The sequence below is a fragment of the Beta vulgaris genome, chromosome 8, assembly GCF_026745355.1.
Source record: "Beta vulgaris subsp. vulgaris cultivar EL10 chromosome 8, EL10.2, whole genome shotgun sequence".
Classification (NCBI taxonomy): Eukaryota; Viridiplantae; Streptophyta; class Magnoliopsida; order Caryophyllales; family Amaranthaceae; genus Beta; species Beta vulgaris.
The window spans coordinates 33,985,023-34,056,715 of record NC_079209.1 but is presented as its reverse complement, the minus strand read 5'-3'; the positions used below and the strand labels follow the sequence as shown (position 1 = coordinate 34,056,715).

General features: G+C 39.3%; 5 protein-coding genes and 2 long non-coding RNA genes across 7 annotated transcripts in view; 6 read left to right on the top strand and 1 right to left on the bottom strand.

The window, feature by feature from the left end:
• The first annotated feature begins 15,718 nt into the window (after positions 1–15,718).
• Positions 15,719–23,964, top strand: LOC104882972 (coatomer subunit epsilon-1). Its single transcript, XM_010667408.4, has 6 exons — positions 15,719–16,088; positions 16,542–16,693; positions 19,919–20,054; positions 20,130–20,285; positions 20,996–21,075; positions 23,680–23,964. Exons 1-6 carry the CDS (start codon positions 15,837–15,839, stop codon positions 23,771–23,773), a joined length of 870 nt encoding a protein of 289 aa, XP_010665710.1. The 5' UTR covers positions 15,719–15,836; the 3' UTR covers positions 23,774–23,964.
• A 143-nt stretch (positions 23,965–24,107) lies between these two features.
• On the top strand, positions 24,108–26,755 carry LOC125492508 (uncharacterized). Its single transcript, XM_048635064.2, has 2 exons — positions 24,108–25,830; positions 26,422–26,755. The coding sequence occupies exons 1-2, from the start codon at positions 25,651–25,653 to the stop codon at positions 26,701–26,703; spliced, it is 462 nt and encodes a 153-aa protein (XP_048491021.1). The 5' UTR covers positions 24,108–25,650; the 3' UTR covers positions 26,704–26,755.
• A 23-nt stretch (positions 26,756–26,778) lies between these two features.
• On the top strand, positions 26,779–28,768 carry LOC104882985 (protein MAINTENANCE OF MERISTEMS-like). The gene is made up of 3 exons (XM_048634807.2): positions 26,779–27,746; positions 27,835–28,087; positions 28,270–28,768. The coding sequence occupies exons 1-3, from the start codon at positions 26,904–26,906 to the stop codon at positions 28,491–28,493; spliced, it is 1,320 nt and encodes a 439-aa protein (XP_048490764.1). The 5' UTR covers positions 26,779–26,903; the 3' UTR covers positions 28,494–28,768.
• A 31,764-nt stretch (positions 28,769–60,532) lies between these two features.
• On the top strand, positions 60,533–62,087 carry LOC125492273 (uncharacterized). The gene is made up of 2 exons (XR_007268768.2): positions 60,533–61,401; positions 61,880–62,087. It is a non-coding gene; the product is annotated as an uncharacterized LOC125492273 (long non-coding RNA).
• Positions 62,088–66,290: 4,203 nt separating this feature from the next.
• Positions 66,291–67,283, top strand: LOC104882983 (uncharacterized). Its single transcript, XM_010667422.1, has 2 exons — positions 66,291–66,428; positions 66,660–67,283. Exons 1-2 carry the CDS (start codon positions 66,291–66,293, stop codon positions 67,281–67,283), a joined length of 762 nt encoding a protein of 253 aa, XP_010665724.1.
• An 82-nt stretch (positions 67,284–67,365) lies between these two features.
• LOC104882982 (uncharacterized) lies at positions 67,366–67,866 on the top strand. The gene has a single exon (XM_010667421.1). It carries the CDS (start codon positions 67,366–67,368, stop codon positions 67,864–67,866), a length of 501 nt encoding a protein of 166 aa, XP_010665723.1.
• A 3,364-nt stretch (positions 67,867–71,230) lies between these two features.
• The window catches only part of LOC125492533 (uncharacterized), a 3,771-nt gene continuing 3,308 nt past the window's right edge, over positions 71,231–71,693 (bottom strand). The window contains exon 2 of the long non-coding RNA XR_007269146.2: positions 71,231–71,543. This is a non-coding gene — a long non-coding RNA (uncharacterized LOC125492533). The remainder of the gene's footprint in view (positions 71,544–71,693) is intronic.

Sequence of the window (71,693 nt, the reverse complement as noted above, 5' to 3'; positions counted from 1 at the left end):
CCTAACCCCTGTAGCCTAGCAGACCCCCCCCCCCAACTATAACACCCCGATAATTCTCTCTTTTCCAAAAATACTTTTCAAATATAAAACTAGAGAATCATCAAAGCATTATTGCCCGGGTGATAACATATAGGCTTATTCAGAATTTTGCAGCGGAAAACATATAAATAAACTTTAGAATTGAAATATAATAAATAACAAAGTAACTCTAAAACCAACCAATGAATGTTAACGTTAACTCCAAACCAAACTTAAATATAATGTATCTACTATGAAACACTAAATAATCAACATGCTACACAAGATCTCCATTCCTGAAACCCCATGATGCATCATCTGCACTGTAATACTCCGTATTTTTAATACTAATTTCGTACTAATTAAGAAAATATAAAAGAATTAATAAAAAGGTATTTTAATTTATTTACAAGTTAATAGGAATAAATTATTAGTAATATGAATTTGTTAGGAATTTTCGGAGTTTAAAAGAATAACCTAATCCTCACTTGACCTAGGATGACTATCTTTTGAAGGGAGTATAAAAGGAAAAGGAAGGGAATTTCAGAAAACCCTAAACCTTCTCCTTCTCCCTCTCCCAGCCGACTTTCCCTTCCACTCTCTCTCCTCAGCCGGTTTTTCATACCCCTTCTTCTCTCTCTTTCGAATTTTCTTCTTCTCTCTCTCAGATCTTCTCTCTCTCGGGTTTCTCTCACTGCCTTTCTTCGTTGGCCTCGCGCGAAACATTCCGACGAAGGTTTTGTGTGGTTCGAGCGGTGCGCAGGCGTCGTGGGTGAAAGGTTGCGCGATTTCGTCGAAGGGGTCGAGTGTGCGCGAGTTGTCGAGAGTTCTGTCCGGGAGTTGGTGCGAGCGACGAGGTGGTTCGAGCGCGCGAGGGTTGGTGCTGCGCGTGGTTGGCTCGAGGCTCGTGCGATTTCAGGCGAAGCCTTCGTCCGCGGGTTCGTGCGTGTGTGTGTGTGGTTCGAGTGCTGCGACGGGGGTGTCGCGGTGTTCGAGGGCTGCGCGCGAGAAAACCGGGTCGCGTGTGTGAGTTTGGGCGACAAAGACCGCACGGGTGTGTCGCGCGAAGTAGTAGCGCGCGTGTGCGTGACAGCGAAGGCCACCGGAGTTCCGTCGCCGGAATTTTGTGCCGGCGAAAGTCAGTGGTATAATTTTGTACTTAACTTAGTATGTCAGTTTATTCATTATTCTTATATTCACTGTTTTCATAGTTAAGAAAGGTTTGTAAATTATAATTAATAATTAGAGTGTTTAGTAACTTATTAGATTGTTAACTAATTAAGTTATTGTTCTGTTTTAAGTATAAATTCTGGTTAGGTTTGTAATTGGAATAAGTTGGAAGTAGGAAAAGTGTGCCTTATTATTAGTTACATTATTATCGTTTCATGAGTAACCTGTTTCATGGAACTTACTTTGGACATATGACTTACTTTGGACATATGACTTACTTTGGACATATGACTTACTTTGGACATATGACTTACCTTGGACATATGACTTGACTTTGGACATAAGACAGGCTGGACTTATGACATTTTGGATTGTAAATTAGTGGACTAATGTTACTAAATAACTTAGTTACTCACTAATTCTGACTTCTAAAAGACGTTAAATTCACTAGATTAGAATTATAACGAAAGTTCTAGAATAAGGTTTTAACTATTGCGTAATTCGAATCGATAGATCGTTATGGTCTTAGTACGTAGTAGTTGTTAGTGTTATCAAGGACGTAACACTAAAGCTTTGTTTTAACGATTTAGGTCCCAATTTCATAAGCGGCTCGTTCTATTAAGTCAGCAAAATTCTCCGTTACAAGGTACGTACGCGTACCAGTTTACTTTCAAAGCTTAGTATCATGTTTAGGTTGCAGTTCATGTTATTGGAACCTAGTACCATGATAGGGAACTTTGATTGTGATTGTTTGGTTAGACGTTTATAACGTGAAATCAATATGATGCATTGAAATATGTTGCATTGAAATGCGAAGTTCTATCGTAGTGTAACATCAGCATTATTAATCTGATCTATAGAGTAACAAGAGTGTTACTAGGGATAAGATTGAGTTTGGTAATTAAGAGAGTATGTAAATGACTCCTTAAAGTTATAAAAGAATGATTGGTAATAAAAGAAGATTATGGCGATACTTGTAGTTGGACTCCCTACAAGTATAGAACAATGGGGGGAGTGTAGGACTTGTCCTACACTCCTACGCAGGCCTACTGTGACGACAGTAGTGTCCTTATATTTTGATAACTCAAGTAGGCGGAAGGTTCCGTTCGATCTTGGGGGTATGCATACTAAGGTGATGGGTGTGAGACGGAACAAAACCGTATTTGCATTTCATCTAATAGACCAAGTTGTCTATTAAGGATTCAGTAGCCCGTATGATTCTAGTAAGATGACGGTGCCCGTTCGATGCCAAATAATGAAAGATTAAAGGATGTGAGATAACGTAGGTTCATATAACAGTTGTAATGTATGCATCATTATATTCATATGTTTTCATGGTTCATTACGTACTCAGCATAGCTGACTCTGTTGTTGTTATGTGTTTGTTGTCCTGTGATGAACTATTGATACTTCAATGGGGAGCAGACTAGGTGAGCTGGTGCTGCTGCATGACATCAAGCATATGGGGGTAGACTGTAGTTGAAGTTAACTTTTGGTTTGATATTACTGAATTTTATAGAACATTGTTACATGTTTGAGTTTGAATAAAGAGGGGTCTACTAGATTCCCGAGTTGTATTTACATTTTCTATTCCGCTGCAATTTGGTTTTGAGACAATGAATTTGAGTTACCGTATTTCTAATTATGCCTTGCGTTCCATCGCGGCGGTAACACTCCCAAAGTCGATGCGACGTAGCATTAGACGTGTATGGATTTTGGGGGTGTTACAAAACTGGATTCAGAGCCAGAAGCTCCTATTTTCAAAGACGTTTTCGAAACGATTTCAAAACGGGTAGTATGGGCTAGGAGCATATAGATCATGTCATATGCATTAAGTCATAGGCATGTTATCATTGCACTTTGTTTGTATCTCGAACTTGTATGTACTCTCTGTGTAATTGAAATGTGAAAGGTTCTTGAAATCTTCAAATGTGACTAGATTAAGAGAGTGTACAAAGATAGGTCTAAATTGATTAGACTCAAAACTTATTTAAGTATAAAAACTATTTTATTGATCGAATGAGCTTGATTTCACTTGTGGATTTCAAAGTTAAAATGAGCATTTATCTCTTTACAAAAACTTAGACTATTCTATTTTGTTTTACTTTCACAGATGGTTCACGACATAGGTTGTAGGGACTTTTTGATGAAACAAGTAGGGGAAGACTGGGATATGTGGTTCTTTAAAATGAAGTCTGCTATGGATTACAGAATTATGCAAGGGGAACAATGGTTACGATCTGAGGGCTCTAGGATACACTTCATGCTTCGTTATGTTCCAGATATAGAGCCATATAGATTTGTTCATCGTAGGTATGGGATATGTGGACTCCAGAAGGGTATTTCAATAGGAATAAGCATACCTACGGATATCAGAACCTGCCTTCCGAAAAGCACTTCCTCACTGACCTTAAATACTGCGAGAATGAGTGGAGGGTTCGTGAGACCAGGGGTCAAAACCCTTCTACTTCATCTGAAAGGGGAAGTTCGAGCAATAGGGCCATAGATGGGAATTCTGAGAACCCAGGGGTCATACCTGAACCGCCATCAGCACCTGTGGCAAAAGGCCAAGATACCAGCCATTTGAGGATGAGTTGTTAGCTGATGACTTTCAGAATCTTAGGACAGTCACTTACGTCTCTGATGATGAAAGGAACAATAGGACCTTCATTATAGTGTTGGGTGGGGTCCAGATTGTACCAGGGTTACATGGGGAGGATGATGATGATGAGCCACCTCCACTAGAGGACATACCAGTTGAGGGAGAGGACCCTGCTGAGAATGAAGACCCTGTTGAGGATGAGAATCCTGTCCAGGGAGAGGATCCCATTGAGGCAGAGGATCCCATTGAGGCAGAGGATCCCATTGAGGAGGAGGATCCCATTGAGGAGGAGGATCCCATTGAGGAGGAGGATCCCATTGAGGAGGAGGATCCCATCGAGGAAGAAGATCCCGAGGAAGACCTAGGACCCATACTAGAGATATATTCTTTGAGGACGGCGAGCCTGAGGCAGATGAGATTGACCTTGATGGAGGGATGGAGGATTCTGGATCAGAGGATGAAGCTCACCGTCTTGGCCCATAGTTCTTTTGAACATATATGTAGGATTAGGATTTTTGTTTTATTTTGATCGTTTTTGTTCATTTGTTATGTTAGGGATAATAAGGCTTGCATGCCGATTAGGGAGTAACTATTTGATTTATATATATATATATATATATATGTATTTCTTTACAAATATTACATTCCCATTTTCAATAATAGTGCATAGTATTATCTTTTATTGTTAATTATGGCATCTTATTTTGGATGATTGTAATGCAAGTCAGTACAGACTTAAAGGTGTTCGCAATATATGTTGATATGTTAAATGTGTATTCGTTGAATAAGTTAAAACAAAAATTATGTGTAAGTCACTGAAATAGCTACTATGTTAATTTCAGCGCAGAATGGTTCGATCGGGAGGCGCCCCTGACACCTCTCTTAACATCGAGCAATCGATACGTGACCTAGTACAGATTACAGCCAACTTAGCCCAAGGTCACAGCCGGGATGGTGACCTATCTGAAAAAGTGGCCCGTAGGAACCCACCTATACTAAATGGAAAAGGGGGACCTGAAGAGTTGGAAAACTGGGTTGGGGAATTTGATAAGCTTTTCTTCACCCTAACCTGTCCTGACGAGAAAACAGTGCCCTTAGCTAGTTACTATCTGCAGGGGGATGCCCATTTCTGGTGGACCCAGGCTAAGGACAACCTTCTCAGCCAACCGGGTTTCGGGTGGGAAACTTTTAAAAAGGCCCTAAGAGACAAGTACTACCCTCCGTATCTTAAGAAACAAAAAGCCCAAGAGTTATGATGCTGGAACAAGGGACCATGTCGGTAGAGGAATATTACCGAAAATTTATTGAACTGATGAGGTTTGCCCCGAGATTGCCCCTACTGAGGAGGCTAAAGCCTCACGTTTTGAATTGGGACTTACCCTTGACCTGCAGGGTAGACTGGGGGGAGATACATTCACCTCTCTGGACCATGTGTTTGGCAAAGCTGCCCACCTTTATGCTATCAGGAAAAGGGAGGAAGGGGGTAAGCTGGGCGAGAAACGTAAGGATAACCCAAACCCTGAGGGCCAAAGTTTGAGAAAAAGCACAACGGGAACCAGAATAATCAAAACCCTCAGAGAAATTTTGGTAAGGGACCCAACAATAACCCTAATCCCAACAACAACAACAACAACCGCAACAATAACACCAATAACCGCAGACCTGAGCGTGTATATCGGTGTAGAAAGTGCCCGAACAACCATCCTGGTAAGGATTGTGAGGGTAACAAGGTTGAATGCCGGGAATGTGGGAAGATGGGGCATAGAGCCTATGAATGCTATTCGAAAAACAAGCTAAACCCCAATGGCCAAAGGAAGGGGAACTATGGGGACAAGCCCCGAAACGGAAATGGTAACGGGAATGGTAACGGGGGAGGTAATTACAATGGGAATTCTAACTATTCCAAGCCCGCTACCAATACCAGCAACCAAGTCTCTAATGCTAACAATGCAACTAGTTCCCAAGATAAGGGCAAAGGGAAGCTGTACATGATGACGGCTAGTGAAGAAGAGGCTCGTAGAGACGTTGTCACGGGTACATTTTCTATCAACTCCACTCCTGTTAAAGTTTTATTTGATTCTGGAGCATCCTTGTCATTTATTGCCCATGCAACTGTTAGAAATTTAACATTGGTCGAGTCTGAGTCGATTTCTATGCCTATAGTCATTCCATCTGGGGAGACTGTTAATTGTTCTAAAAGATTCCTAAAAGTGCCATTAAAGATAGGTGAGGGATACTTTCCCTCTGATCTGATAGAGTTTAACTTATCAAACTAGATATCATTCTGGGGATGGATTGGCTTGGGAAGTACAGGGTAAGATAGATTGCGATGCGCAAAAAGTGGAACTAAAGGACCCTTTGGGGAAAAGAGTGTCATATAGGAGGATACCTCGAGAACCAGGAATTAAAGTTATCAATGCGTTACAACTTAAGAACTACGTAGACAAGGGTTGGCCCCTATTTATGTGTTCAGTGAGAAGAGTGGAGGATGATCCGTTAAGGCCTGAAGATGTGCCCATAGTCCGTGAATTCCAGGATGTCTTTCCTGAGGAAATACCTGGTATGCCTCCAAGGAGAGATGTAGAGTTCACCGTTGACCTAGTACCTGGGACTGGACCCATTTCGAAAGCCCCGTATCGGATGGCTCCGGCAGAAATGAATGAGTTAAAGAACCAGTTAGAGGAACTTCTAGACAAAGGGTATATTAGACCTAGCATGTCGCCATGGGGAGCACCCGTCTATTTGTGAAAAAGAAGGATGGTAGCTTGAGGTTATGTATAGACTACCGGGAGTTGAACAATGTCACTGTGAAAAACAAGTATCCATTACCTAGGATTGATGATTTGTTCGACCAACTTCAGGGTGCGGGATGTTCTCCAAAATTGACTTAAGGTCTGGTTACCATCAGTTGAGGATTGTTGATCATGATATACCTAAGACTGCCTTTCGAACCAGATATGGCCACTATGAGTTTACGGTTATGCCTTTTGGGTTAACAATGCACCTGCAGTTTTCATGGACCTTATGAATAGAATTTTCCGACCCTACCTAGACAAATTCGTCGTAGTATTCATAGACGATATCCTGATCTATTCTAAGAACAAGGAGGAACATGAGGATCATTTGAGGGTCATTTTGCAGACACTTAGGGACAACCAACTATATGCAAAGTTTTCGAAATGTGAATTTTGGTTGGAAAGAGTGTCATTTTTGGGTCATTTTATCTCTAAGGAGGGTGTATCAGTCGATCCTGCGAAAATCAAAGCCGTGAGTGAATGGCCTACTCCAAAGAATGTCACGGATATACGAAGTTTCTTGGGTTTAGCCGGTTACTATAGGAGATTTGTGAAAGACTTCTCCAAAATAGCAAAACCTATGACAAACCTGATGAAGAAGGATTGTAGGTTTACCTGGAATGAGGACAGTGAGAAGGCCTTCCAAACACTCAAAGAGAGATTAACCTCAGCCCCTGTCCTAACCTTGCCTAATGGGAACGAAGGATATGATGTGTATATGATGCATCCAAAAAGGGTTGGGTTGTGTTCTGATGCAAAACGGGAAAGTTATAGCTTATGCGTCCCGACAGTTGAAGCCATATGAAGTCAATTACCCAACACATGACCTAGAATGGCCGCCATAGTATTTGCACTCAAAATCTGGAGACACTACCTCTATGGGTAACCTGCCGTATCTTCACCGATCACAAAAGCCTTAAATATATCTTCACCCAGAAAGACCTCAACATGAGGCAGCGCAGATGGTTAGAGCTCATCAAGGACTATGACTTAGACATCCAATACCATGAGGGTAAAGCCAACGTTGTTGCTGATGCGTTAAGTCGCAAGTCTAGCCATAGCCTGAATACATTAGTCGTTGCCGACAAACTTTGTGAGGAATTCTCTAGACTTCAGATAGAAGTTGTTCATGAAGGGGAGGTAGAAAGATTGCTGAGTGCCCTAACCATCGAACCTAACTTCCTAGAAGAGATAAGGGCGAGTCAACCTGGGGATGTGAAACTTGAGCGAGTCAAGGCAAAGCTTAAGGAGGGCAAAGCAGAGGGGTTTGCGATCCATGAGGATGGAGCATACGATATAAGGGTAGGTGGTGCGTGCCACAAAAGTGTGAAGAGCTGAAACAAAAGATAATGAGCGAGGGTCATAACACGACGTATTCTGTCCACCCAGGGGGAGATAAGTTGTATAAGGACCTCAAGAAGATGTTTTGGTGGCCTGGTATGAAGAGAGCAGTAGCTGAGTTTGTTTCCAAATGCTTAACATGCCAGAAAGTCAAAAGTGAACACAAGAGACCTCAGGGAAAGATTCAACCCTTAGACATTCCGACTGGAAATGGGACTCGATATCCATGGACTTCGTTGTCGCCTTACCTAGGAGTCGGGGAGGCAATAATACCATTTGGGTGATAGTGGATAGACTAACCAAGACAGCAAGGTTCATACCTATGAAAGATACGTGGAGTATGGAAGCCTTAGCCAAGGCTTATGTGAAAAATGTCATTCGATTGCATGGAGTACCCACAAGTATAGTATCAGATCGAGACTCTCGATTCCTGTCGAATTTCTGGAAAAAGGTCCAGGAAGCATTTGGTAGTGAGCTATTAATGAGTACAGCCTTTCACCCAGCTACCGATGGTCAAACAGAACGAACTATTCAGACCTTAGAGGACATGTTGCGAGCATGTGCTTTAGAATACCAAGGGTCATGGGAAGACCATTTGGACCTCATAGAATTCTCATACAACAACAGCTACCATGCTAGTATTAAGATGGCACCATTTGAAGCGTTGTACGGGAGAAAGTGTCGTAGCCCTTTGTGTTGGAACGACATCAGTGAGACCGTAGTGTTAGGACCTGATATGATTCAAGAGACGATGGATCAAGTGCGAGTCATTCAAGAAAAGATTAAGACTGCACAGGACAGGCAAAAATCCTATGCGGACCAGAAGCGAAGGGACGAAAATTTCGAAGTTGGGGAAAAAGTGTTGCTTAAGGTGTCCCCAATGAAAGGAGTGATGCGATTCGGGAAAAAGGGGAAGCTAAGCCCTAAGTTCATAGGACCCTATGAGATACTGGCGAGGGTAGGGAAAGTTGCTTATCGCCTGGATTTACCCAACGACTTAGAAAGGGTCCATAACGTGTTTCACGTATCCCAACTCCGGAGTACGTACCTGATGCGTCACATGTCCTTGAACCTGAAAACGTAGAGATAGACGAAACTTTGTCCTATGAGGAGAAACCTGTCCAGATCCTAGACCGCAAAGTGCGAAGTACGAGGAATAAGGACGTCAGAATTGTCAAGGTGTTGTGGAGAAATCAAACTACCGAGGAAGCCACATGGGAAGCCGAAGATGCAATGCGTCTGAAGTACCCTGAGCTTTTCCAAGAGGTACGTGAGTTACGGGGACGTAACTTTTTTTTAAGGGGGGAAGAATGCGATAGAATTTCGCGCTTTCACCCTAAAGTATGTTAATTATGTTGATTATGTTAGTTATATGCTAGTTATGTGTGAAAATTGCTTATCTATTGTGTGAACGTTAGAAAACGCTTGTGAAATTTGGGACTTAGAAGTGCAAAAGATCGTCGTTAAGACGGGCTACCTCAAAGTTTCGGGACGAAACTTCTTTTAAGGGGGGAAGCCTGTAATACTCCGTATTTTTAATACTAATTTGTACTAATTAAGAAAATATAAAAGAATTAATAAAAAGGTATTTTAATTTATTTACAAGTTAATAGGAATAAATTATTAGTAATATGAATTTGTTAGGAATTTTCGGAGTTTAAAAGAATAACCTAATCTCACTTGACCTAGGATGACTATCTTTTGAAGGGAGTATAAAAGAAAAGGAAGGGAATTTCAGAAAACCCTAAACCTTCTCCTTCTCCCTCTCCCAGCCGACTTTCCCTTCCACTCTCTCTCCTCAGCCGTTTTATCCCTTCTTCTCTCTCTTTCGAATTTTCTTCTTCTCTCTCTCAGATCTTCTCTCTCTCGGGTTTCTCTCACTGCCTTTCTTCGTTGGCCTCGCGCGAAACATTCCGACGAAGGTTTTGTGTGGTTCGAGCGGTGCGCAGGCGTCGTGGGTGAAAGGTTGCGCGATTTCGTCGAAGGGGTCGAGTGTGCGCGAGTTGTCGAGAGTTCTGTCCGGGAGTTGGTGCGAGCGACGAGGTGGTTCGAGCGCGCGAGGGTTGGTGCTGCGCGTGGTTGGCTCGAGGCTCGTGCGATTTCAGGCGAAGCCTTCGTCCGCGGGTTCGTGCGTGTGTGTGTGTGGTTCGAGTGCTGCGACGGGGGTGTCGCGGTGTTCGAGGGCTGCGCGCGAGAAAACCGGGGTCGCGTGTGTGAGTTTGGGCGACAAAGACCGCACGGGTGTGTCGCGCGAAGTAGTAGCGCGCGTGTGCGTGACAGCGAAGGCCACCGGAGTTCCGTCGCCGGAATTTTGTGCCGGCGAAAGTCAGTGGTATAATTTTGTACTTAACTTAGTATGTCAGTTTATTCATTATTCTTATATTCACTGTTTTCATAGTTAAGAAAGGTTTGTAAATTATAATTAATAATTAGAGTGTTTAGTAACTTATTAGATTGTTAACTAATTAAGTTATTGTTCTGTTTTAAGTATAAATTCTGGTTAGGTTTGTAATTGGAATAAGTTGGAAGTAGGAAAAGTGTGCCTTATTATTAGTTACATTATTATCGTTTCATGAGTAACCTGTTTCATGGAACTTACTTTGGACATATGACTTACTTTGGACATATGACTTACTTTGGACATATGACTTACTTTGGACATATGACTTACCTTGGACATATGACTTGACTTTGGACATAAGACAGGCTGGACTTATGACATTTTGGATTAGTAAATTAGTGGACTAATGTTACTAAATAACTTAGTTACTCACTAATTCTGACTTCTAAAAGACGTTAAATTCACTAGATTAGAATTATAACGAAAGTTCTAGAATAAGGTTTTAACTATTGCGTAATTCGAATCGATAGATCGTTATGGTCTTAGTACGTAGTAGTTGTTAGTGTTATCAAGGACGTAACACTAAAGCTTTGTTTTAACGATTTAGGTCCCAATTTCATAAGCGGCTCGTTCTATTAAGTCAGCAAAAATTCTCCGTTACAAGGTACGTACGCGTACCAGTTTACTTTCAAAGCTTAGTATCATGTTTAGGTTGCAGTTCATGTTATTGGAACCTAGTACCATGATAGGGAACTTTTGATTGTGATTGTTTGGTTAGACGTTTATAACGTGAAATCAATATGATGCATTGAAATATGTTGCATTGAAATGCGAAGTTCTATCGTAGTGTAACATCAGCATTATTAATCTGATCTATAGAGTAACAAGAGTGTTACTAGGGATAAGATTGAGTTTGGTAATTAAGAGAGTATGTAAATGACTCCTTAAAGTTATAAAAGAATGATTGGTAATAAAGAAGATTATGGCGATACTTGTAGTTGGACTCCCTACAAGTATAGAACAATGGGGGGAGTGTAGGACTTGTCCTACACTCCTACGCAGGCCTACTGTGACGACAGTAGTGTCCTTATATTTTGATAACTCAAGTAGGCGGAAGGTTCCGTTCGATCTTGGGGGTATGCATACTAAGGTGATGGGTGTGAGACGGAACAAAACCGTATTTGCATTTCATCTAATAGACCAAGTTGTCTATTAAGGATTCAGTAGCCCGTATGATTCTAGTAAGATGACGGTGCCCGTTCGATGCCAAATAATGAAAGATTAAAGGATGTGAGATAACGTAGGTTCATATAACAGTTGTAATGTATGCTTCATTTATATTCATATGGTTTTCATGGTTCATTACGTACTCAGCATAGCTGACTCTGTATGTTGTTATGTGTTTGTTGTCCTGTGATGAACTATTGATACTTCAATGGGGAGCAGACTAGGTGAGCTGGTGCTGCTGCATGACATCAAGCATATGGGGGTTAGACTGTAGTTGAAGTAACTTTTGGTTTGATTATTACTGAATTTTATAGAACATTGTTACATAGTTGAGTTTGAATAAAGAGGGGTCTACTAAGATTCCCGAGTTGTATTTACATTTTCTATTCCGCTGCAATTTGGTTTTGAGACAATGAATTTGAGTTACCGTATTTCTAATTATGCCTTGCGTTCCATCGCGGCGGTAACACTCCCAAAGTCGATGCGACGTAGCATTAGACGTGTATGGATTTTGGGGGTGTTACATGCACACCTGTAGATGTCAATGCACTAGAGAAATTGTTCACCAAGAATGGATCATCACAGGATCAATCAGGCAAATCCGTGATCAACACATAGAAACAAAGCACGTAGTCAGCAAAGCTGGGTACTATATAGTAATACTTAAACATTCCTAACATGATACTAATAAACATTAAGCAGAGATAAATAACTACATAACAATCTGCAGATAACTTTTATTGAACTAAACTTTAACAACATTTTTATAACTTTAATGGAATAGTCATTGGACCGAGTTGTCTAACTAAAAACCAATCTTCCCTTTGGAAGACGAAATACGGGCGTGACTACGTATTCCCATGACCTACGATATCGAGGAAACTTTAAAATAACAATTGGAACAGTGATCAATCCGAGCCCAGCAAAAGCCATGGCCCGCTCACCATGTACTCCAACTCCTGATTGTCCAACTTCAGACGTGCACCAGTCTAAAGTTTATTACTATCCTAGTTTCACTTTACATGATTTACCAATTATTACTTGTAATGGCACGTACGTGGGCTAGAGTTCTATAGCTAGAATCTAACGGTTATCTTTGACTCTTTCTGGCTTCCAATAATAATTGTTTTACTAATTCTGTAAATTTTTCATACAATTGATATACAAATCCACGACCAGTGCTACTTGGAGATGAAACTTCCCTTTGGGGAGTTTCTCCATGTGACTCTTCTAGGACATGATGAATTGGTTCACCGCCATCCTCCGACACCCTAGATTATGAAGGAATCGAATCATTATTTCCCATGTTTTGGGAGATTGATTTAACTCTAGGACCTTCCCTATTCCTTCGAGAACGTGTATACGACATTTATAGAAAAATAACAATTGTTGTTTTGAACAGTTGAATTGTATAAGTTATAAAGAAGAAATTTCACAATTTGATTATGAATCTTTCTCCTCCCACTGTGGTCGCCAAAAAACTTGTTGGTAGTTGGCTGACTTTGCAAACGAGTGTCAATACACACCCAATAGTTTGATACTGAGTGCGACAAGAGTCTTAGTCCCTGGGGGTCAGTGGCGGACCTAGGAATTTGAATCTGGATCTAGGTATACAGAGTTACGGACATACAACAAACACAAAAATAGTATAAAAAAGTTCATAAAAATTATTCAATACATAAGTCTTACAACCAAAATCTCCATAGTCATAGAACCAATTTTGTTATAAAATATATAAGATTTAACTTCAAACTAACATTATAATTGCATCCTACGAGCCTTCATATTTTGAAATCGATTTACTAGACTTGGGTGTATCATTTGTCATTTCCTAATTGAGTTCATAAAATTAATTGTCAATTTCAATTTCGAATTTCAAAAAGCAAGCCCCAACTAATTGATCAACAATGTCCAAATTCAACAATTTACATCTAAATATTCAATTAATTTAAGAACCTTACATATATAAACTTAGAAAAGATGGAAAATATGAAATTAATTTAATTAAAACACAAAAATATAAACTTAACAACTTACGAGGTTAGAATCTTAGGCAATAAACAACGAAGATGCGAAGTCGGATCTTAGGTAGCGGGCGGCTTAGTGTTAGTCGGCGCCCCTCACTGATTTCGTCGGAAGTCTTCACGACGTCACATCTACAAGGTTAGAATCTTAGGCAGCGAGCGACGAAGATGCGAAGTCGAATCTTAGGAAACGAACGGTGATCGGCGGCTCGACGCCCCTCACTAGTTTCGTCGGAAGTCTTCACGACTTCGTTGGTGCTCGGTGGTCTGGTTTTCGGTCGTTTAGTTCATCAGTATTGAGAGAGAGAGAGAGAGGAGAAAGAGGAGAGAGGAGAGAGGAGGGAGAAGAGAGAGAGAGGAGTCAGAGAGTAAAATGAAACGCATGCTTGCCCTGAGTGAAATTCTAGTTTTTGTTTTCCTTTTTTTTTAACTGATTTTTTTTTTTGAATTTGGGGATACATCCATACCCCCATGTCCCCTTCTAGGTCCGCCAGTGCTGGGAGTTATCAGTTTTAATTTGATAAAACCTTGCTAATGTACTTTGTTGTAATCTATTTGATTAAACTACAATGCACAATAAATTCAGGCGAAAAGCATTGAATAGAACAAGACGTGCAATAATTAATCTATTAATTAGAGCCAAATATTCCCATTCAAATCATAAACTTCTAGAATAAACTTTTTATATCACATATGAGGATAATTCAGGCTGGACAATTAAAGGAAAAACACAAGAGATGAGTACCTCCATGAGTTCCGGCTAAAACTGGAGATGAAGAAACTTGTCACTAGCACATGCTCTAGATCTAAGAACTAAACTATAACCCAGAAGGGGTTGGCTAGGCTAGGCTAAGGCTACGCTAGAAAGAAAGTTGTACGTTGTTGTGTGTTGTGTTTTTTTTTTTTACTTGATCCTTTCGCTTGTATTTATATGGCAATACTCCCTTGCATCTTTGGAGGAAAATGATTTGAATCATCTTTGATTCAAATCATAACTGCCCTTTTGGCGCTGGAATAACCACGTCTCGATGCCCACGTAGCTTGCCTCATGATTATGTTGTTAAATGCTCACATATTCGTTGTCGTTTGACTTCCATCTCCTAAACACTTCATTTAGTCCTTGACTTATGTTGACCTTCTATGGGCTCCCTATTGTGATTAGGCTTCTATTTCAACATAAATATTTAATCTTTGGGGCCTAATACAATATACCACAATAAATGCTTAGTCATTATCTAAAAATGGTAGTAACAAATCTTATCAACCTAAAATGAAAAAGAAGATAGAGAAAGTGAGAATGGAGGTGTTGGTCGAAAATGAAATGGAATTATCTAGTTTAGGGAGGACAGAGGACGGAGGACGGAGGCAGAAAGATGAAGATTATCTAGGTTGAGAGGAAAGAGAATGCAGTGAGTAGCTAGGGATGGCAATTGGGCGGGGCGGGTGCGGAGGATGGTACCCCCACACCCGCACCCGCATTAAATTCTCATCCCCATCCCCGCCCCACCACCCATTGCGAGGGAAGATTTCATCCCCATCCCCGCCCCACCACCCATTGCGGGGGGAGATTCTAGACCCACCCCCGCCCCACCCCGCACCCGCGTGGTACCCGCGTCATACCCACTTCATCCCCGCAAAAAATCCACCAAAAAAATCTGCCATAAGCCCATTATAGTTGTCTACTTGACAAAATCACAATATAATATAGTAAAAGAAAGGTTAAAATACATTAACGAAGGCAAATGTTTTATTACATTTCAAAAGTGTCTCCAAATACATTAGTAATATATGTATATAAATAGAATTTCAATAATAAATATGCGGGACGGGGGTTGGGCGGGCGGGTGGGGCGGGGCGGGCGGGGGTGGGGCGGGGCGGGGCGGGCATGGATGTGGAGGGTATAACATAAAATCCACACCCGCTCCACCACCCATTGTGGGTACAATTTTAATCCCCATCCCCGCCCCATCCCTGCCAAACCTAGACCCATCCCCGTCCCAATTGGGCGGGGATGGGGTGGGTCTCTTACTTGACCCGTCCCACTGCCATCTCTATGAGTAGCAACCAAAAGAGACACGAGGCAAAGTAAGGGCAGAGCAGTGGTTTCTGTGAAGTTTAAAGGGCAAAATAGTCAATTCTTATTCTTAAGAACAGTAATCATATTTGTGGCTTTTTAATGGGTTAATGATTCATAATAACTTTCACCGGTGCATATATATGAGCGACATAGACATAGTGTGTGCGCGATCAAATAATCTGTCTCCCTTCCCCTGCACTGCACCCTCGTCCATTACCTCTGAACTTTAGATCTACCATTAATGGCTGCTCCAGATCTTTTGTTCAATCTTCGAAACAATTTCTACTTGGGAGCTTACCAAGCAGCCATCAACAACAGTGAGATCCCCAATGTATCGCCCGATGAAGCAGTTGAAAGAGATTGTCTCGTTTACAGATCTTATATTGCTCTTGGCAGCAACCAGCTTGTGATTAGTGAAATTGATGCATCTGCTGCTACTCCTCTTCAAGCAGTTAAACTTCTCGCTCTCTATCTTTCTGCTTCTGAAAATAAGGTTCGTCCTCTCAGATCTGCCACAATTTTATGTGTTTTTTTTTTCATGTTGTTGTCACAAAATAATTCGCGGTCCGCTAATATGATTCGCCATAAGAAATCATTTTCTTGCTTTTCTGTATTTGGTGCCTGTATGATTTGAGGTCGCCCAAACATGAACTGTCAGACGAAATCATTTTTGTGCTATTCCGTATTTAATCGCAAAATGTTTCCGGGTCTGTTAACATGATCAGACATAAGAAATCGTGAATTTATGACCCTTGGTGTTTTGTGCACTTTGTATCAGCAAATCTTTATCACTTGAAAGGTTATTGAGGTAGTTGGGTTCATATTATTATAGCCGAATCAATTTAATGGGATCTTATGAGTTGATGTTAGTTCTGTACTGTGGTGTTGATAGAATTTAGAAATCAATTGGGATCAAATGGATTTCATCAATTACATATGATTGCAGGAAACAACCATTTCGAGCTTGAAAGAGTGGTTGGCAGATCCCGCCATTGGAAACATCCCAACTTTGCGGCTTGTTGCTGGTGTCATATTCATGCATGAGCAAGATTATAGTGAAGCTTTGAAGCATACTAATGCTGGAGGAACCATGGAATTGTTAGTATAATAATCCCATTTATTAACTTCTATAAAATCAAATTATCTAGGTGGTTTGGATTCTTGAACTTTTATTAATAATTTTATGCGCGCTAGAATTCTTGAACTTCTATATTTTTTTTGTTTTGTTTTCATGTTTTGGTTTGTTTTGTGGCAAGACTGAGTAATCTCACTGACCAAATCAATATTATATCTACAATAAAATGAAGATGCTAATCACATCTATAATACTAAGACAAATCTTGCAATAAAGAAAACTAGCTAAAATCTCACTGTTTTGTTGGATTGTAAATTTCTGAAGTAAACTAAACCTTTTTGAACTCAGGTTGACATCCCAATTAAAATTAACCTAATATTAAACAACTCGAATTGTTGATGAGAATTTTAATAAAACCAAGAAAAGGGGAGAAAGAACATTATTATAGAAAATTAATTGAAATCTAATCAAAGGGGCTTACCACCAACAAAGTTGTTAATGGCACCTCCTATAAACTCAATTAACTCTACAATAAATTAACACAAAAGGGAGATAAGTTTGTATTTCACAATCAAAGATCACAATCATTTCTGAGGAGTGAGGACTCTCCCAAGCATACTTACTCTTCTCTATTTTCTCGATGCCTCCTCAATTACATTCCACCCTATTTATTACAACGACACTCACTCCTACAAAGCAATAAAGAATGGATTACCATTTTTCTAGAGGCTGCCTCATATATTCCCAGTACTATTTGGCACATTCCCCAGCTCACTGCTACCTGGTACAATTCACAGCTCAACAACATTCCTCCGAACAGTATGTGCAGCTTTATCAGCATCCTCTTCCATTCCATTTTTACCCTTTTTCCTTCTCTTGTAAGTTACGTGTATAGGAGGCCTAGGATGAGTCATAGCATTACCCCCACCCAATCTTTCATCTTGTCCTCAAGGTGGAAAAGAGGGAATTGGGCTTGGATGGATGAGTATTCTTCGTAGGTGGACTTGTATTCCCACTTAATTACGACTTCAATCTGGTGCCCAGTGCCCATAGGCACGTATCTCACCCCTAAGGCTGTAGCAGGGTCGGAATCCAAGGCTGATTATGAGGATAGGTCACGAGAAAAAGTAGGCAAAGTTGGATGGTTGCCTAAATCTTTCTTCAACTCTGATAGGTGAAATACTCGGTGTATCTTAGTGGGTGACAACTCCAACGGATAGGCCACAATGCCTACCTTCTCTATTATCGTGAAGAGACCATAAGACCTTGCATCAAGTTTTTCAAAAGGTTTTTGGCCAATGATTTTTGCCGATAAGGCCTCATTTTCAAATACACCAAGTCACCCACTGCAAAATGGGTATCCCGTCTCTTGCCATCCTCTTGTAATTTCATGTTGTTCTCTGCCTTGAGAAGGTTGTATTTAAGATCATCAAGGATTGCATCACGTTCCACTAGTTGATCCTCCAAGGTAGGCACAACGGGGCTACCCTTTTCAAATCTCACCAAGTGGGGTGGTTCTAGTCATATAATGCTTTAAAAGGGGAGCAAAGTGTTGAAGCGTGGACCGAGGTTTGTTTCGTCAAACACGGGAAGGTCGAGTTTTTTGAATCGCCACCCTTGCCCTATGTTAACACCATTCTCGAAGTGCAAGTTTCCTCTTTGCCTTAACATCTCTTCAAAATCCCCTTCACCTCGATGGCTGTCGTTCTCATCAGAGCATAAAGGTGATCGCTCACCCTCTAGTGGATCTTCTACGTGTATAGGATCGCCCCCTTGCGGTGCCACGGTGGGTTTGCGATTCTTGGCCTCAAACATAGCCACATATGCCCTCAACATAGCAATCGTGACCTCCTGATTCTCCTTCGTCCTATCCAATCGACCTTCCAGGCAAACGCGGTTCTCGTTCATATCCTGGTTGATCTTCTCCAGCGCCGCCGTGAGCGTGGTCAACGCTTGCTGCAGCGGCTCTGCTACTTGGCACACTGCCCGTGCCATCTCCCCAGTTAAGTTTGCATGAGAAGTAGGGAATTGTTGCTCAAGACCATCCTTTGTGCATTAGTTTGAGATCCAACCATGGCTGCAAAAGTTTCTCTCTCGTTTTTTAATACGAATAAGAAAGGATCAACGGGCTATGATACCAAAATGCTATAAACTCAAATAACTCAACAGTAAATTAACACAAAAGGGGGATAAGTTTGTATTCCACCACCATAGATCACTCAATACAGGCTCAACTCATTCGAGAGAGAGGATTAAGGACTCTCCCAAGCATACTCACTCTTCTCTATTTTCTCAATACCTCCTCAATTACATTCCACCCTATTTATTAAAACGACACTCACTCCTATAAAGCAATAAAGACTAGATTACCCCTTCTAGAGGCTGCCTCATATATTCCCACTACTATTTGCCACATTCCCCAGCTGAGCACTACCTGATACAATTCCCTAGCTCAGCAATATTCCTCCCACCAGTATGTGTAGCTTTGTCAACATTCTCTTCCATTCCCTTTTCCCCCTTTTTCCTTCTCTTGTAAGTTACGTGTATAGGAGGCCTAGGGTGAGTGATAGCAACACGCCAACACCCTAAGAATCCTACTATTTTACGCGGGAAATTAGAAAAGAGAAGCCTAGACTTTTCTTTGTACCTTGTATTATTTTTTGTAGAAAGTGTTAATGTTTTCAAAGGGTTGATGAGCTGTGACTTAGATTCTTATATAATGTTTTATTCCCTTCTTTGTTTCTTTAGTAGTTCTCAATTAGTGTTTATTAGCATAGCTTATTGTAGAGTTGAGGATCATAGGCTTCAGGAACTGTCGATAGATCTTAATTGAAGATACCTATCCTCAGAACTTGTTCGAGGCTTCATGAATTGTTGACAGTTTGAATGAACATATTTATGCTAGGAACTTATTTGACATCATCAGGATTCTATTTCCATTTACTAGAAAGCTTATTTTTCCAAGGTGAAAAGAGTAAAGCCATACGACAATGTAGCCTTTTGGTGCATTCGAGCATATTGACATGATATATGCTTTAATTCTTGATCTACAGCAACTAACCATTCTACTACCATGATAATATGCCTTGGTAACAGCAAGGAGGAAGCAGTTGTATGATGTGATGTGTAACCATTCTCTTCGTAGTTTATCTATGTCAATGCCTGTATGATGTGTGCTTTCGAAGGTCCTTTTTGTTTGTGTATATGATATTTTTCTTGCAGTTTGATGTTTGCTTCCACTCTTACAGGCATGCATTGAATGTCCAAATATATCTTAAGATGTATAGATCAGAGCATGCGGAGAAACAGCTAAGGCTTATGCAACAGATTGACGAGGATCACACATTGACTCAACTTGCTAATGCTTGGCTAAATTTGGCAGTGGTAAATGCAGCTTTTTTTCCGGTTCCTTTTCAAATACCAGAGTTGCCCCCCTAAAGATAAGCTTCTTTGTTATAGGGAGGTTCCAAGATACAGGAAGCGTATCTTATCTTCCAGGATTTCTCTGAGAAGTATCCTATGACAGGATTGATCCTGAATGGCAAGGCTGTTTGCTGCATGCACATGGGAAACTTTGATGAAGCAGAATCACTATTACTCGAAGCTCTAAACAAGGTAAAATGTTTGAACTAATTAAAACACTTGATTGTTATTGAATTTTGGCCCATTTAGCTTGGATGTATGAGCAGCAACGCACATGAGAATCGACACAGTCGAGTTTGAATCTGTTCCCGTCGTCCAATGGGTTGGTCCCTTGTTACATTTCTTGATTGTTATTCAATTTTGCCATGTGTCAACCTTAGAAAGGTGTCATGGCAGTGCGCCACTTATCAAATATAAGAAAAGTACCAATGATTTTAGGTCATGCCGTCTTTACCAAAACAAACTGCATCTTCAGGCGGGTCTGTGTCGTGTTTTCTGTTGGTCTGGTGCTTTTGCATCTCTAGTCATATTGTAATACATGGCTGGAAACTTGTTCAACTATGATTCACAGGTCCGAAGAAAGTAGGAAAAAGAAATAGCTATGATGTTAATTGTTCACTGAATTCATACTGTAATTCCAGGGGTACATGAGAATTATTGTATTAAGGATGTTCAAGAGGCTGCGTACAGATATATGACTCGATTGTGCATCATAGTCGTCACTGCTCCTTCAGTTTTGTCACTTGGTCTTGCTTTGCTAATGCTTTCCAACTGAGATTTTTCAATTTGTTCATTGAATAAGAGACCTTTCAACTTAAACATGGAACTGTTGACCATACATGTACTGATCTAGTTCTATGCAGAAACTAGATAACAAAATTTTTAACTCGTATCTGATACAGGATGCAAAGGATGCTGAAACATTGTCAAATTTGGTTGTGTGCTGTCTCCATCTCAACAAACCAACAGGCCGCTACCTGAGGTATAGATTGCGGAGTGTTCCAGTACATTTTTGATGTTTGGCTTTTGTTGAATAGCAAATAATGTTGTTTCCATATATGACGTTGATATGGATCCAGATGGATAGTAGCTTAATTTCTCACTACATTTAATTGGTGGAAAAGTAATAGTGCCAACTCAAAATCCAATGCTTCACTCACCTAGAGTTCAAATTAGGATGGTTCCAGTCTGATCTGATGTAGCTTCATTCACTAAACAAATTAGATTTAGCTTATATAAGGTTTTACACGCCTAATCTAAGGGCCTTGATCTTGGTTTCATTCATCAAAACTAATATTCTTTATGCTTGAGTAGTTGAGTTGCACTCACACTGGAAAAGTTTCAAAGTTTTGAATTTATAAAAGTCTGAAATTTGAATTTGAAAGCAACAAAATCATGCTTTAATAGCCTAGGAAACACATGTAATGAACTAACATTTGTATGGTAGATTATAGAACAAGATTAAGAAATAAGATGGACTTTGATTGATGATTTTCTGGAAAGTAGCAAAATAAAGTGATAACTACAAGCTTTCGAGAGGCTTGTTCTCTCCCTAATAACAAACTAAACTCTCCAATATTTTTCATCCTCCTTTTATTCTCCCTACTCTGGTCTATTCATAGGATTATGATCTCTCTCTCTTTCTCTCTCAGTTTCTCTCTAAACTAAGTCCCGTGGGTCTGTCGCTAACTAACTCTCTTGACTTCTTGAGCTAATTGAATTAGAATGCTAATGCCTAAAGTACCCTTCCAATCATTGATTCATTACAACACTTCTACTGATTACTAGTTACTTTAGGAAGCTAAAACCCTAACTTGACTCTTACTTCCATAAGGAAACAAAACCTAACTAGGAAACTATCTGTCTTGGGGGAAATCACATGTGCGACCCAAGGAAACACTCCTAGGTAGTTTAGGAAACAAACTTGTATAAGGAAATAAACATGTGAGGCTTTGCTTGCTGTCCAAGAAGCTTCCAAGTTCCAACTCCCATACACACTAACTTGGTGTCCAAATAAGGGCAATAAACTTGGAACCATCTATTTTGAGGGATTTCGGCCCTAACAATCAAAAGACTCAAATAAATAACTTTGTAAGCCCAAATGACTCATGAAAAAACATATTTATTTGTTAATGCAGATAACATTATTTCTAATGAATAAGTTAAACCATGGAGTCTATACTAAGAAAACAATATAAAGATAATGAGGTACTTGATTCATGTCACACATCTACTATTTCTTTAAGAAGTGTGGGGGATGGATGTAATCTACTATTATTAATAAGAAGCGTGGGCAATCAATTAGCTTTTTGGTAAAAAAGAAGTTGATTTTTTTTATAGCCTTGGATTGCCATGGCTAATTACTGGTTATGTTGCAAAAGTAGTGCAGTGTAGATCAACATAGTATTTTAAGTACATAAATGTCATTTAATCCTTTAAATGCCTGTGGGATTAACTTCTTTCACTGACTATTGTTCTTACGTAGCTTTTTTGCCGTAAAAGCCATCTTGGTTGTATGTTTTACGTGGAAAAATGGTAGGAAACAAGAGTTCCTTATTCCAGTGGGCAGGTATAAGGATTTTAGGACCTTGGGAGTTTTAATTCAGATTTTCCTGAAATGACCCTTAGCTTTTCATGTTTCATCAGTGCTGAGAGGTAAAAGATGAGCTCAGCAATAAGAAATTCTAAAAGCTTCAAGACCATCATACGTTCAGGTCCTCTGACATCATCTCAGGCATAGTTTTAACAGCAAGTTGCTGGAATCTCATCTTTTTTTTTTTGACCGACATTGTCTATTCATTCTCATTTCTCAGTAAGCTCTTTAGTAATTATGCTCATTTTGGGTCTTGAAGAAATAAAGAGAATGTTTTTCTACGTGTTTAGTATTATTGAGTATTAAGCAATTAGTTCACAAAGTAGACATGCCCTGCATTTCTAAACCCTATTGGGTATGTGCTAACTCATGATTTGAGAAGGTCAGATGAACTTCACAAGTCACATCTTTCTGAGCTAGTTTAACCACTGCTGGATATTCTAGCATGGTCAAATTGTCTGCTTTGTACTCTTTTGTATAATTCAAGCATTGCATTTTCATTTCTACTCATCATTTGCAAATTCACTAGAAACAGATTTCCCACATCCTTTTCCCACCTCTTTTACTATTCTTTGCTGCCATCTTTGAAATATATACTGGAATTTTTTATGTTTTCATCTTCTCGTATACTTATTTTTATGCATCTGAAAATTTTCCTATTTCTAATGAATGTGTCTATAAGGTTCTTTGCTTGATAAATTTGTTTCACCCCCGAGTCATGTCCTTACGCTGCTATAAGCAAAACAAAAAATTATTCAACAACAGAGTAAATACTGTCTGATTTTTGCTGCATATCCCAACTCATTCACTGCCAACGTGACAGAAGCAATATGGTCAATTCAATATTTGCACACTTTGAGTCTTTGGAGGATGCATCATGTTGAAAAGTTTTTTTATGCAAAAACAAAGCGATTATCCCCCCCCCCCATGTTCCAATGCTCCATGTTCTGCAGCCAGTGTAAAGCTTATGTTTAATTTGTTCATCTCCTGCAGTCAGTTGAAGGGTACCCACCCGGAACACATGTTTGTGAAACGTTTAGCAACTGCAGAAGAAAGTTTTGAGAGGGCAGTTCAGTCAGTTGCATAAGAAACACATATGAAGCAGCTAGTTTGTTCATTGTTAATTACGTCTGGCATAACTTTATTTGCCTATTTTTTTTGGCCCTTCTACCTCAATATTGGATCTCCAACTTACAAGGACAAGATAATGAATAGTGAAATGTTAATGACAGCTTTATAATGTGATGGAAGTGAATGAGACTCCATGAATTGATTTTATTTACTGCTTTAGTTTTTAATTTGTTTTGTTTCTTTTTAATTGGATATATTTGAGGTGATGTTTGGGTGCTAAATTTGTGTTCTACCATGAAAATTAAATGAGAATTGAAACTAGGAAAAGCTCTTGAACTCCGGGAGGAATAAGCAAACTCTTTTAGGTACACAGCTCAGTTCTTTTTCGGCTTTCTCTGTCATAGGCGCATTGCTACAAGCTCCATTAAGAACCCCCTCATAATCTAAATCTTAATCTAATCTAAATCTAGATATCATATAATTAATATAGAGAGGAATCATATAATTAATATAGAGAGGAGATTCCAAAAGCCAGGTACGACATTTGGTGTTCTTGTTAGGCGCATTTTGTCGCACTTATTTATGTCATTTTTAAAAGGATAAATCGCATCTTACCACCTAGACTTTTTACGTTTTTGGAAACTCCCATCTTAATGAATTTTTTTTATAAATTTCCACCTACCATTTTCAATTTTATTAAAAATTCCCACCACTTAACGATTTTTGTTAAATTTCATTAATAAAACCATTAAGTGGGTCCCTCATATACATTTTTTTAACAAAATCGAACTTGAAATAGTTGCAAGTCTCTACAAATAGTTATAATTTGTTCCAAACTTGCTCCAAAATTGTTGAGATTTTACCCTTAAATTGATGAAATTGACTTTGATTTCAACGTAAATTAATAATAAAATGCATATGTGAGGTCTACTTAACGGTTTTGTTAACGAAATTTAACAAAAACCGTTAAGTGATGAGAGTTTTTAATAAAATTGGAAATGGTAGGTGGAAATTTATAAAAAAAATTCATTAAGGTGGGAGTTTCTAAAAACGTGAAAAGTTAGGTGGTTTTGAACAAAAAATCCTTTTTAAAAATAAATATAGTTTCAAATTGATAAATATACATATAGAGAGTTTAGGATAAGAAGAGATATGTTTTGGTTTATAATGAAAACTTTACTATAGTAAATTAATTATAACTTTTAATATTCCTTTTGTTATGAAATAAGTGAAACACTTTTATCAAAAACTTACATAAAAAAAATGAAGTGTGGTTTAACTCCGTCTTTTTTTACAATCCTATTCATCTTAGAATTAGAAGAAGTATCAAAAGTTTTTCTGAAAAAAGGAAATTATCTTAGATGAATTTGACATATATATCATTTTTCGAAATGACCATGACTTTTGCAACCCTATTAGGAAAATGATCAGACTTTTGCACCTCTATCATGTACAATCTTGAACTTGTATTTTCTCATTAAAACTGACGAATGGCTAATAATGTTAATTATTTTACATTTTAAAATAAATTCATAATTATTATTTGTTAAAAAATTATTAGTTATTTCTCTATCTCCTTTCTTTCTCATGTTCTTCCTTTCCCCTTTTATCTTCTCGTAGATGTGCAACTCAATCCATCTTCAACTACTTTGAAAATAATAACTGAACTTCTATACGTCGCCCATTATTTACTAAAATCGCCCAAATTTACACACAAATAGACTACTCTACCCTTATTTATTTTTCTGATTTTTTTACCCTCTTCTCTCTCACTTATCTACTTTTTCATCTTCTTCGTTCACTTTTTCATCTTCTTCCTTCACTCTTCCATCCATCTTCACTTTTTCATCTTCTTCCTTCACTCTTCCATCCATTCACTCAGCTTGTAAAAAAATGTCTGAGGAAAATCCAAACAAGAAGAAAAAAATTATCCTTCGTCCTGCAACAGAAATTGCACTTGCAAGGGCTGCAGAGGCAAGACGACACCGAGAGGAAGCGGAAGCGGCGACTTTGGCGGCGGAGCTTGCGGCAGCAGAGGAAATGGACGCCGAGGAACCGACAGCGTCATCTCAGGTAATTTTTTTTACACAAATTTCAAGCCAACGTTTGCCCAGGACGATCTCCCATGGAAGGATCCTCTGTCCAGGACGAGGATCGTCTGTCCAGGACGATCCTTCCAAGGGGCGATCGTTTGCCCAGAACGATCCTCCTATGGAAGTATCGTCCTGGACAGACGATCCTTCCATGGGAGGATCGTCCTGGGCAAACGATCGCCCCTTAGAAGGATCGTCCTGGACAGACGATTCCATGGGCGTGATTTTTTTTTTACGGATGGCGTGATTTCCTTTTTAGGTTATGTTGTTATTATTATTAATATTGTTATTATTATTATTATTAATATTGTTGTTATTATTATTATATTTATTATCATTATTGTTATTATTATTACTATTGTTATTATTATTACTATTATATTTATATTTATTATTATTATATTTATATTTATTATTATTATTATTATTATTATTATTATTATTATTATTATTATTATGGTTAATAATTTTGTTGTTATTTTTATAATTATTATTATTGTTATTATATTGTTATTATTATAATTATTATTATTATTGAAATATTTTATTAAAGTAATTGTTGGTGAAATAGCCATCTGGGTTTCAACAATTTGCTGGTAAGACGCTTCCTGGATTTCGAGTTGCGCAGTACGAGGATTCAGGACCGCGTCATCCGCATTCGCGTGGTGTTTCCGCTTCCGTTAGAAGGACGCGGATGAACCCGACTGAGTCGCGACGTCAGCTTCAGTTACACGATGAGGGTGCTGGCGCGGCGTACGATGCAACGGAGCATCATGATGTAGATGAGGGGGGGATGTTCTTTACGGTGATGATGTTCACGAGTCAGTTTTGCAGGAGTTTGAGAGAGATGTAGACCCTACAGTTGATGATCGTTGGATTGTTCGTAAGGGTAGGGGTGGGCGATTTATTCGGGGAGAGGGGAGTTCATCGACTGTTGAGAGTGGAAAGGGAAAGGGGAAAGATGTTGATGACCTTAGCTGGAAGGTCACAGGTCCAGTTGCAGGAGGACCTACGGTTGGGTCAGTTATCCCTAGTTTTGGTGGACACATAGCTATGGAGATTTGGGGAGAGGGAGATAGAATTCCCCTGAAGTGTCAGACCCGAGAGAGGATTTGTGCACGTTTGAGGACATGGGTTAGGACCTTGCCTCCACCGATACAGGCTCGTCTTCATAGGACGTCTCTGTACCATATCCCTTTTACTATGTTCACACACATTGATGCACCCTTGATTTCAACATTTGTCGAGCGGTGGCAACCCGATACGAGTTCTTTTAACCTACCGTTTGGGGAGATGACGATCATGATGCATGATGTAGTGCATATATTGCATCTTCCAGTTGAGGGGTGTCTGGTTCATGACACCACTTCATTTGGTGCTCTTAGGGGTTTGGTTGCTGACTTGATCGGTAGGACAATTGCAGACCTTTGGAGTCCATTTTGGGATAATGGTGCTATTAGTGCACAGGGGGTTGCTGAGATTCTGTCAGAAGAGCCACCTGCTCCATTGGAGAGACAGCTGACGGGCATTATATGGTTGATTTTAGGGTGTTGTTTGTTCACAGATAAGAGTGGATCGAGGTTGAGACCATTTGACCTTGTTGAGGCTAGTTCTCCAGATAACATTCACACGTTCTCTTGGGGGTCGGCTACACTTGCGTACTTGTATCGTCAGTTGGGTGAGGCTAGTCGGACCTCCACAGTTGGGATCACTGGATGTTTGACTTTACTCCAAGCATGGATTTATGAGTACTTTCCATGCTTCAGGCCACGCGCACAGCATATCAGTGGTGGGGGAGGTCCACGAGCGCAGAGTTGGACTGTGTACCCGGAGAAGAGGTCTCATGACCGTCTTTGTTCCATCAGGAGACAGCTGGACACTCTCACAGCAGAGGATGTAAGTTAATTTTTATGTACTATTATTATGAGTTTTTTTTATACTTGAAGTCATTAAGTAAGGTTGCTGATATTTGTAAAAATTGCAGGTGGATTGGTTGCCTTATGGTCATGATTTTGATCCGACCACCATCTCGAGAACATTATACAGGGGTACCATTCGATATCGGGGAGTCGTCGAGCCCTATATGCCTGATCGATGTTTGCGGCAGTTAGGTCGTATGCAGATTGTACCTGTTCCTGTTATTGCTCCAGAGTCTGCATCTAGGCCTAGCAAGGGAAAGTATGTTGTGCAATCTTCTCCTGTCTACTGTGAGTCATCATGGTCTTCGTTCCCGACAGGTAAAAATACTACTATTATTATTATTATTATTATTATTATTATTATTATTATTATTATTATTATTATTATTATTATTATATACATTATATATATTATTATTATTATTATTACTATTATTATATTATTTATTAATTATTATTATTATTGTATTATTAAACAAATATTATTTTGTGTACAACAGGTAATTGTATATACTTAGAACTATTTAAGAAAGGTTCAACACCGTCGGCTTGTTCTACTGATTACTTATCTTGGTATGAACGACATTCACATCCATATCTATTGAATGGAGGTAATGTTGCACGATCCATACCAGATCGTACGGCGACCGAGCAGGTAATATATTTAAATGGTTTAAATATTTGGATTAATGTACTTGTATTTCATATATTGACGAGCACGTAAATATTTTTTTTTTGTTTTTCAGTTGATGAATAGGTGGATACATGCAGCCCGCCCAGTATTAGAACATAGGGATGAGAGTGAATGGCTAACAGAAACATGTCAGACGTTTGATCAGCTCATTCAGGATTGGAACAAAGTGTTAAATAATACGAATGAAGAGAATGAGTAGCATATTTTAGTTATGTTTAAACACTCGATGTTTTTGTTAGTTTTTATAATTCATAATACTTTTAACTATTTGTAGTAGTTTTATTTAGTTCAAATTATGTTTTTTATATGCTTTTCATTTTTCTTCTTTATTACCATCTATAGATGAAATTGGAATTGTTTAAAATTTATTTGGAAACATGATTCATTCAACACAACTCATTCATAAATACTACTCTTACTTTATAAATTAACACAGCTAGTACAAGTAAAAAGAGTAAAAACTAATCAATAGTTGTAGTTGTTGTTCGAGTCGTAGAGGTCGACGATGAATCCCAACGTTGTGTCCGTCTTGAATAATGTTGTGCCCAAGAAAGAACATTTTGGGAAGCAACTCTAAACCATGGTGGAGGAATCTGAGGGACCGAGTGTCCTTGCTTAAGTTGAAGCCGAATGAAATGCTTGTAACTCCCAAGATGAGCTATGGCTAACTCTCTTTGTGGCATAGCGTTCCTACCTCCAACATCAACTGGAAGAATTGTAGCCGACATATCAAAACGACCATTTAGACCGAAAAAAAAGATTGTGCATCTGTAATGGTTCGCAATGGGGTACAAATCTGCAAGGACCTCCATATAGTGTTCCTCCCCGCAACGTTCACCTTCCCATGTAATACGCGTAATTGCCTCATTCAGATCATCACCATATATCCAATGAAACAGAGGACCATTTTGATGCAATTCACTCACCGTATTCGACGTACAATGTCCCAATTGTCTTGACCCGAACAAAAAGCATCTGCTACGCATCGAAAACCGCAATTACCATCGGCAACTACATCAAGCCAGCCTTCAATATGCTCTTGGATGGTCAGTGGAAGTCTATGAAAGTATGGAAAACGTTCCATATCGAATCTCCATCCTGCAAAGTTAGTACAAATCAATTTAATTAAATGTGTCCAATTATACAAAACAAACAATTAAAGTAAATAGATATACGTATAATTACCAGTGGCCGCAGAAGATTTGCCACTACTCGTAGACTTGCCCATAACGTGCTCAAACCCACTTTTGTTCCGTCGCAAGCCCTTGTTCAACTTTCCCCGACCTTTACTCGTCGCATTAACTTCTGGCTCCTCAAATGAACGACGGTCGGGGTACAATTCAAGTTGGAGTACCCGAGAAACAGACCTCATGATCGCGGGATCCCTAGCCTGTACCTCGGTCACATAATGACATGAAGAACTGACGGTCCTGATCGCGCTCAGATAATATCTCAGCTGAATCTGTACCATCACCAATGGCTAGTCTGTACCAAAATGGATCAACCTCCTGACAGTATAGGAGACGCCCTTCTGCACGGCGAAGAAGGTGTGACAAGCACACGGAATACCATGTGTATTCTGAACTACACATCCGCATCTACTCCAATCCCCATCATAAGCCTTGATTCTACCAAACTCATCCTGAATCAGCTCCAAACAGTACTGAGAGCACAACCATTCAAGGCGCTATATGGTAGTATGTCAAACTCAGTCCCATGACTACGACGGGAGGCTTCCAAGGAGTTTCTGATCTCTGTCAACTGTCCGGTAATAAAAGAATAGATCTGCATAAATAATGTGTCGATTGCTTCGGTTGGAGTAGCAATCCACTCCTTCAAAGCCGAATGTGAACTCTCGCATCTGTTGTTGGTTGTGTTGCCAAAGTGTCGTACTCGATCCGTCCAACATTGCACAAACTTCTCCTTGTGCACAAGCCAAGTTCCGTTGATATAGGTAGGAAAATCAATAGATGTGTTTTTGCCAAGTTCACCCCACTCATCCATCATATTGGCTACATTTTTCTCATACTCATCCTCGTTTTTGACTTCATAACCCTAGCCCAAGCCCCTCGGCCGAACATAATCCCGATCTGCTTTATCCCACCACACTTCCTCGCTACCCATGCCTCCACATCATTGTTAATATGCCACGTGCAAAGTAGATGCGCAGATGTGGGAAAAACGTCCGAGATATATTTGCATAAAGCCAGATCTCGATCACTCACAATGGCATTTGGCGCCACACAGCCAATGAGGTTTTTCAGTGCCAACAACATCCAGCGGTAACTCTCAGCATCCTCATGTTGCAGCAAAGCCCATGCAACAAGAAAATTCTTGTTGGTTGGTGTGACACCAACAATCTCTACCAAAGGATACAAGTACTTGTTTGTCTTGTACGTTGCATCAATGTGAAGCACATGCGGATATGTACGGACTAAGTTCACGGACGTCGGGTGTGCAATGAATGTATGTGTCACCCTACCCATCTCGTCCGAATCAAGCCAAACAGATAATTGCTTTGAACAGCCTGATGAAGAAACTCCTGAGCTGCATTTCTGCCTTCTGATCTCTCTCTTCTTAACAAATCTTTACAATTATAAATGTGCCTCATGTTAGGCTTCACTGACGGAAATGCACTTGTAATGGCTTTCATGATGTGCGTGGTTTCACATGGGCTGCAGTTAGTTCTCCAACTAACTTCTTCGCACCGGGACTGAGACCGCTAATCTGTCGATGACCCTCTGGGTATAACATCATTGGGTGATTATGAAACCCATGTTCTGCCTTAGTCTTGACAACCCAATACGAATAGTTTTTCATCGGGACAAGAAACAACCGAAATGGACAACCACATGCTTTTCTTTTCGTTTTTCTCCTGATTGCTGAACTGAAATCACGAAGTTCTTTTTTCTTACCACGTTCACAATCTAGATATTGAAAATTCTTTTTATGACTGGTTATCACAAAAAAAAACCGAATTCAAGAGCAATCTTTCTACACCATTCGACAGCATCATCACGAATATTAAATTGAGGAGAATTGTTAAAATAATGATTATAATTAATCCCATTATTAACAAGCTCCTGGAAAAAAAAACAAATAAATTATTGTTAATTAAAAAAAATTAAAATATTCAAACCAAATAAAAAATTCAGAATATTCCAAACAAATATAAAAAATAGAATATTGAACATTTAATAACTCATTAGGTTAAATGTTCCTCCCAGCTTTTTCCTAAAAAAAATTAGGTTTGGCGTTGCCCAGAACCAACGTCCGGCCAGGACGTTGGACCCATGGGTCGAACGTGTGGCCCGGACGTTCGACCCATGGGCCCAACGTCTGGCCAGGACGTTATGTCCATGGGTCGAACGTTTGGCCTAAACGTTCGCCCTATGGATCAAACGTCCTGGCCAGACGTTTGATCCATAAGGCGATCGTTCTGGCTACACGTTCGTTGTTTTCGAAGCGAAAAAAAAATACCTGAGCCGAAGACGACATTATTTCTGTATTAATTAATGGCGTTCGCCTAGTGGGAGATCAATAATTTCAATGACTGCCGGTGAGTGCCGCAAATTTTAGAGTTAATTTCAATGAATGTCGGTGAGTGCCGCCGGTTATTTTAGAGTTTTGAGAGAAGTGAAAGTTAAATTTTGCATAACAGTAAAAATTTGGAAGATATAGTAAAATAATATTGGTTAAAACACATAAGGATATAATCGTCCATTCATATATAAATTTGGGCGATTTTAAGGAAATAATGGGCGATGTTTAACAAACCCCAATAATAAAAAGCAACTTTGACTGAATTATCGGTTAATTACCTTTTCAATGTCTTTACCTCTCAGCATGTGTATATGTATATATGTCATGTACTTTTTGGCATTCACGATACGAAATATTTTCTCAACTCTCCTTACGATTCCCTCATTAACGCCTAATACCAAAACCCATTTATCATACAATCACCACTCTATTAATCCTCTTTGTTTTACAGCGTGTTTGGTAGAGAGAATTTGGAAGGAAAATAAAGAAAGTGGAAGGAAATTTGTTACTTTCCAAGGTTTGGTTCATTAAAAAGAAAAATTAAGTGAAAGGAAATGGGAGGAATTGGAAGGAAAGACTCTTTAATAAAATTTCACTTTCCATTCCTCCCAAAAGGGGGGAATTTGGGAGGAAAGAGAAAATTTATACCAAACATAGGAAGTTAAGGTTTTTTCCTTTCTCTTCCATTCTTTTCTTTTCTCTTCCCTTCCTTTCTCTTCTCTTCCTTTCCTTTACTAAAAATGAACCAAACACACTGTTAATGATATGTATTACTGTGGTGGATCCATAAATTTTCGTATGGTGGGTCAATACCAACCACCTTCTATGTAATACTCCGTATTTTTAGAGTTTTCTTTATGAATAAGAAAACGTAAAGAATATAATTGAAAGGTATTTTAGTATTATTTATAAAAAACAATAATAATAGAATAATAATAATACAGTTTGAGTATTTTTACATTTTTAACGTAATTCTATTATAGTTCGGTTTAGTTTAATTTCGAAATCTATACATATATATTAAAAGGCGTGCGTAACAACGTCGATGTGCCACGTGGCACTCTCCTCCTCTTGCCACCAGAATTTTGCCACGTGTCTGTTAACCAACAAACTCAAGTGGTCATTATTTAAAAAATAAATATGCTGAAGCCTGGGCTCGAACCTCTGACCTTACGTAATGGTTTTCAAATAATCACCATCTCATCTAACATCTCTTAGTGATCCATGTTTCCACAAAATTAAAAATATGTGTTGTAATTAGTTAATGCTATTAAACATATCGATTGCATCTTTAAAAATAAATAAATTTGCATGTTCATTAAAATTAATTATGTATGCATGATACCATTTGAAGAGCAGTGTTGACCACTACAGTACTACCCCTAGGGAGTTTTAGTTCATGTAGAGGTGATCATTTTGGCCCGGCCCGGCCCGGCCCGCGGACCCGGCCCGACCCGTTTCTGGGCCGGGTTTCGGGCATAATTTTTCGGCCTGCGAGCCCTGCCTTATTTTTTTCCGCTTTGGGCAAGCCAAAAATGACTTTTTAGTCTATTTTTTGGCCCGCAAAAGCCCGCTAATTTAGGTCCGAAATAGCGGGCTTTGGACACAAAAATTCGGTCCGAATTTAGGTTTGGCCCGTCCCGACCAATGGGCAAAATTTTTTTGCCGCGGCCCGGCCCATGATCACCTCTAAGTTCATGTAATTTATGTACAATTAAAAAATTTAGAAATTGCGTAGTATAAGGTTTGATCCCGAGACCTCAAGTACATATACTGAAGTCTAATAACTAGTTAATAAATTAAACTGAGTCCTACTAGACCTAGATATGCCATGCTATAAATAGAGAGAATAAGAATAAAAAAATCAAAAAAAAAAGAAAAGAAACCCTAATACTCTCTCCCTCTTAGTCGTCCCTCTCTCTTCGCTCTCAATCCCTTTCTCCCAGCCGTTTTTCTCTCCTTCTCTCTCTCAAATTCTCTCTCCTCTCTCTCCTTCTCCCTCGTCACCTCCTGCTGTGTGTACGTGGGTGTTTGAAGCAAAACGAGGGGAGTCGAGCGGTGTTTGAGGTTTGGTGCGAGAAGGTTGTGCGAGCAGCGGTGAGTGCGACTATAAATATATAAATTGAGACGAATCTAACAAGATCCAACATGACTATATTTTTCCTTAAGTACAAATCACAAAAGATAGTCAAAGTTACACATGTCAATAGTGTCAAAAGTCAAAACGGGTCATCTAAAAAAACCAGAGGAAGTATGTGTTAATATAAATAATGGAAACTTTTAAAATGAATCACTTTCTTAGTCTCACATCACTTTTACACCTATCAAGATACATAACTGTAGGGGATTAGTATCAATTGTTATTTTATTGAAAAAGGTAGATGTGATACGAGGTAGCAAACTGGTTATTTTATTTGGAGAGAGAGTGATGGGTTATGTTTGTTGAAGAAAAATAAAGAAGATTGAAATAGCAATGGATTGTATCCACAAATAAAATTGCAAATGCTAATGTAGGACAAATAAAAATAAAGTGTAAAAAGTATTGTGAGATAGATAGTATAAAAAGAAAAATGTAAAAAAAATAAAAATAAAATTCTATCCTTAAGTGATTTGAACCCATGCCTTCAAGGCCTTGTACACTAGTAAGTATAGGGCAAACCAGCAAGCCAAGCTTGATTTTTGTTGAATGTCGTTACTGTTAATTCATTTTATCTAAAGCTTCTTGAAAATTCGGCCCCTTATGTTTATAGGCCTTGGGTAGTTGCTCTTCAAAACAACTGCCAGTAACAAATGTTTAAGCAACTGGCCGTTAACATATATTGTCATAAATAGTACTTAACCAGATTCCTCTTCAACCATATATGTTCAACATGAGTATGTCACACTTAGCTTAAAAGGTAATCATCTACTTTACCATTTTCCCCTTGCCTATCTACATGCTAATTTGGTGAGTGAAACACGTCACAAACTTCTATGGATCAAGCTGAAAGAAGCGTCTTTAGACCGTCAATTGTTGTCTGTAAGAGTTTGGGCTTTGGAGGTTCATGTGCATTGTCAAATTACGTATACATTACTTCATGAGAAAGACATGATTGGACACCATACCTCGTGGTTGCTAACGACCTGAGCAAAGTACCTTGTTCTTATAGCTCTATGACGATTTATCCTGAGTGGAGCACTTGATAAATGAGTATGTACTGCAAAATTATACATCATGGCATTGGAAATGGTTATCCGAGAAGAAGATCTCATGGTGAGAAATTTTAGCATTCTATTTGAGAATTTACTGTTGAAGTGGGACATTACAAAATTTCAATTACTTAAATAGAACATTTGCTTATAAAATATAGAACATATATTCACGGAAAATAAAACATACTTTTTGCTGAAAAAATATGCTTTAAACGAACATTTTTCAAAAATGAAACATTTTCTTATCGAAAATAAAACATAATTTTCTACTGAAAATAAGCTTAAAAAGAACATTTATTCAAATAGAACATTTGCTCATTGAAGATAAAACAATTTTCACGGAAAATAGAATTTTTTTTGCCGAAAAATATGCTTAAAAAGAACATTTGTTGAAATAGAACATTTTCTCAATGAAAATAGAACAATTCGCGGAAAATAGGACATATTTTTTCGCTGTAAAATATGTTTAAAACGAACATTTGTTAAAATAGAACATTTAATCATCAAAAATGGAACAAATTTACTAGGTGCATCATATGTACCGTGCTCCTGGGAATACAATAGAATTTTCAATGATATGGACCAACTATTTTGTGTGACACGTGTAATCGTACAAAATAGTGACAAAATAATTGTTCTTCCATAATCAATAGATTAGGTTTAAGTGTGTAGTATAATCAGGCCACTTATATGAGTATCTATATATAGCATTGGTTTAAAGACCACTAATTGAATTATTATTTTATAATTGAGATTTAAATTCTTAATACACTTTAAATTTGGTAGTTCTGTTTTAAGAATGGGAAGTTTGCAGATTCAAGAATAGTACATAAGCACAGACAACAATAGAAATTAAGTACATACACGAAATAAAAAGAATAATTTTTCCATATATTTCACCCGTTCTAAAATAAATGATATGTTTCTCACATAAAACAAATATATTTTAGATTATGTACCTGTACATTGTGCGGCGTCCTATGCATTATAGCATTTATGGTTAAGCAAACTTCTTTTTGATAGGCGGGCACATTATTGAGGTTTTGGTCAAGTGCTGGAAGTATTCCATTGTCAATGAAAACCTAGATGATAAAAGGTTTGATACTCTAAGATAATTCTTTGTTAGGGAAAAAAGTTAAGCATGAGATGATGTTTAGCACATTCCATAATAGTATGCTATAACTAGGGGTGATATAATTAACTCAATTCCAGTGAGCTTAATTTAAGTCAAACTCGGCATGATATGTAAATACGACAAACTATGACAGATTGAAACGGAGTTCCATGAGTTTATGATTAACAATATGAATATGCCAATTCCTTTATATCTTTGAATATATCAAAAAGGTGGAAACATGAATTTCATAGCATTCAACAACCCCGTTTTTGAGATTTTGGAGGCCCAAGGGCGAGCCTACATATTAGGGCCCTGATTAAGTCCAAGTTTTTTGAATGTTTTATTTTTCTGTCTAGACCGAAAAATAAATAATTTTTTGGTCCGAAATTTTTGAAAGAAAGGTTAAAATAAGGATGTAAGTACTTGATCATTTAATATGTCAATCAGAAAACCAAAAAAAAGAAATTGAAAATATGAACGATTAATTGATTAATAAAGAAATTACAAATAAAGTTGCAATTTTGCGAAACCCAAAAAAGTTGCAACCATCCATTATAGAAGGACCAAAGTTGGAAAAATTTAACCTGGAACAAAATTAAGTGATAAAAAATAATTAAAATTTATATTAGATAATATCAAAATTTTATTCAAAAATTTATGGATTAAGGGTCTGTTCTTTTTCATTAATTTGCTTTGCACTATTTTTAATAAAATATTATGAACTAATCTAAACTTATTCAGAATAAAAAACAATAGGGGTACAATTAAATTTATTATTTTATTACTCCGATTCATTATGCAGTTCTACAACATACAAATATCAAAATTTTATATTAAATGAAAATACAAGTGGGAGTGTAAGACGAAAAACTAAAGAAAGATTGAAATTTATATGCATTAACAACCTTTAAGGTTCTACAATATGACATAAAAATAAAAATATATTTCCATGACCTAATCTGTCTACTTCTATTGCCCAATCTATTTTCGAGTTCAGTCGTTCATTAAAATTAATCAATAACAATCTGATTTCACAAAACTTGTTCAAGTTTTCAGAAAAATTCAATTGATTTAATGTATAATACTTAGTTACTATGAAAAAATACAGTGTGTCATTGAAATTCTCAAATAATTATAATAGTTCTTGGTCGAAAAATGAAGTAATAAAACTCAGAATTTGTATAACCTAATAAAGTCGAATAAAGAACAAAAATTGCAAAGAAAAGAGAGAAATTACCCAAAAATTTTGAGCGTTTGACATTGAATTGAAAAACAAGTGGGAGAATTGAAGAAGAAACTTAATTCACAATAAGCTTAATTGTCAGCAGCATTTGAAGTTTTGCAGTGACTTTTCTTTTCCATTTTTTTCTATTTTTTCTTTTATTCTCTTTTACTTTTACTTATTTGGGCTATGTGTTTTGGGGCCCTGGGCACCTGCCCCTTTCGCCCATGCCCAAATACGACCCTGAGCATGAAACGCGAATAGAGAAGCAATTGAGTGGTGAGCTGAGTTGATCACGTGAAGTCTAAGCTCTACGAGCTCAATTTTAGTTGGCACGAGCTAATGAGTCGAGCTACCCTAAGCGGTGGTGAGCTCTTTTATCAGTATATGACCCTTAGGCCTTAGAAGTAATAAAAAATGAAAAACTTTCAACTATAACTTAAAGACAAGGATTTACCTGTGCAAAGGCTTGAGCACTTGAAATAATTTTGCGCACGGCTAAATGAACAGCTTGAACAATTTTGGTATCTGTTACCCTTCACAAAAGAAAGCACCTAAGATGGTGAATATGAATACACGACATAAGGGAAGTATATAAAATAAGGAACTTGCTGCATGAGCTCTGTTAGTCTCCGACAAAAATTTGTATTCACAAAATCCTGAACTCGGTTAGTTAATCTTCTTAACATGTGACTCATTGTTAAGCAAGCATAAGTACAAATCTCAGCAAACACTCCAACTGGGTTTATGTCAAGCATTATTCTCTGAACAATTGGAAGAACAATTTCCACCTGGAAAAGATTATGAAAATGTCAAAAAACAAAAGAAACAACAATTTAATGAATTTACCGAAATACTCCCTCTATATTTGCTGGATCATTTTGAGTTGTGCAGTCAAATTTTACTAATGCATCTTTGTTCGTATGTACTTATGGGTATATGTATTGTCCAAGTATCCAACTCTGCTATGTTATGAAATATTTTCGTGTAGAAGAAAACGGAAGGAGTACCATAGAAATAAAACATTGAAATACTTCAAGACTTTTCTCTTTCACCTGATGAAAGTCTAGTAGTGGATCTTCTATGAAAAAACTTAGCAAAGCATCAAGTGCCTTCTCCAGCAAAAAAGTTCCTTGGCCAGCATCAACAGGTGGTCCCAAGAAGTTGCTCAAGCAAGACTGCCAATTGAGTAAAAACACCATGGGAGATAAGCCCATCCCTGTACTGTAGGGAGAGGTAGGAAGCACGTGACATAGCTCGCAATGTCTGCTTTCCATTGATAGAATGACCCAACTTCAGATTAGGTAACATTAGAACATGGTAACCAAAGATACATAGTATTTAAGTGAAAAAAATTCTTTTTTCTCCTTGAAAGATAGGCGACCACTTACCCCGATGTTAGTTTTGCCCTAACCGTAGGGGTTTGATCTCTTTTCCCAACACTCATGGAGGGAGATCTCGTTGAATGATGCCAGCAATTGAAAATCAATGATGTGAAAACCGATGTTTTTGATTCTGAGAACGTTGGAGGGGATGAAAATAACGACCAGGTGTCTCTTCTCTTTGTGGGATGGGTTGTTACTGAGAAAAGTATTAATGTCGAGGCATTTCGATGAACAATGATGCAGGCGTGGGGATTGTCGAAGCGTATTGTCATCCGTTCGATTGGCCCTAATAGGTTTATTTTCCAAAATTTCCACTGGAAGGACAAGGAAAAGGTACTGGCGGGGAGACCTTGGTGATTTGATAACCAATTGGCGGTTCTTAATGATGTTTCCGGCAATGATCAACCGTCTGAGGTAATTTTAAATCATTCACCTTTTTCGATACGTTTAAAAATCTTCCTTTCAATTGTCGTTCTTCCGAAATGTGTAAGGTTATTGCCTCGAGACTGGGACAAGTGTTAGACATAGATGATAATAGTGTTTACCTTGACAATTATCGGAGAATCCGCGTTAACATGGACATTACTAAACCCTTATGTCGATTCCAAAATGTTCGCGGTAGGGATGGCAAAGTTTTCAGGATTGATCTTGCTTACTTCCGTTTTTTTTTTTTGTGTGGTGTTATTGGCCATAGTGATAAGGACTGTTGCAATGTAGATGATGATGTTGAACAGGAGAAGGTTATGGGGTGGAGTAAGTCATTACAAGCGACCCCTCGTAAAGGGGTGTAGAAGTTGATGGAAGAATTGGAGGAGGTCCGGTCTTGTAGGCGGGTTCTTTTTGTTACCAAGGCGGAGGTTGAAGGTGGGAGTAACACGCATTCGTGGAAAAAGGATAATGGAGTTGGTCAGGGTGGAGTTCGCTATGAAGGGTTGTCATGCGAGGGTTAGGGGGGGTATGTTGATGCTACGTTGGTCGAGCTGGATGTAGGCGAAGATGGCAGGGAGATTACGATAGAGATGGGCTTGACGGGTACGAAGGTGAGTACATTGGAGGGGGATGCAGTGGTGAAGGAGTTGAGGTTGTTACTGGGGTGGGGTCCCCGGGCGAGGTGAAGGGTAAGGGGAGCATATGCGTTTATCGAAGGACTTGGTTAGTAGGAGGGATGAACTAGTGCCCATGAATGATGGAAAGGCAAGGGTTATGAACATTGGGGCTCAAGACATTAATGTCGGTGGTCTGTATGTGCAGGCTGCTACGGCTGAGGTAGCGGGGGTGAGGAGCTCTTCGGTGGCGGGTCCTCAGTTCAGTGAGGAGCGCAACGAGCCTGGGGGTATGAGCGTCGAGGCTAAAGGAAAGGGAAGTGGGGGAAAAAATGGCGAAAAAAGGCGCGCGAGAAGTTTGATGAGGTGATAACAGAGAGTGTAGGGGTTGATGTTCTGAGTGGAAGTAAAAGGGGATGGGAGCTGTGAGGGCGAGTGAAGGGGACCTCGAAGGTTCCAAATGACATTGTGTGGATTTATCTCTTTCAGGATGGCATGAGGCGAGTTCTACTATACAGGAGGCTCGCCGAGCTCAATGAGTCTTCTAAGCTTTAACTGCAGAGGATTGGGGCACATCTCTGCAGTCAATAATCTTCGGGATCTTATGCGAAGAGAGGCCCCAACTTTGATCTTCCTATCGGAGACGAAGTTGAGTTGTGTAGAGTTTGGTAGAGTTCATGAGAAGCTTGGTGATTTTGATTGGTTAGCAGTGGATTCAGTGCGACACTCGGGAGGCCTTGCGTTGCTATAAAGAAAAAATTTAGCTGTGGATCTGCTATCTATGTCTATTCATCATATAGATGTAGTGTTTAGGGAAGGATTAGGGGATGTGGAGTGGAGGTGTACGGGGTTCTATGGGTGGCCGGAAGTTAATAATCATCATCTCTCCTGGTCGCTTCTCTCTTTGTTGGCGTCACAATCTAGTCTTCCTTGGCTTTGTTTTGGGGATTTTAATGAAATTTTCTTCATGTCGAAGAAACAGGGGGGTAATCAGGTTATGAGTTTACTTATGATAATGGCGGGGAGTTTGATGATAATATTCAATGCCGATTGGACCGTGCGCTAGTTACTCTATTGTGGCGGGATCGATTCCTTGAGGGTCATCTGTGGCGTCTGGACCGGGAGTGGTCCGATCATGTGCCTATAAAGGCTACCTTATGGAAAAAATCAAAGGAGTCTCAGTTGTGTTGTATAATTGGAGTAACACTCGAAGTATACAAGTTTAAAGATTCGAACAATAGTTGCACAGAGAATGGCAATGTGCCTTGACGGGGGTTTTCGATAAAATAGACAATCAGGAGGCTTAAATCCACAAGCTTGATTGAATAGCAAACTTCTAAACTCCTTGGATAAGTCACACCACCAAGCAATCTAAAAGCCCCAAAGAACACAAACTAACTTGCCAAGGTTAGTTAAACATAGGCACTAAACAATTGATTCCAATCCAAGAATGCAAAGTATTAAGCAAGGTATAAAACTCACAGTTTTGTTAAGTCATAAAAGTTATGTCCTTCATTTCATTTCATCCGTCTATTTATAGACTATTACAACTTAAGTTTTCTGATTTTGCTAAACGAAAATAATTAAGGAAATTAACAAATTAACTATCCACTATTACATGTACGAATCATGGCTTAAGACAAGGTAGAAATGGCTAAACAAATAACCAACTAGGCCACAACGGCTAGTTGCCTACGTGCAAAGGAAGTAACAACTTCTTCTATTATGGTGGCGCCTAATTCCCTTCTTGAATGTGTGTTTGTTGCTGCTATTCACGTACTCCAAACACCCCTTGGACTCCACTCTTGCACGCCTTGATAATAGGGAGTTTGTTGCAGTTTAGACGTGTGATCAAGGGGTGTAACAAACTCCTATATTTCAACCATATTCACGTTGCATATGCTCCTTCCTTAGACGTGCTTTCTTAGCTTCATTTAACTTGTTTCATTACATCTTAAGCTAGGAATTCGTCATGCTTACAAGGACTCTATGATTAAATCAATACAACTCGAAACAACTAACATGAAATACATGTAGGAACGAAATAACTCAAAGGAAAACAATAAGACACTCCTATGGATTTAAGGACCCTAATTTCCTAACTTATTTGAGGGAAAGAACAACAATGAAAATGAGAGAACTTAATGAATCAAATTAAAGACCTCCATGAAAGAAGCATTTAACTCATCAAGTTTAAGAAGGAAGATTCAATCACCAACCAAATGGATTAGTTTAGTATCCTTGACAACCATCAATGGTGGAGCAGCTTCGTCACCATCTATAACAAGTTGGGTCCAAGGCCTTTCCGTTTTGAACAATATTGGGCTATGGAGGGTGAGTGTGAGGGCATTATTGGGAATGCATGGATTGGGGGGTCCTCATTGATGGCTAAATTGGAGATGTGTGCTGCCGAATTACAGGAGTGGAACAGCCAAAAGTTTGGAAAGGTCTTCGCAGAGTTGCGTAAAAAGCGAAAGGCTCCTAAGAAGCTTAATTCAAGGGGCTTATAGTCGGCCCCAGCTTGCGCATCGCCGCAAATTATTGCTCGAGATTGCAGATTTGGTTTTGGTGGAGGAGGCTTTAACGATCGAGAGTGTTGTGGTTGAAAGAAAGCGACAGGAACAGTAAATTTTTCCATCAACGGGCCTCGGGGCGAAAAAAGACGAATGTTATTCGAATGCTGAAAGACGACAATGATGTTGAACACGTTAGTGCAGAGGCGGTTTGTGGGGTTGCTTTGTATTATTTCAAGTCAATGTTTTCTTTATTAAAGCCTTCTATGATCACAGAAGCCCTTCAAGATTTTAATGCGTGAGTCACTGGCAATATGAATGCCATACTTCGAGCCGAGTATTCCGAGGAGGAGGTGCGGTTTGCGTTTGGCTAGATGCATCCCATCAAGGCCCCGGGGGGCCTGACGGTATGTGTTTTATGTTCTTTCAGTCTTATTGGCATATTGTAGGGAAGTCTATAACCCGTTCTGTGTTGAGTATTCTGAGAGGGGAGTCCTCTCCGAGGAAACCTCAATCGTAATTATATTACTCTTATCCCTAAGAAGAGTAATGCGCATCGTATGTCTGATTTCCGACCCATCTCACTGTGCAATGTTGTTTATAAACTGGTGTCGAAGGTGTTAGCAAATCGCCCAAAGAGATTTCTTGATAATATTGTGTCTGTGAATCAGAGTGCCTTCACTCTAGGGCGCTTAATTACATATAATATTTTAGTTGCTTTTGAGTTATTTCATCATATGAAACAAAACAACAGCGCCGCAGGTTATATGGCTCTGAAACTGGATGTCTAAAGCTTATGATAGGATTGAGTGGGAATTCTAAGATGCCTCTGTGGTTCGCTTTGGTTCTGATACTGGTTAGATTAGTCGAGTTATGGAGTGTGTTCGTTCGGTTACTTTTGTTGTGTTAGTAAATGGCAAGCCTTTTACAGATTTTGTGCCGGAGAGGGGTTTAAGGCAGGGTGATCCGATCTCACCGTACCTATTTATCCTTTGTGCTGAATTTTTTTCCCATTTATTGAGGAAAGCACAGGAGAGAGAAGATTTGAAGGGGATTCGATTAGCTCCTTCGACACCTTCGATTAATCATTTACTATTTGCGCATGATTGTGTAATCTTTTCCCGAGCCTCGCTACAGGATGGGGTTTTCAGGCCCTTAGTCTTTATGAGTTGTCAAGGTGAATTTCGATAAAACAAAATTTTCATTTAGTAAAGGGGTTCCGAGTTCGAGAAGGGAAGCGATTACTCAGTTGCTTGGAGGACAGGAAGTAGATATTCTACTTCATGATCGGTATTTGGGCCTCCTTACTATGGTGAGACGATCGAAGAAGGTGATTACTAGAGGTGTTAAGGAGAAATTATGGAAGAAGCTTCAAGGATGGAAAGGGATGGTGCTATCTAGAGCGGGTAGGGAGGTCATGATAAAGGTTGTGGCCCGATCTCTCCCTACCTACGCGATGAGTGTTCTCAAGTTCCCATCTTCTTTTTGTGACGAAATTCGCTCTCTTATTTCTCAATTTTGGTGAGGCCAGGAAAACGGGGAAAGAAAGATTCATTGGGTGGCTTTGAGGAAGATTTGCAGAGATATATAAGCGAGATTTGGGTTTAGGTTTCAAAGATATGAAGTTGTTCAATTGGGCTTTGTTAGGAAAGCAGGCATGGAGACTTGTGTTGCCTCCCAATAGTCTTCTTGCGCAATTACTTAAGGCTTGCTATTTTCCTACTAGCTCTTTCATGGAAGCCGAGTTAGGTTCGTACCCTAGTTATACCTGGAGAGGCATAAGGGAAGCTATGTGGGTTTTGAGAAGAGGTATGAGGTGGAGGGTTGGGGATGGTGAGAGTATAAAGGTTTGGAAAGATGCTTGGATTCCGAGTACACAATCTCATAAGATCCTTTCTCCTAGGGGTTAGGGTAACGAAGACTTGGAGGTTGGGGCTTTCATCGATCCAATTCGAAAGGATTGGAATGTTGATCTTCTTAAACAAGTATTGTTGCCTTTTGAAGTGGAAAGAGTTTGTAAGATTCCTTTGAGTCGAAGGTTGCCTCCCGATTCGTTATGTTGGGATTTGGAAAAGGATGGAGTATACTCGGTTCGATCGGCTTATAGGGCATTGTTTGCAGATGTTCGGTGTGAGGAGTCGGGGCCGGTGTCGATGCAATCGGAAGTGTGGAAGCTGATTTGGGGAGGTGCTATGTTGCCACGGATTAAACTGTTCGCATGGCATGCTTGCTTGGAGGCACTCCCAACGAGATGCGGGTTACATGCTCGTGTCCAAGCTATGAATCTTGTTGTGAGGTGTGTGGGGTTGTGGAGGAAACGGGGCTGCATGTCCTTTACCACTACGGCTTGGTGAGGGGAGTGTGGGAGCTGAGCTTGTTTTCGAGCGTGGTCCTGGAGGCTTGCAGGAACGTAAGGGAGTGGTGGGGTCATCTCTTGCCGTAATTAGAAGGGGAGGGTGTTGAAGAGTTCCTTACAATTGTGTGGGCCATTTGGGGAGCTCGGTGTCAGGTGGTTATGGAAGGCGAGAGAATCGAGCCTGCAAGCATTATAACCTATGCACAAAAGATTCATAAGGAAGCGTGTGAGGCCCCGTTATGTGAGGCGCTGCAGCCAGCGAGGACTGCTGTGGTCCATCCCACCTCATGGGTGAGGCCTGCTGTAATAGCCATGTTTTTAAGAGCATTTAATTAAAAGCTAATTATAATTATTGAGTTAATTATGTTTCGGAAATCTTATTTTATTTGAGTTGTGGAGTATTATTTCTATTTGTCTTGTTATAATGTATTTATTTATTTAATTATATGAGATTATTATTATTATTATTATTATTATTATTATTATTATTATTATTATTATTATTATTATTATTATTATTATCATTATCATTATTATTATTATTATTATTATTATTATTATTTTATATTTTCGGATTTTAAGTTTAAGTTGTGTGGTATTTGGCCAAATAGGGAAATTATAGGCGGTTTATTTTCATTTTCCTTGTCGGTTTTGACTTGCAAACCCAAAAGAACCAAAACCCATATTCACTCTCGAACATCCTCGTCATTTCCCAGTGAAACCCACGAAACCCCAAAACCCAAATACTCAATCTCTCTCGTCCCCTGCTTCTTGTCTCGTCGAAATCCGGTTGCTCGCCGGCGTTCTTGTTGCTCGCCGGAGTCCCCCTTTTCCTTTGCTCGCGTCGTTGCTGCCCTGTTTTTTCTCTCTCCTCTATTGTGTTGTGCGTGTGGTGCTGCTCGCAAACCACACCGCTGATGTTTTCGCGGCTGGTGGTTCTTTCTTCGCACCACCATTTTGCTCTCCCTCCTCTATTATTCGTTGTGGTGGTTGTTGTTTTGTTGTTGTTGCTTTGCGCGTGGGTGCTGCTGGCGAGGCCTAAGTCGTATCGGCTAACGCGCAAATAAATCAATACTACCCTACACAAACGTAGTATAAGGAAGTAAGGTTCGAATCCACGGAGAAGGTAAGTTTGGCTTGACTAGACGTGTGCTATGGTAACAATGGGGGGGTTTTGAGGAATGAAAATTTTAACAAACAAAACAGAAGCAAGGAAAATCAAATAATAAACGAGATCTTGGCAATCAATCTTCACAACCAATTCAACCCTTGATCATTGAACAATTCAACACCTAAGTTACTTGAACGCCCTATTGTGAATCATAAGATTCAATCTCCCCTAACGTAGTGGTATGACTAAGCGAGCGCTCTAGTCCTACCCTTAATGGCAAAACAACCTAGTCCAAGTGTTCTAGATTCAATTTAGCAATTAGATAACAACTAGGGAGATTTCAATAGGGTAATCTAGCATTCACACAAGCGGTCGAATGCGAAATTATATGATGATTCTTCTTATACCCAATCATCCACGAGCGTGCAATAATTGGGCATAAACTACAACCCTAGATAATCTCAAAGCAGACAATTATCTAGATAGTAGAGATTGCAATAAGCAAGAAGTTAATTGATCAAGTTAACTTAAGCACAAAAACAATCAAACATGAAGAACATGAAGAATCATCAACATTCAAGCAAATTAAAAGAAGAATTAAACTCACAAGTTGATTAAAATGGTTGATTCGATTGATACACCAAGATGGAAGATTAGCCCTCCATAATAAACAAGATTACAATTCTCTTTGAGTTCTCTCTAAAAACCAGATAAAAAACTATCCAAAGCCAAAAGACGAACTATTGTTTTTATCAGAAAAATAGGGGAAGACGAAAAGCCGAATTTCTCGTTGCAGGGCTCCGCGACCGCGGAGGAAAGCACCGCGACCGCGGAGGGGGTCCGCGCCCGCGGTGAAGTCGCGGAGGAGCTCTCGGCTCTTTTCTGCCATAATTCGTCGCGGCCGCAATGAAATCTCCAGCGACCGCGGAGACCTGGCCTTAGCTTCTCACCTCCCTTCTTGTTGATGACTTACTCAAACCAAAACTATTCATGAAGCGCGCATTCCACTACCTTGCTTCACTATGATAACTCTCTAACTTGAACTTTCTCCAACACAAATGAGCTCAAATGATTAAAAAGAGCAAATTACAACATAGTAGAGAAAAAGATCAATAACATTACAAAACTTGTGTCAAATCCCATTAGTAAGTAGTGAAAAAGTGTCAAGAATGCCATATAAACATGGCATATCAAATTCCCCCATGCTTAGACCTTTACTCGTCCTCGAGTAAAATCCTAACTCCTTTCTATCTCCAAGGTCTATCAAGGAAGCATGGAGAAATTCACACAAAATCCAATCCTAACACCACTACTCCAATCAAAAGCGAATAAGTGATGAATCGCAACTAGCTAAAGTTTGAGCGGAAGTAACCTCAACGCATCAAAACTCTAGCCATCTTATCGCTCCATAATCCACAAGGATAGTTAACTTGGTGTGGAAATGACCTCAACACACCCAAGCTAACTGCACACAAACCAAAGAGCAAGGGAGCTAACATGTCCTAGATCCCCCAAGCTCAACTCACACACTACTCCCTCAAAACAAAGCCTTGGTTCGGAATAACACCATCAAACCAAGAGCTTACCTCTTAAAACAACCTCCAACTCCCCTTATGGCTCCAAGATGAAAGACAAGAGGTTTTCTAACCTACCACCATCTAAACCACAACCTCCTTATTTCAACCATGAGTGACCTACCCAAACGCCGCTTCAAACACCCTTCATATGCCACCACTCCGAGAAAATAGTGACATCCGAGTCCTCTCCTTTTGCCTAGGCGCCCTCCCGGGTTTTCACCTAGCCACTCATCATTATATATTTTTTTTTCTTTTTTTCATCTCTCAAATTTTTTTTTTTTTTTCATTATCTTTTTTTTTTTCTTCTTTTTTTTTTCTTTTTTTTTTCGTTTTCGAACTTACGAAATGAACACAAATATTTACATTATAAACACATCATCAATCATCAACAACTCCTCTCCCCCATGCTTAAAGGACACATTGTCCCCAATGTGTAAGAAGGTCAAAAGAGCAAGCAAAAGGGAGAAACAAACCTCTAGGGATCACCATGATATGCCCCACCGCTACCGAAAGCACCAGAGCCAGACGCTCCTCCAGGGAAATCACCGTATGGAACATAACTACCACCGTACTGCTGCTGAAAGAAAGCATCTAAATGCCTCATGTAGCCCATGGTAGCACTACCCTGGAGAGTAAGAGCCTGCAACTGTTCCTCGATAGAGGAAAACCTACTTCCTTCACCTTGCTCCATCTCCATATCATAATCCCCATCACCTTCCTCATCCTCATCCATATCATCCAAAATTCCACCGCCTACCTCGGGCCGAATAAAGAAATCGGCCACCGTGGGGCCAAAAGGAAAATTTGCCCAAGGAAGAAAGATAAAACCATCACCACAGTGTATCTGAAATGGGGACCATCAGAGCTCTTCAACATGTTCATTTTCAACAATGTGCGGGCATTAAACAAGAGAAACTTATCAGCCACCGGTTCACAAGCTTATTTAGGAGGATATCCCAACCGTGTAATCAAATGTGTAATCATACCCCCCATGCTTAGGTGACCACCCAATTTGGTTCGCACATCAATGCAAGACTTGAGCCAAAGGTCGGCCCAATCCGGAATACCAACACTACCCGGAAGCAAGGAACGAAGATAGCACATCTCTAATTGGTTCAATTTCCCCGTCTCACCCTTGCAGAAGATAGTCATGCCTAGGAAGTAAGCAGCCATGCGTAGACCAGGGTGACGGATACTACTAATCTTCTCACCACCACTGCTAAGGGTAAGCCAGAAATGCGATACCAAAAGACACCAACCTCCTCAGACGGAACACCCATGGGGATAAAAGGATTGTCGCTGGAGGGAGCGACCCAACCAAAAGCCTCTCTAACTTGGCTCATAGAAATATCACGCACTCGGTCATGCATCCTAAACCGAATACGGGTTTCTCCCCTATGCTTCACCAAGGTGAGAGTGGATAAAAATTCATAAACACACCTCTTATAAGTGCGAGGTGTATAATCAAGCATGCCCAATAATCCAGCTCTCCCCATCATCTCTCTAAATCCATCTAAAAGCCCCAACTGAGCCAAGAAAGGAGTGTCAATAAACTTGGTACACTGGACCACTCGTTTCGATCGACAAAGATTTCTCCAAGTCACCTTTTGCTCCCTATTGAGTCCAGTCAACCCCATAGTGTCAATCATCACCTCACTAGCAGAGGTTCCTCATGAACCTCAGGCTCATTGGAAGTGGAACCTTGGGTACGACCACGCTTTCTCACCATTGCTAAAACAACCACAAATCTCACCAAGACAACCCAAGTAAGTCAAACAACAATTCCACCCTCAATTTCTCAAATCAAACCTCCAACAATTTACTCCAAAATTCACAATTTCAAACTCTCAACAATGACAACACAACCACAAAGAGTTCTAAAAACACAACAATTCTCCACAATCTCAATAATCAATCAACCACAATGAAAAATGAAGGGAACTTCCAAAAAGAGAGTGAAGAATTGAAGTTTTACCTTATGGAAGAATCAATAAAGTGGTTGATCAAGTATCCAAGTGAGAACAACACTCAAGAATGCTCCTTGCTTCTTTAATTGCCCAAGAACTCCAAGAATCAAAAACCCCCAAATTTTAGGGTTTTCAAAAGATTTTGAAAAAAAAAATGAGAAAAGTGGAGATTTTTTTGAAGGGGATTGAGTGGGAAATGAGATGAGAGAGTGAGAAAAGGGATTGAAAGAGTGAGGAGTTGTTAATTTGAGTGAAAGAATTGAAGAAATTTGAGAGGAGTTGAGAATTGGTGAGAAAAGAGAGAGAGGGGGTCGAAAACTAAGGAAGGAGGAAGAAAGAGAAAAGGGCGAAAGAAAGAAAATACCTGGCGGAAAAACGTGGTCCGCGACCGCGGAGGCAAGGTCCGCCGCCCGGTGAAGTCGCGGAGTTGCTTGCGGCTCATTTTTTTCATTTTACTTGTAACCAGGGCCGCGCCCGCGGGTTTGACGTCGCGCCGCGGACTGCTGCAGCGCCCGCGGTTAGCCCGCGGAACTGCTCTCGGCAATTTCTTTTTTTCTACTTCTTTCTTTTTTTTTTTTTTTTTTTTTTAAAGGAAGTGGTGATGAAACCCACCCCTTTCAGCTCTCTTGATTTGCTTCAAAGGTTGTCCTACAAGAAACAAAACACCAAAACACACAAAACAAAACATAACAACTCATCTCCAAATAAAATATATACAAAACACGGGTTGCCTCCCGAGAAGCGCTTAGTTTAAAGTCGAAAGCTCGACGTCATGCAATCACCAAAATTTTACCTCACATCGAAACCATCATGAACACTAGGAAAAACCACATCAATAGAGTAGATAGAATGATCCTCGTTACATCCCATGGCATCATGCATTTTAAACTCAAGTTTTGACCATCAAACTGCATGGTCAAAGAACGGTGCCACAATCGATCCTAGCATTAGCCGTTTTCAAGAACGGCCTCCCTAAAAGAATAGGGGCGGAATGCCTATCATGCTCCATGTTAATTACATAAAAATCAGCAGGAAAATCATCTTATCAACTTCCACTAGAACATCTTTCAATACCCTCTAGGAATGGAAGTGGACCGATCCGCTAATTGTATGACAACATTAGTGGAAGCAATTCACCAAGTTCTACGGACTCATATAAGGAATAAGGAAGCACATTAATGGAGGCTCCCAAATCTAGCATAGCCTTTCAATCTTTGTGTTACCAAGGGTGATAGGTATAGTGAACATGCCCGGATCATTGCATTTTTTGGCATTCTCTTTTGAAAAACGGCGGAAACATGTTCACTAACCTTCACCTTTTGCTTCCCTTTTAAATTTTTCTTCTTTTTGATGGAACAAATTTCCTTCAACCACTTAGCATACAAAGGCACATCTTTTATCAATTTTAACAAAGGAATATTTACGACACATTGACTAAATGTTTCATAAATATCCTTAGAAGATTCAAGCTTACGATTGTCCTTTAATGCTTCGGGAAATGGGGGCACCGGTTTGAAATCCGGAAAAGATTTTACCTCTTGGTGAGAGCTAGGACTCACCAATTTCTCAACTTCTTTTGTTGGGATTAGAACCTCAACCTCCTCTTCCTTTGTTTCAATCTCCTTCATAACCTTGCTCTTGCTAGGATCTAGATCCACCAACTCTTTGCCACTCCTCAAAGTCATGGCACTCACATTCTTCTTTGGATTCACCTCGGTTTGAGATGGTAGCTTCCCCGAACTTTGGGCCTCAAGTTTATTCACGACACTAGACATTTGACCCACTTGTGTTTCCAAATTGTGAATGCTAGACCTTGTCTCCTGTTGAGATTGCACCATGGTGGACTGCATAGTAGTCACATTTTGAGCCAAAGCCTTGATCATATCCTCGGTGGACATTGAGTTGGAGCAAGAGGATTTCCCTTGAGCTTGATATGGTGCTATGTAAGGAGGAGGGTTATGACCTTGTTGAAAATTCTGATTTCCTTGAAGAGTTGGATTCCCTTGCTTGTAACTCAAGGCCGGATGATCTCTCCATCCGGATTGTAAGAATTTGAGAATGGATCATACTTCCTTTGTCCTTGATATCCCACGGCATTACCTCTCGGGTTTCCTCTTGCAAAGTCGGACAAGAATCAGTTGGATGATTGTTGTTGGAACAAATACCACAAGCCTTCACTTTGTTGATTGCCACTCACAAAAATTGCCGGAACATGCCCTTAAGGTCGGACACTTCCGACTCCAAAGATGATTTAGAACTTGCCGCTTTAACTCCCCTAGTGGTATTTCTCTTAGAATAAGTGCGAGAACTTTCAGCAAACTCACTTATGAGCTCCATGGCTTGCTGTGGTGTCTTATTATCAATGTTACCCCACAAGCAGCATTAACCATCCTTCTCTCATCAGGAAGGAGCCCACCAACTAAGTATAACACAAGATCTTTCTCGGCAAAACCATGATAGGGACAACAAGCAATGAGCCTCTTAAACCTCTCTAAGTAGTCATAAAGGATCTCATCATAACCTTGCTCAATGTTGCTAATGGCCCTCTTAAGCTCATTCAACTTGCTTGAAGGAAAGAACTTCTCCAAGAAAGCTTGCTTCATCCCCCTCCATGTGTCGATACTGTTGGGGCTCAAATGATAGAACCAATCATTAGCCTTATCCTTCAATGAAAAAGGAAAGGCCCAGTTTGATTTGATCCTCCGTAACACCCCTTGGCTGCATACTAGTACAAACAGCATGGAATTCGCAAGATGTTGATTGGATCCTCCCCATTTAAACCATGGAAGCTTGGCAGTAGATGAACAAGACCCGACTTCAGCTCAAAAGTAACATTCTCCCCAAACTCTGGATATTGAATGGCCAATGGTGCTTGGTCCAGATTAGGAGCGGAAAGCTCCCTCAATGTCGGATCAGCTCTAGGTGGCATCTCTTCTTCCTCAGTACCAATGTAGAAAGGTAACTCACGGAAATGACCCTGAATCTCCTTTCTCAAGCTATAAGTGTCCTTTCGATCTCTGAATCAAACAACAAAGATCCAATATGAGAAGCACGGGTGTGAACCATAAGACGGGTTCACACACCAACAATAAAAGTAAACAAACACACAAATAACAACCCAAACTTGTTGCCTCCCCGGCAACGGCGCCAAATTTGGCGAGGCCTAAGTCGTATCGGCTAACGCGCAAATAAATCAATACTACCCTACACAAACGTAGTATAAGGAAGTAAGGTTCGAATCCACGGAGAAGGTAAGTTTGGCTTGACTAGACGTGTGCTATGGTAACAATGGGGGGGTTTTGAGGAATGAAAATTTAACAAACAAAACAGAAGCAAGGAAAATCAAATAATAAACGAGATCTTGGCAATCAATCTTCACAACCAATTCAACCCTTGATCATTGAACAATTCAACACCTAAGTTACTTGAACGCCCTATTGTGAATCATAAGATTCAATCTCCCCTAACGTAGTGGTATGACTAAGCGAGCGCTCTAGTCCTACCCTTAATGGCAAAACAACCTAGTCCAAGTGTTCTAGATTCAATTTAGCAATTAGATAACAACTAGGGAGATTTCAATAGGGTAATCTAGCATTCACACAAGCGGTCGAATGCGAAATTATATGATGATTCTTCTTATACTCAATCATCCACGAGCGTGCAATAATTGGGCATAAACTACAACCCTAGATAATCTCAAAGCAGACAATTATCTAGATAGTAGAGATTGCAATAAGCAAGAAGTTAATTGATCAAGTTAACTTAAGCACAAAAACAATCAAACATGAAGAACATGAAGAATCATCAACATTCAAGCAAATTAAAAGAAGAATTAAACTCACAAGTTGATTAAAATGGTTGATTCGATTGATACACCAAGATGGAAGATTAGCCCTCCATAAAAACAAGATTACAATTCTCTTTGAGTTCTCTCTAAAAACCAGATAAAAAACTATCCAAAGCCAAAAGACGAACTATTGTTTTTATCAGAAAAATAGGGGAAGACGAAAAGCCGAATTCTCGTTGCAGGGCTCCGCGACCGCGGAGGAAAGCACCGCGACCGCGGAGGGGGTCCGCGCCCGCGGTGAAGTCGCGGAGGAGCTCTCGGCTCTTTTCTGCCATAATTCGTCGCGGCCGCAATGAAATCTCCAGCGACCGCGGAGACCTGGCCTTAGCTTCTCACCTCCCTTCTTGTTGATGACTTACTCAAACCAAAACTATTCATGAAGCGCGCATTCCACTCCTTGCTTCACTATGATAACTCTCTAACTTGAACTTTCTCCAACACAAATGAGCTCAAATGATTAAAAAGAGCAAATTACAACATAGTAGAGAAAAAGATCAATACATTACAAAACTTGTGTCAAATCCCATTAGTAAGTGGTGAAAAAGTGTCAAGAATGCCATATAAACATGGCATATCAAATTCCCCCATGCTTAGACCTTTACTCGTCCTCGAGTAAAATCCTAACTCCTTTCTATCTCCAAGGTCTATCAAGGAAAGCATGGAGAAATTCACACAAAATCCAATCCTAACACCACTACTCCAATCAAAAGCGAATAAGTGATGAATCGCAACTAGCTAAAGTTTGAGCGGAAGTAACCTCAACGCATCAAAACTCTAGCCATCTTATCGCTCCATAATCCACAAGGATAGTTAACTTGGTGTGGAAATGACCTCAACACACCCAAGCTAACTGCACACAAACCAAAGAGCAAGGGAGCTAACATGTCCTAGATCCCCAAGCTCAACTCACACACTACTCCCTCAAAACAAAGCCTTGGTTCGGAATAACACCATCAAACCAAGAGCTTACCTCTTAAAACAACCTCCAACTCCCCTTATGGCTCCAAGATGAAAACAAGAGGTTTTCTAACCTACCACCATCTAAACCACAACCTCCTTATTTCAACCATGAGTGACCTACCCAAACGCCGCTTCAAACACCCTTCATATGCCACCACTCCGAGAAAATAGTGACATCCGAGTCCTCTCCTTTTGCCTAGGCGCCCTCCGGGTTTTCACCTAGCCACTCATCATTATATTTTTTTTTTTTTTCATCTCTCAAATTTTTTTTTTTTTTTCATTATCTTTTTTTTTTCTTCTTTTTTTTCTTTTTTTTTTTTTTGAACTTACGAAATGAAACAAATATTTACATTATAAACAAATCATCAATCATCAACAACTCCTCTCCCCCATGCTTAAAGGACACATTGTCCCCAATGTGTAAGAAGGTCAAAAGAGCAAGCAAAAGGGAGAAACAAACCTCTAGGGATCACCATGATATGCCCCACCGCTACCGGAAGCACCAGAGCCAGAGCTCCTCCAGGGAAATCACCTATGGAACATAACTACCACCTACTGCTGCTGAAAGAAAGCATCTAAATGCCTCATGTAGCCCATGGTAGCATACCCTGGAGAGTAAGAGCCTGCAACTGTTCCTCGATAGAGGAAACCTACTTCCTTCACCTTGCTCCATCTCCATATCATAATCCCATCACCTTCCTCATCCTCATCCATATCATCCAAAATTCCACCGCCTACCTCGGGCCGAATAAAGAAATCGGCCACCGTGGGGCCAAAAGGAAAATTTGCCCAAGGAAGAAAGATAAAACCATCACCACAGTGTATCTGAAATGGGGGACCATCAGAGCTCTTCAACATGTTCATTTTCAACAATGTGCGGGCATTAAACAAGAGAAACTTATCAGCCACCGGTTCACAAGCATTATTAGGAGGATATCCCAACCGTGTAATCAAATGTGTAATCATACCCCCCATGCTTAGGTGACCACCCAATTTGGTTCGCACATCAATGCAAGACTTGAGCCAAAGGTCGGCCCAATCCGGAATACCAACACTACCCGGAAGCAAGGAACGAAGATAGCACATCTCTAATTGGTTCAATTTCCCCGTCTCACCCTTGCAGAAGATAGTCATGCCTAGGAAGTAAGCAGCCATGCGTAGACCAGGGTGACGGATACTACTAATCTTCTCACCACCACTGCTAAGGGTAATCCAGAAATGCGATACCAAAAGACACCAACCTCCTCAGACGGAACACCCATGGGGAAAAAGGATTGTCGCTGGAGGGAGCGACCCAACCAAAAGCCTCTCTAACTTGGCTCATAGAAATATCACGCACTCGGTCATGCATCCTAAACCGAATACGGGTTTCTCCCCTATGCTTCACCAAGGTGAGAGTGGATAAAAATTCATAAACACACCTCTTATAAGTGCGAGGTGTATAATCAAGCATGCCCAATAATCCAGCTCTCCCCATCATCTCTCTAAATCCATCTAAAAGCCCCAACTGAGCCAAGAAAGGAGTGTCAATAAACTTGGTACACTGGACCACTCGTTTCGATCGACAAAGATTTCTCCAAGTCACCTTTTGCTCCCTATTGAGTCCAGTCAACCCCATAGTGTCAATCATCACCTCACTAGCAGAGGTTCCTCATGAACCTCAGGCTCATTGGAATTGGAACCTTGGGTACGACCACGCTTTCTCACCATTGCTAAAACAACCACAATCTCACCAAGACAACCCAAGTAAGTCAAACAACAATTCCACCCTCAATTTCTCAAATCAAACCTCCAACAATTTACTCCAAAATTCACAATTCAACTCTCAACAATGACAACACAACCACAAAGAGTTCTAAAAACACAACAATCTCCACAATCTCAATAATCAATCAACCACAATGAAAAATGAAGGGAACTTCCAAAAAGAGAGTGAAGAATTGAAGTTTTACCTTATGGAAGAATCAATAAAGTGGTTGATCAAGTATCCAAGTGAGAACAACACTCCAAGAATGCTCCTTGCTTCTTTAATTGCCCAAGAACTCCAAGAATCAAAAACCCCCAAATTTTAGGGTTTTCAAAAGATTTTGAAAAAAAAAATGAGAAAAGTGGAGATTTTTGAAGGGGATTGAGTGGGAAATGAGATGAGAGAGTGAGAAAAGGGATTGAAAGAGTGAGGAGTTGTTAATTTGAGTGAAAGAATTGAAGAAATTTGAGAGGAGTTGAGAATTGGTGAGAAAAGAGAGAGAGGGGGTCGAAAACTAAGGAAGGAGGAAGAAAGAGAAAAGGGCGAAAGAAAGAAAATACCTGGCGGAAAAACGTGGGTCCGCGACCGCGGAGGCAAGGTCCGCGCCCGCGGTGAAGTCGCGGAGTTGCTTGCGGCTCATTTTGTTTCATTTTTACTTGTAACCAGGGCCGCGCCCGTGGGGTTTGACGTCGCGCCCGCGGACTGCTGCAGCGCCCGCGGTTAGCCCGCGGAACTGCTCTCGGCAATTTCTTTTTTTTTCTCAACTTCTTCTTTTTTTTTTTTTTTTTTTTAAAGGAAGTGGTGATGAAACCCACCCCTTTCAGCTCTCTTGATTTGCTTCAAAGGTTGTCCTACAAGAAACAAAACACCAAAACACACAAAACAAAACATAACAACTCATCTCCAAATAAAATATATACAAAACACGGGTTGCCTCCCGAGAAGCGCTTAGTTTAAAGTCGAAAGCTCGACATCATGCAATCACCAAAATTTTACCTCACATCGAAACATCATGAACACTAGGCACCACATCAATAGAATAGATAGATGATCCTCGTTACCTCCCATGGCATCATGCATTTTAAACTCAACGTTTTGACCATCAAACTGCATGGTCAAAGAACGGTGCCACAATCGATCCTAGCATTAGCCGTTTTCAAGAACGGCCTCCCTAAAAGAATAGGGGCGGAATGCCTATCATGCTCCATGTTAATTACATAAAAATCAGCAGGAAAAATCATCTTATCAACTTCCACTAGAACATCTTTCAATACCCTCTAGGAATGGAAGTGGACCATCCGCTAATTGTATGACAACATTAGTAGGAAGCAATTCACCAAGTTCTACGGACTCATATAAGGAATAAGGAAGCACATTAATGGAGGCTCCCAAATCTAGCATAGCCTTATCAATCTTTGTGTTACCAAGGGTGATAGGTATAGTGAACATGCCCGGATCATTGCATTTTTTTGGCATTCTCTTTTGAAAAACGGCGGAAACATGTTCACTAACCTTCACCTTTTGCTTCCCTTTTAAATTTTTCTTCTTTTTGATGGAACAAATTTCCTTCAACCACTTAGCATACAAAGGCACATCTTTTATCAATTTTAACAAAGGAATATTTACGACACATTGACTAAATGTTTCATAAATATCCTTAGAAGATTCAAGCTTACGATTGTCCTTTAATGCTTCGGGAAATGGGGGTACCGGTTTGAAATCCGGAAAAGATTTTACCTCTTGGTGAGAGCTAGGACTCACCAATTTCTCAACTTCTTTTGTTGGGATTAGAACCTCACCTCCTCTTCCTTTGTTTCAATCTCCTTCATAACCTTGCTCTTGCTAGGCTCTAGATCCACCAACTCTTTGCCACTCCTCAAAGTCATGGCACTCACATTCTTCTTTGGATTCACCTCGGTTTGAGATGGTAGCTTCCCCGAACTTTGGGCCTCAAGTTTATTCACGACACTAGACATTTGACCCACTTGTGTTTCCAAATTGTGAATGCTAGACCTTGTCTCCTGTTGAAATTGCACCATGTTGGACTGCATAGTAGTCACATTTTGAGCCAAGCCTTGATCATATCCTCGGTGGACATTGAGTTGGAGCTAGAGGATTTCCCTTGAGCTTGATATGGTGCTATGTAAGGAGGAGGGTTATGACCTTGTTGAAAATTCTGATTTCCTTGAAGAGTTGGATTCCCTTGCTTGTAACTCAAGGCCGGATGATCTCTCCATCCGGGATTGTAAGAATTTGAGAATGGATCATACTTCCTTTGTCCTTGATATCCCACGGCATTCACCTCTCGGGTTTCCTCTTGCAAAGTCGGACAAGAATCAGTTGGATGATTGTTGTTGGAACAAATACCACAAGCCTTCACTTTTGTTGATTGCCACTCACCAAAAATTGCCGGAACATGCCCTTAAGGTCGGACACTTCCGACTCCAAAGATGATTTAGAACTTGCCGCTTTAACTCCCCTAGTGGTATTTCTCTTAGAATAAGTGCGGAGAACTTTCAGCAAACTCACTTATGAGCTCCATGGCTTGCTTGTGGTGTCTTATTATCAATGTTACCCCCACAAGCAGCATTAACCATCCTTCTCTCATCAGGAAGGAGCCCACCAACTAAGTATAACACAAGATCTTTCTCGGCAAAACCATGATAGGGACAACAAGCAATGAGCCTCTTAAACCTCTCTAAGTAGTCATAAAGGATCTCATCATAACCTTGCTCAATGTTGCTAATGGCCCTCTTAAGCTCATTCAACTTGCTTGAAGGAAAGAACTTCTCCAAGAAAGCTTGCTTCATCCCCCTCCATGTGTCGATACTGTTGGGGCTCAAATGATAGAACCAATCATTAGCCTTATCCTTCAATGAAAAAGGAAAGGCCGCAGTTTGATTTGATCCTCCGTAACACCCCTTGGCTGCATACTAGTACAAACAGCATGGAATTCGCAAGATGTTGATTGGATCCTCCCCATTTAAACCATGGAAGCTTGGCAGTAGATGAACAAGACCCGACTTCAGCTCAAAAGTAACATTCTCCCCAAACTCTGGATATTGAATGGCCAATGGTGCTTGGTCCAGATTAGGAGCGGAAAGCTCCCTCAATGTCGGATCAGCTCTAGGTGGCATCTCTTCTTCCTCAATACCAATGTAGAAAGGTAACTCACGGAAATGACCCCGAATCTCCTTTCTCAAGCTATAAAGTGTCCTTTCGATCTCTGAATCAAACAACAAAGATCCAATATGAGAAGCACGGGTGTGAACCATAAGACGGGTTCACACACCAACAATAAAAGTAAACAAAACACACAAATAACAACCCAAACATGCTTGCCTCCCCGGCAACGGCGCCAAATTTGGCGAGGCCTAAGTCGTATCGGCTAACGCGCAAATAAATCAATACTACCCTACACAAACGTAGTATAAGGAAGTAAGGTTCGAATCCACGGAGAAGGTAAGTTTGGCTTGACTAGACGTGTGCTATGGTAACAATGGGGGGTTTTGAGGAATGAAAATTTAACAAACAAAACAGAAGCAAGGAAAATCAAATAATAAACGAGATCTTGGCAATCAATCTTCACAACCAATTCAACCCTTGATCATTGAACAATTCAACACCTAAGTTACTTGAACGCCCTATTGTGAATCATAAGATTCAATCTCCCCTAACGTAGTGGTATGACTAAGCGAGCGCTCTAGTCCTACCCTTAATGGCAAAACAACCTAGTCCAAGCGTTCTAGATTCAATTTAGCAATTAGATAACAACTAGGGAGATTTCAATAGGGTAATCTAGCATTCACACAAGCGGTCGAATGCGAAATTATATGATGATTCTTCTTATACTCAATCATCCACGAGCGTGCAATAATTGGGCATAAACTACAACCCTAGATAATCTCAAAGCAGACAATTATCTAGATAGTAGAGATTGCAATAAGCAAGAAGTTAATTGATCAAGTTAACTTAAGCATAAAAAACAATCAAACATGAAGAACATGAAGAATCATCAACATTCAAGCAAATTAAAAGAAGAATTGAACTCACAAGTTGATTAAAATGGTTGATTCGATTGATACACCAAGATGGAAGATTAGCCCTCCATAATAAACAAGATTACAATTTCTTTTGAGTTCTCTCTAAAAACCAGATAAAAAACCATCCAAAACCAAAGGACGAACTATTGTTTTTATCAGCAAAACAGGGAAGACGAAAAGCCGAATTTCTCGTTGCAGGGCTCCGCGACCGGGAGGAAAGCACCGCGACCGCGGAGGGGGTCCGCGCCCGCGGTGAAGTCGCGGAGGAGCTCTCGGCTCTTTTCTGCCATAATTCGTCGCGGCCGCAATGAAATCTCCAGCGACCGCGGAGACCTGGCCTTAGCTTCTCACCTCCCTTCTTGTTGATGACTTACTCAAACCAAAACTATTCATGAAGCGCGCATTCCACTACCTTGCTTCACTATGATAACTCTAACTTGAACTTTCTCCAACACAAATGAGCTCAAATGATTAAAAAGAGCAAATTACAACATAGTAGAGAAAAAGATCAATAACATTACAAAACTTGTGTCAAATCCCATTAGTAAGTGGTGAAAAAGTGTCGAGAATGCCATATAAACATGGCATATCAGCTGCGTTGATAGGTCGTCGTTGTTGATGCTGTTGTGTCATTGCTGCTGGGTTCCTATTTGCTGTTGTCTCGCTATTTTCCTTGTGGAGTTTTGATGGTATTGCTTGTCGGTGGTGCCGCCCTAAACCGATGCTACTGCTAGGTGGTGTTCTTATCTTATTTTTCCTCTTGTGTTATTGAATTGTAATTGTAAGTGGTGTTGTTGGTAGTTTTCTTTTGTTGTTCTTTAACTATTGTTGCTGTTATATTATTGTTGGTGGTGATGATGTGTTGTTGCAGTGGTTGTTAATTCATTGGGTTAAGTATTGTGAATGAAAGTTAGAACTCGGTTCTTGAGTGAGCTAAGTTAGTTTGGTCTTCTCTCTATATTATTAGTAGCTAAATTATGTTCTTGGTTTAAATAAGGTGGATAGTTAAGCTTGGTTAGTTTGGTTCAATAATTTAGAGTTATGGTTCTGAAATATGGATGCTAGTCGTGTGATGTAGGTGGTGGTATTGAATTTATAGTTGGTTGTGAACTGGAGATTTAAGGAAATTAGAATGATAAGTGGAGGTAATTTCTTAGTTAGAATTGGTTATGGTTTCACTTTGTAGTTAAGATTGATTATTGATTGTCGTTATTATTGTGAGGTTATTATTGGAGGATGATTATGGAATTGAATCTCATTTGGAGATGAAGATTAATAAAGGAGATTATGTTGGTGGAATTGGATTGCGGATCAGGTAACTTTTATGTTCAGTAAAATGTATTACTTATGCCCATGTGTGTGTGGAGTGTTTTATTTTCATATATAAGTTCGTACTATGGCCATAGATATGAATGTGATGATGAAATGTCATTGATTGATTATGAATACGCAACTGTTTTGCTGGCTTAGTTTATGAACTGAAAATAGAAAGTGGGCAAGGTATGGGTGGAGGATGGTTACTATTTTGACCTGATACGGTCGGCTACGCTCCATAACGAACCTTGGGGGTAGTATTGCTGGGCTCCATAACGAACCTTGGAGGCAGTGTTTGTTCTTTATCCAAAGCCTATACTTGCCACTGGTTGTTTAAGAGAGTGAGCTATGCCAGCGTTGTAACGAAATGAAAATGATTTGAGAAATAAAATGTTTATAACGGGCTGAAGTAAAGGTTACGAGTTTTCCACTCATTTTGGAATTTTGTTTGTTTTGTATTTTCTTCTCTGAATTTGCAGGTTTGGTATCAAGAGCTCGAGAATGAAGTGAAGTAAGATTATGATGTCGTCCTATATTAAGGATTGAGTTTGTATTTTTCATAGTTGGTTTGAGAATAATTATTGATATTTCGTTGTATATAATATTTGGGAATTTTAGTCGAGTTATTGGTGTATTTAAGGATGTTTTTCCGCTCCAAAGTTAATTTATTTAGGAGTTGAATTCTAGCTTATGGTTGTTGAATGTGTTTCGCTAGCAGCTCGGAAGAGCGGGCTGTTACACCTGCTACGAGCTGGGTAAAAATCAATGTGGATGCTGGTTTCTTAGGCGAGTGGGGAAGTGGTTTGGGCCTTGTGTGCAGGGATGAAGGTGGTTCGGGTGCTGGGGTGTGCTGGGAGGTGCGTGTGGCGGAAGCCAAAGCGGTGTTGGCCGGCATGAGGTGGGGCATCGATCATGGGCTCTCCAAGATAGTTGTTGAAAGCGACTGTCTTTCTGTAATTCAAGCTCTAAAATAGGGTGTGTCGGGTCTTAGTGATTTTTCTCTTATTATTGAGGATATTCTCTCTTTGTCTTCTCGCTTTTGTTGCGTTGAATCACTTGAATGGTCGTTTGTAAAGCGTTCTGGCAACAAACTTGCTCAATACTTAGCCCATTTCCAGCCTGTGGATCTTGGTTAGCGTAGTTGGGAGTCTGATGTCCCGGAGGACATTCTTAACATTGCGATGGCTGATATAAATGCTTAACCCTCTTTGGGTTTTCCCCAAAAAAAAAAAAAAGATACATAGTATTTAAGCTTAATTTCTTTGCTCCAAAACAAGACGGAATTCAGCACCAACAAATGCTACTTTGTTACAAATTTTTTAATTACCTGAATTTTCACTTCTCTATGACTAGAGTGTAGTAGGTGAACCATTGTAGCCGCACCACCATGATCGATCACTTCCTGAGCTTGCCCAAGAGGCCCATATAGCAGTGCTACTAACACTTCTGCTGCTTTAATCTGAAAATAAGGCAGTGAACATCATATACATTAGTTAAAACAGAATTATAAAATCATTTACTTCCTCTGTTCTGAAATAAATGAAAAGAGAGCTTTTTACAGAAGCGTTTCATTTATTCGGAGGAAGTAATATAATATATAAAAAGAAAGCTAATGAGAGTTAACCAACCTGATCGAAGCCATCACAATTCTCAAGGAACCGCAACAAATGGGGGATTATGCCGCGCTGAACTAAAGCACGACTCCCATCAGGATCATCTGCCAAAGGATCAAACATGATTTTCTTGATACAAAAACATCAGACATAATTTCTTTAAGAAAGGATTGTTGTATGAGTATTAGTTTGTAAGGTGCATAGTTCATACCCAAAATACAATGATGAACTTTATCTTTGCAACTGCTGCACATTGCAAAGTAATGTCTCCGCTCGAAATATCAGTGGCTACTATAGGTATGCTATCTAACTGTCAAAGTAAACTAGTAAAAATGCAATGAAAATTAGACCATTAAGTAAAATGCTTGATAAATCAAAGATTTTCCACCTCTTTTCCATCACCATTTTACTATTTCACTAATAACTAAGAAAGGAAAAGAAGATAACAGTGTATAGGTCTTTGACAATTTAATTTAACAAATGTTTCAAGCAACATATTAGTACATATAAAAACTTAGAACTAATTGACGTCGATTTCAAGTGCTCCGGGACCGGAACATCCTGGAGATCCTGGAGATGACTCTCGCAGCAATGAAGGAGTGAAACAAGCTTCTACGAGCAACATTATCAATGGAACAGTAACTTCCACTGACGTGGTAAACCCATAAAATCAACCATTAATGGTGAGCTCCAAGCCGGTGGAAAATGATGTGATGCTAAAATGGAAGACATTCACAGAGTAGAATCTCTGATAAAGGTATGGGACTTAAATTCATTGCTCCAGTAGTTATGAATGGAACCCTGTTGCCAAACTAGATAAAACTGAGGTGAATAAGCTGAGTGAGATATGGATTAATTCAATCATAGTCTATATAATTGGAGATGACTTCATATATTAAAACGCATAGCCTAAAATGTTTAAACATGAAGAGGGTTATTTTGTGGTGAAACTGGAGTCTGAGGTTGAAAGAGATGACATCTTGTTTGTCGGTCCTCATCTATTTTATGGGAAACCAATTATAGTTAAAATGGGCACCTAACTTTAACTTTCATAGTGAAGTATTGAAAATAGTCCCTATTTGGGTTAAATTTCCTAACCTGCCACTACATTACTGGAGTAGTAATTCTCTTAGTAGGATTGGTAGCTTGTTAGGGGTTCCAATATATGCAAATGAATGTACTTATAAGGCATCAAGAGTATCCTTTGCTAGGGTACTTATTGAAATGAATGTAACGCAAAAGATTCCCAATGAGATTCATATTGAAGAGCCTAATGGATCAACTTTCAATCAGAAAGTTATCTATGATTGGTTGCCTCTATACTGCAGAAAATGCCTCAAAGTGGGTTATAATTGTGAACTTACTGTGGGTAGTGCCTAAGATTGTGCAGAAGTGGATAACAAAAGTTCAAAAAGTTCAAAAAGTTCAGAAAGTTGCAGAAGAAGGGACAGTTTCAGAACAAAGTACTCCTATTGGTGATCCTCCAGTATTAATAGATCCTAGTGAACCTATTGCAGTAGATCTAAGTAATGAGATTACTCCTCTGGCCACCCCTACCACACACCACACTGATAATAATGAGAATGAGGAGGAAGGAGTCTAGAAAGTGGTTACTAGGAAGTCCAAGGACAAGGGGAAACAAACTGCTTATCAAGCTTTAGCTTATATCAAAGTGCACAAACCTTAGGTGCTCTTGGGGTGCTAAGGGACCTAACCCTTATTTTTCCTGATGTTATAGTTGCCACTTGGAATGTGAGAGGGATGAATGACCTTCTTAAATAGAAAGAAGTTAAAAACTTCTTAAATAAACATAGCATTAGTGGCATTGCTCTTTATGAAACCAGAGTTAGAAGAAATAATGTTCACAAAGCCAGGAAAATGTTTGGCTTGGCTTGGAAGTGCGAGGATAATAATGATTATTCTCCTTCGGGGAGAATTTGGTTTGGATGGAAACCAGGAGAAGTTAAAGCTCAAGTTGTGTCTAAAACTGAACAGCTTATTCTCATGAATGTTGAAAACATGTTGGGTAATATCCAATTCCATATAGCTGCTATATATGGTCTTCACACCATTCAAGATAGGAACGGGCTTTGGAAGGAGCTATTACAACACACTACTGAGTGAAGTACTCCCCTAATTCTCATAGGAGATTTTAATGTTGTAGCTCATGCTCATGATAGGCTTAATGGTGCACCAATTACAGATCATGAAACGCAAGATCTTACAAACTTTATTATGCAAGGGCAGGTGATGGAAGCTCCCAGTAGTGGATTGTTCTATTCATGGTGTAATAATAGTATTGGCCCTGATAGAGTCTCTAGTAGAATAGATAGGGCTTATGTGAATGATAGATGGACCTTCAAATATCCTGAAGCTCATGTGAACTATCTACCTAGTGGGATATCAGATCACTCTCCTCTAGTGCTTGACTTTGGCGGAAATGATACTGGAGGACGTAGACCCTATAAATTCCATAATATTTTAACAGAGCATGAACATTTCCGTGATATAGTTAGTGCAGCTTGGCACTCAACAACAGGTGAAAATGTGCAGATGGTTGGAAAATAGAATTGATGATATCATCTTGAAGCAAAAGGCAAGAATTGATCGGATTGCTCATGGGGATACTAATTCTAGGCTTTTTTTCACGGCAGCAAAAGTAAGAAAAGCTAAGAATAATATCATCCTGCTATATAGTGATCATGGAGATTTGTCAACAACGCCTGATGAGATTCAAGGGGAACTTGTGGGGTTCCATAGAAACCTCCTTGGCACTGCTGCCCCAGTTCTTCAAGCTCTAATCTCCAAACTCTAAGAGCTAGGTCCAAGACTTAGTCAAGCTTCTGGTATAATGCTGACTCAACCCGTTACTACTCATGAAATTGATAGTGCTTTGAAAAACATCAATGATACTAAGGCTCCAGGGATTGATGGTTTCAACTCTTTCTTCTATAAGAAAAGTTGGCACATAATCAAAGATGATGTTTATAGAGCAGTGCATGAATTCTTTAAGAAAGCAAGACTCCATAAACCTATTAATGCAACTGCTATCACTCTTATACCTAAAATAGAGAATGCAGCTAAGGCAAAGGAGTTTAGGCCTATAGCCTGTTGTACTGTCATTTATAAAATAATCTCTAAGATTGTTACAAAAAAACTACAAGGAGTCATAAGTGAAGTTGTTGCTGATTCACAAACAGGATTCATGCCTAATAGACACATCTCTGAAAACATTCTTCTTGCTACATAACTGATTAGGGGATATAACAAGAAGGGTATGTCACCTAGATGTTGTCTTAAAGTAGACATCAAAAAGGCCTATGATTCAGTGGAGTGGCCTTTCTTGAGTAGTATGCTGGAGGAACTGGGCTTTCCTAGCAATTTTAATGGCTGGATAATGGCTTGTGTGCAAAGTGTGAGCTACTCTATCACAGTTAATGGCAAGCCATCTACCCCATTCACTGCTAAAAAGGGTTTTAGATAAGGGGACCCCTCTTTCTCCCCTTCCTCTTTGCCCATAGCAGGAGTATCTATGCAGGTGCTTGGGTGAACTCAATAATAATCCAGACTTCAATTATCATCCCAAGTGTGAAAGATTACAACTTACTCATTTGATGTTTACAGATGACCTGCTTTTATTCTGTAGAGCAGATTACTAAGATCTGTAATGCTTTTGAGTAGCCCTGAAAAGAGTAATATATATTTGGCTGGAGTAACTCAAGAGGAAGCAACAAACCTTGTAGAGGCCAACAATATGAATTTTGGCACTCTTCTTTTTAGGTATCTAGGGATACCTCTAAGTGCAAAGAAAGTCACGTACTCTCAGTGCAAACCTTTAATCGAGAGAATCACATCTCGAGCTCAGGGTTGGATTGTCAAATTACTCTCTTATGTAGGAAGACTTCAATTGGTGAGGAGTATCCTTAGTAGTATGCAAAACTATTGGGGGCATATCTTTCCCTTACCAAAGAAGATGATCAAGGTTGTTGAAGCTATTTGCAGAAGACTTTTATGGACATGTAATACTATTGACTCAAAAAAAGCTCCTATAGCTTGCAGCAAATTCTATGAGCCTAAATCATGTGGAGGCTGGAACTTGATCAACATGGCACTATGGAACAAAGTAGCTATGCTCAAGCTCTTATGGGCAATTGCTTTCAAAACAGATAAGATGTGGGTTAAATGGGTTCATGCTTATTATATTAAAAGATTAACCTACTCTACTGTGAATGTCACTGCCAAGTCTTCTTGGTTGCTAAGGAATCATTGAGAGTTGAAATATACTAAACCTTCTGGGTGGATGGAATGCCATTACTAAAGATGCCAAGTTCAGTATCAAGCAAGCCTACAAGATGCTGCAGGGGAAGAATCAAAGTGTCAACTGGAAGAGACTAATTTGTAATAACCAGGCAACTCCTAAAAGCAAGTTTATCTTATGGCTGGCTTTACATAATAGACTTGCTACTAGAGATAGGTTAAGCAAGTGGAATGTCCCTTGTAGAATAACTTGTAGCCTATGTGATTGTGCTAACAAAAGTGTTCAGCACTTGTTCTTTGAGTGCTCTTATGATGCAGCTATTTGGAGAAGTGTATATCATATCATACATATCACAAGTCAGGGTAACACTTTTGAGCAAGAGTGTAGCAAAGCCATTGCTAAAGCAAGGGGTAGTACTAGAGTTGCCAGGATTTATATTACGAGCTTCACTGAAACAGTATATGCACTATGGAAACAAAGGAATCACAAGATTTTTAATGGGAGATGTGCTAATAGCAATCAAGTAGTTAAGGAGGTCATTTTTAAGGTTGCTTGTTTGTGTAAAGAAGATGATGGAAAGCTGTTAATTTACTAAGCCTTCTGTTGAGGCTTTTCTTTTGCCTTCATGTAGAGTTTTGTTCTACAGTTGGTTTTATCCATTGTGTAGAGCCTGTTCTACAGTGGATGAATGCTTGTGTCTGGTTGTAACCTTACCATATTTTTTTGGTAGTTAATAACAACTTTGAATTGGCAACAAAAAAAAACTTAGAACTAATTACTATAAAATTAACAATATTTTTGTCATATAACCAAGATGTTCTGTTGTGATGTCAAACATAAGCTTAATCATAACACTACCCCATTTTTCTAAATTTTTATCTCACAAGTAAATCCAACATAAACTCTAACCCATTACCTTAAGCTTAAAGTATTTTATACCAGATTTTCAAAAAGCCACTTTTCTTTAGTTTCATTCTAATATGTGAATCAAATCCTCTGTTTTCATATATATTTGGAAATTTGGCAAAGATATCTGGAAAGAAATCCAGACTATGTAAAAGGAAGAATACAATTATTTTGTGTTCTTACATTTAGAAGTGATCGAGAAAGAGTAGAAATATGAATTGATCATCCAAGACCGACAAATAAAAAAAAAGTCATCACTTTATACTTAATCATTTGCAACCGAAATAATGATGCAATTCATGCAAATATTACGCAATTAATGCAAATAAAACGAGTAAAGAAGAAAATAAAAAAAAGAAAGAACAAAAAATGGCGAACATACAATTTTCTGGATTTCTTGAGCGTTATCCATGGCTTCTTGCAAGTAACTTTCGACGTTGAAGTACTTTTCATACCTCTTCCAGAAGAGAATGCTATCTCTGGTGGTTTCCCTCAACTTTTCTAATTCCTCCAAATTACATGCTTTCGTCGTGGGAATTTTCAGTTGTTTCATAGCGACGGTGAGACTCGGTTTTGTGAATTCAGCCCCCTTAGGGTTTTCGTGAGTTTTTGAGTTTTGGGGCAAATGAGTTCAGATTTCATATTGGGAAGTTGCCCCACAATATGTGTTTCTTTTCTTTCTTTCTTTTTTAATAGGGAATAAGAGAGTATTTACTTTATGGTTGTATTTTTTTCCTATTTTAACACTTCTTCTGTGTCATATTATTTGCAACACTTTCTATTTTGGAATATTACAAAATATTTACAACACTTTTTTCTTTTCCTTATTTAGTAAGTTTAGGGTAAAAAGACAACATTACCCTTACTTAAAAATTAAAAACTGATTTGTGGCCCCCTAATTAAATCCCTAAACAAACTATCCCAATTTGATGATTTCCACCATAATTCATTAAATCCAACCACTTTTCAGATTCAAACTCACCCAAATTAAAAAGGAAACCCCCAAAATTAAATCAACCCAACCCCCCATATTTCTCGATCTTTCAACTCTCTCTCCTCTCTCTCTCTCTCCTCTTCTCTCCTCCCTGTTCTTGAACTCTAACACAAAAACCCTAGAAATTGTGATGCTGTTAATCAAGGACATCTGCGACTCCTTCGAGGGTAGATCTCCTTGGTCTCGTCATTTTTATAAAGTTGGGGGAGCGGAACATCATACGAGTCCCAACGCAAAGAAGGCGCTTGAATCTGCGTTGGATGAGCAGTTGGGGGAGATGGAGGGGTTTCAATTGGGGGAGGTGAGTCCCAAATTACCATCGAATTTGGCCGCGAAAAACGTGAAAGAGGATAATCGTTGTCAGATCTTGGAGGATTTTACTTTTAACGATGACTCGTCGTTTGAGGGTGAGATGGAGATTATTGATATCGATAGTGCGGAGGAGGAGGAAGAAAAATTAGGGTTATTGGAGAGGATGGTTAAGTTAGAAAAAATTGATGAGGATGAAGTGATGCATGATGTGGTGGAGGAGAAGAAACATGGAAGTTCTTCTGTTCGTAGGCCCTATATGTCGAGGTCTTGCAGTGAGATATGCAAGCTACTGAAAAAGGGGGGTGAGAATGAGGGTAAAGGAAAGGAGGTTGGTGTGGATAAAAGGAAGGGGTTGGTTGGTGATGGTGGGAAAAGGGTTGTGGTGTTTGCTTTGCCAGCAATCCAGTCAGTTATCAAAAGAGGGAGAGGGAAGAGGAAGCTTTAGCTGATTTGCCAGGAGAAGAATGGAGTGGAGCGCCACTCCACTCCGTCCTGTGAAACATAGTGAGGTCAGGAAGAATAGGGTTGGCCCATGGACTGAATTTAGCAATCCATAATCATAAGTTGCGTTGTGCGTGTGCATGTTCATGTTAAGTTTTGATGATGAAAAATAATATAATATGTTATAGTATGAAAGTTTGTGACAGATGTTTGAGAAAGGAATAAATGAATGAAGGCTACAAATAAATGAATGAAGGCTTTGAAGAAGTGAAGAATCAAGATTGAATTCCAAGTTTATATTAAATTCCAAGTTTAGTTACTATATGCAAAATGTAATATGCTAGAACTAGGTGATATATTATGTGCCAAGTATAGAAATATAAAATTAGGATAATTATTATTTTCTTAGAGTTAAGGAAATAAATAATTGTGTTTATTTTATATATCTATATTAAAAGGAAAGAGAAATTCGAAATTCAAGTTTTATCAAAGAAAATGATTTTGATAAAGTTTTGATAAAACCGATTATGAAAGGATTTGTATTAAAACGTGTTTCTGATAAAAACCGAGTAAAACAATTTAAGGATTCTTATTAAAACATATTTTTGATAAAAACCGAGTAAAACAGTTTTGATAAAAATAAGATTTTTGAAAACAATTTTGGGAAAAAGAATTTTCGATATAATGAAGGAGTATGATATAAAAAGAAAATCAATTGGTTATCAAAGATTTAGATAAACATTGATTTAAGGAAAACCTATCTTTTTAGAATCAAAGATAAAGATGAAAAGGATAAATTGTATTTTCTAAAAAGAAAAGGTTCTATCCCTTAAATTAAGTAGTAAAAGATAAACATATTTTGGAGGATTTTTGACAAGTCCATAAGCTATAAAAGGGATTATAATTCAGTCTCATAACTTACGTTTTCAGAGAGAACAAATCGGAGATTTTAAGAGTTGAAAACAATATCCTAAGGCACAGGGTACAACATTGTTCTAGTCACTTTGAGTAACTATTCAAAGTTTGTAATTGTCTTCTAATTAGCTTGAATAAGAAGCACACATTTGAGGATCTTTTCTTTTTGTAATTTCATAATTATAGAGAGTCGCAACACTTAGAGTTAAGTTTTTGGGAGCACTACTAGGGTTAGTAGTGGGGGATTCTTATTGTATCAAGAGGTAGATATTTTAGGATTCAAAGAAATAAAAGAGTTTCATTCATGTGGACGTAGATGTCAGAGGTGAGATTGAATCACGTTATATGTAACAGCCCGCACTTTCGAGCTGCTAGCTAATTACACTTAACATTCATAAAACTCAAATAATACTTAATAACCTCGAATTAATATTTACTCGCAGCGGAAACATAAATCTTAAAGCGATCCTGGACCTGTGGGTCAGGCCCACAACAAATCATTCTCAATAACCAAATAACATATTACATAATACCTTGCTCGACTCTTAAAGCAATATAATAATTTATATACAAATAAGGATAAATAATCCTAAATACAACTTCTGAACCCTTACACCTAATTATAACCTTGATACCTAAATTCTTCCTTTTACTCCATTATGAGCTTTCCACATACGAACCTGCAAGATCACTAACAATGAACTCTGCCCCCACCAGGACAGGTTCCAAGAACAAAATCAGGAAAACTGAGTACACACTGTCCAACCAGAACATCTTTTTAGTGGCTTAAGAACGTATTTACAGATTTAACTTATCTTATAAAACAATTGTAATTAAGATTTTTACGAGACATT

Excerpts from the sequence above, each read along its gene's own strand:
- LOC104882972 (XM_010667408.4), top strand. The coding sequence starts at position 15,837 with ATGGCTGCTCCAGATCTTTTGTTCAATCTTCGAAACAATTTCTACTTG. Across the intron at positions 16,089-16,541 it reads TTTCTGCTTCTGAAAATAAG|GAAACAACCATTTCGAGCTT; the intron begins GTTCGTCCTCTC and ends ATATGATTGCAG. Across the intron at positions 20,055-20,129 it reads CTTGGCTAAATTTGGCAGTG|GGAGGTTCCAAGATACAGGA; the intron begins GTAAATGCAGCT and ends TCTTTGTTATAG.
- LOC125492508 (XM_048635064.2), top strand. The coding sequence starts at position 25,651 with ATGTCTGAGGAAAATCCAAACAAGAAGAAAAAAATTATCCTTCGTCCT. Across the intron at positions 25,831-26,421 it reads AACCGACAGCGTCATCTCAG|CCATCTGGGTTTCAACAATT; the intron begins GTAATTTTTTTT and ends TTGGTGAAATAG.
- LOC104882985 (XM_048634807.2), top strand. The coding sequence starts at position 26,904 with ATGGAGATTTGGGGAGAGGGAGATAGAATTCCCCTGAAGTGTCAGACC. Across the intron at positions 27,747-27,834 it reads ACACTCTCACAGCAGAGGAT|GTGGATTGGTTGCCTTATGG; the intron begins GTAAGTTAATTT and ends TAAAAATTGCAG. Across the intron at positions 28,088-28,269 it reads ATGGTCTTCGTTCCCGACAG|GTAATTGTATATACTTAGAA; the intron begins GTAAAAATACTA and ends TGTGTACAACAG.
- LOC104882983 (XM_010667422.1), top strand. The coding sequence starts at position 66,291 with ATGTCACCTAGATGTTGTCTTAAAGTAGACATCAAAAAGGCCTATGAT. Across the intron at positions 66,429-66,659 it reads TAATGGCTTGTGTGCAAAGT|AGCAGATTACTAAGATCTGT; the intron begins GTGAGCTACTCT and ends TTTATTCTGTAG.
- LOC104882982 (XM_010667421.1), top strand. The coding sequence starts at position 67,366 with ATGCTGCAGGGGAAGAATCAAAGTGTCAACTGGAAGAGACTAATTTGT.